Consider the following 65,461-nt stretch of genomic DNA (forward strand, 5'->3'; position numbering starts at 1 on the left):
CACCTTCCTGAGTCATATTAGTGCAAGAAACTGATGACTCCATTGGATAAATTTGGCTCCGGCCCTTCTCTCCTTGACTCACTAAATGAGCCGAGTGAAGGATGTTGTGCTCTTCTGCATAAACGCTCGCAGCAAAATAGAGTTTATTAAGACCCATAAAAAACAACATTAAAATTCACAACCAAGAAAGCGTCGCCTGACCCCTGGAGAATGATAAATTAGCTTGTGTTGCTCTAGTAAAACGACCATTTTATACCTTCATCTCTCCCCCGGAGCTGCTTCCCCTTCAGTGTGGCAGCACTGGACCGGGAGGCTTTGGCAATGAGGTTTTTCTCAGATGATGCTAATATCATTCTGTTGGTTTCTCTTGTGAAAGGAAATCAAATGACATTTCATTCAGCTATAGATCTGCTTTTCACATTCATTGTGCTGCTGGAAGTGAGCAAAACGTGGAGCCACACATTTCTTCTCAATTCTGAATTAAAAACTAAAGTGTCTAGTGGTGTAATAGAAAGCAAGAGTCAAGCAATAAAATGTCTCTTGAGAAATCTTTGGGTTGATATGATCTGCTTAGGGCTTATTTCACTCATACCTTTGATTGTGTTCTACCTTTAACTTACCATTGAGAAGGGGCTTTCTGCAGCCTGTTCTGCTCTGCTTACCTGGCACAAGCTGCTGAGTACAGCCACCTCCTCATCATTAGTTTGAGCGATGGCTAAATAGATTTCCTGTGACAGTGGCATGCCAATTTCCCACAAGCAAAACATGCAGGTTCCTGAGCACCATTTGAGAGGGGATGGAGGAGAAAAATTGGCCCTTAATATAAGAAATTGATTATATAAAATAAAAGTGACATTGTTAGTACAGGAAGTTGTGTTATTCTACAGCCCTCTCTCAACATGCAAAGCTGTTATTTTGTAAGAGTCAACCTTTAATGACGCTCTGCTACCAAAGTCCCTTGCGAATCATCACTAGCAACTCATTAGCACTATGCTAAGCTAATGGATCAGTAAATGGATTTTTATGTGGGCATAAATGCTAATTCGCTACACTGCGGCGCCGTTCAACAATGCTGTGTTTAGCAAGACAGTCTGAGCCTCGAGGGTGTGTTTGTGTCTCATTAGGCTCGGCCAGGGATCCATTCTGGATGGGGAAGACTCAGCAGCAAAACTGAAATACAGCGATGAAGGCCCGCAGTGCTGGAGCACTTATCCCTTGTGCTGGCCCTGATGGTTTTATTCAAGAGGAAAAAAGATATCCCACAAGTGCTGACACAATTGCTTTTTTAAAAGCACAAAAACAGCCAGTAAGATCAAGTGTCAGGTGTTATTGTGTTACATGGTGGTTGCTGCTAGCTGGGATTCACATAGACACAAGCTAAAGGCACTTGATAACACTCGAGCTACGATATATCTGAGGGAAAAAAATGCTCTCATGTAAGCATGACGAGTTTCGCCCCTCCACTGATCCCACTCTAGTGTTATTCCATGATGGGCAAACATTTACTGCATGGTTATCCGGCTGTAGCTACAATACATAGCATCACTTTTTTTATGTGTCAATTACAGGGCAATTCCCAGAGCTGATTGAGAAATGTAATCAGATTTTATGGCGGTAATCTGCGTTGAGAAGTGATCGTCTATGAAGTTCATATCTGCAACTACACATTTTAACAAATGTACAGGGTGGGCCATTTATATGGATACACCGTAATAACATGGGAATGGTTGGTGATATTAAAGTCCTGTTTGTGGCACATTAGTATATGTGAGGGGGCAAACTCCTCAAGATGGGTGGTGACCATGGTGGCCATTTAGAAGTCAGCCATCTTGGATACAACTTTTGTTTTTTCAATAGGAAGAGGGCCATGTGACACATCAAACTTATTGGTAATGTCACAAGAAAAACAATGGTGTACTTGGTTTCAGCGTAACTTTATTCTTTCATGAGTTTCAAGTTTCTCTTTGTTCACAGCCATTGACATGGCGAAGAGGTTAACACGTGAGGAGCGGATCGAAATTGTGTTGATATCTGGTGAACGCAGTAACCGGGTCATTGCAGCAGATTTCAATGCAAGACACCCTACGAGACCACCCATCTCCCATGCTACAGTTAGCAAACTGCTTGCTAAGTTTCGTGAAACTGGTTCAGTGTTGGATTTGCCAAAACGTGGATGCAAGAAAACTGTCACTAATGAAGAAACATCAGTGGCTGTCCTAGCTTCATTCAGCAAGAGCCCACAGCGTAGCACTCACCACATGTCACTGGAGAGTGGCATTAGTCGAACATCCCTTCGGCGGATATTAGCTACTCACAAATGGCACCCTTACAAACTCCAGCTACTGCAGCATCTCAACGAGGATGACCCAGATCGGCACACAGAATTTGCAGAATGGGCAAAATAAAAATTGGAACAGGACCCTCAGTTCACGCAGAAGATTTTGTTAAGTGATGAGGCAAACTTTTATGTGAATGGTGAAGTTAACAAACAAAACCCCCGCTATTGGTCTGACACTAACCCACATTGGATGGATCCCTCCAAGACTGTTGGAACAACAAAAGTGATGGTTTGGTGTGGTATATGGGGTACAACGATAGTGGGTCCATTCTTCATCAATGGAAACCTCAAGGCCACTGGATATTTGAAATTGCTACATGATGATTTGTTTCCCTCTTTATACACTGAAGCTGGCACGTTCCCTGAGTTTTTCCAGCAAGATGGTGCACCACCACATTATGGGAGCCAGGTCCGAGCATTTCTAGATGAACAGTTTCCTGGAAAGTGGATTGGTTGTCGTGGGCCAGTTGAATGGCCCCCAAGGTCTCCCGATCTGACCCCCTTAGACTTTTATCTTTGGGGTCATCTGAAGGCAAGATACGAGATGTGCAGCACCTGAAACTACGGATACTGGATGCCTGTGCTGGCATTTCTCCTGCGGTGTTGCTATCAGTGTGTGAAGAGTGGGAGAAGAGGGTTGCATTGACAATCCAACACAATGGGCAGCACATTGAACACATTTTATAAGTGGTCAGAAACTTGTAAATAACTCATGAAAGAATAAAGTTACGTTGAAACCAAGCACACCATTGTTTTTCTTGTGACATTACCAATAAGTTTGATGTGTCACATGGCCCTCTTCCTATTGAAAAAACAAAAGTTGTATCCAAGATGGCTGACTTCTAAATGGCCACCATGGTCACCACCCATCTTGAGGAGTTTGCCCCCTCACATATACTAATGTGCCACAAACAGGACTTTAATATCACCAACCATTCCCATGTTATTACGGTGTATCCATATAAATGGCCCACCCTGTATAATAAGTGACATCAGATTTTCTTCAAACCTTTATCACACTCAATTTTTCCCTTTAACAAATGCTAGATAATCATAAAGATTATAGGTCATATTTTTATAACATCAATATATGATAGAATCCACATTACAAAGAGTTTTTATTCTGTCACAGTAGCTTCTTGACAGCTCACTGCCTGGTGTAGTAAAGGTTTTCTGATATCCAGTGAAATACTGTGCTGTAATGTAGATGGAATGGAGGAAAAATACCACATTTGTTGATCCCAACAGAAGCCCACATCCAAAACCCTGAGACAGCAAGACATACAAGGAAAGTGGAAGGAAGCAGCAGGGCCAGGTCTTGTTGAAAGGACATCTCTGAGTGGGAATACTGGCTCAGCAGCATCCGCAGAAACCACATGCCTCAGTCTTTTTACAGTCAGGTGGAACACCTAATATTCTTGATGGTACTAATGCTACATTATGACCTAGAAATATCACTCGCAGTGAGCCAATAAGAAAAACAGTGCCAATTCATAAATCAATAATAGCAAGGCAAAGCATTTTACGAATACCTTACTTCCCCTTAATTTTACATTTCTTTAAGATTTCCTGGAAAGAACTCAGTCATTTCAGAGAATACAGTAGAGCCAGCTGACTCAGGAGGCAGAGTGGCGGCCTCCGCTGATCAGTCCACTGCTCCACTGGCCCGCATGTCAAACTGTCCATTACTGGTTGAATGAAGAACAAAGTTCTGTGTGTAGGCTGCAGTGTAAAAATTTTTGAGTGGCCAATAAGATTAGAAAAACACTAAATGAATTCCACCGTAGAGCCACAGTTGTATAGAGTTTAATTAGTTTTACAGTAATTAGCAGGAAAGGCTGGTCTTAAGAGAGATTTACAGTAAAAATCCGATGCATTTACACTCTCGTACTTTACTCTAAATATATACAGTACGGTAGACAAATTATCACCTAACTGGCTTTTGCTGTGACCAGTATATGCAAGGTCATGCTGGCTTAGCAGTTAATTAAAAATACTTACAAGCACTTAAATTTAAAACTGCTTTTAGTTTCCCATTAATGAGGACTTTTTATAGGCCTGTGAAAGAAAGCAAAAGCCTCATGAAATTTATAAAACTTTTCAACCTTTTATGCACAATGGGTTAAGTGGCTCTGAGCAATTAAGTAACTAAATAGGCATTGGCATTTGGTAATTATATATTAAGCAGGGGTATAAGAGAGTATTAGTTCCTAAACAATGCCTCAGGGGTTCGCGATTTCATATAGCCACACAGCTCTGAGTAAACTGTGACATAGAATAAATCAGATTAATATTTACTCTGCCTGTTTTAATTGTGAGAAGTATGGGAACATTTCTGATGCAATTATATGCAATTATAACTTGTAGCATTATATGTCAATATCCACTTGCCATATTGTGGAATAATACTAAAATAATAAAGACGTAAGGCAACTTTTGTAAAGCGATATGTTATACAGTGAATAACTATGTTGTCTGTAATGAAATCTATTCTCTACAGTTACTTCAGGTATAGTATTACACAATGCATTCAATATTTTTTTTCGTTATTATCATAATTTATCTCACATACCGTTACTATGTCATGTTCAGACCCTGGGTTTTTTTCAGCTATTTTTTTTAAATAAATGCTGTCTGAGAAATACAAATATAATATCTATATACATTACAGCCATGTGTTGCCGGGTAAAAATCTGTCATAAAGATGATATAGCGCCATAGAGATCCTTGTTGTTGCTTAGATGCTAGAAAGTGAAAGTAGCGGTCAAAAGGCACAGCTTTTACTTTGAAGGTCCCAAAAAGTTGTATGATAGTGCACTGAAAACCTCCTTGAGAGTATTTTGGTTACAGATGTGGCCATCAAGAATTTGTATACAAAACACCAACTTGTCTGCAAACAGTTGCCAACTACTTGCGAAGTGGTAGGGAAAATAAAAAGGGCACAACCTAGAAATGGACACCACATGCTGTCAAACTTAGCAAGTGTTTGCATCCATGTCCGGAATCTTCCATGAAAACTATGGGCGACTGCAGCAACGTGGTATTAACCAAAGCAACCACAAGGAGGGTTTTGTGGTAATGCCCTCTGTGAATGATTTCACCAAGTGACAGCCAGCAACCTTTCAACAACAATACACATATTTGCCTAGCAACTGGAGGCTGTCAAGGGGTCGAAAACCAGTCTCTAGCCCTGTGTGACTGGGACCTTACCGGACTTACTTTGATGACATGTTCTAGCATAAATACCTGTCAGATTTGGACATTTTTCAGATGCAGAGGCAGAGGAGGTTTATGTATGTCCATCTGTTCTTATCTATCATTGAGTAAAATCCATCAGTGTTACTGTCCTGCTTAGAGTCACTGCAGCAGCTCCTGCACTGACAGTGAGGCAAAACAAAGGGACAATTTACTTACGGTGAGTGCCAACCATAGAAGTGATAAATAAAGGCAGCATGAAATCAAAGAAATGGGATCAGGTGGAAATTGGTATTTTCTCACAACACAGAAGACTGTGTACTGACCTGGAAAACACACACGCACACACACACCAAATGCACAGTCCACAGCTTCTGGGAGCAGATGCTCTCTTTATATCCTCAAATGCATACATTAAGATGGAGATGTACAGGGCTTTGTAGTACAAAGAAATGAAAAAAGGGGAGCAAGGAGCAGGCACATTAACCAGAACACCTGTACATTATAATGCAACCAACTGCAATAACCCCTAGTAAAGTATCACCGTGGCGATTATTATTTTTGCAAATGGCTCGGAGAGATGTTATTCATCTGCAGACCGTAGCTCGATGTGTTTGGAATGTGTTTTATTTTTTATTTGTATTCTTTTGGAAAAATATTACTGGCGTTCACGTTATTGTGTCCACTTCTTCTGCTTCTCTCAGACTGATGCCTTTTGTGCTACTGCTCCTCTATAACTCCTTAGAGTAAGACCCATAGAACAAAAAATGCATTAGTTGGATATATGTATATCAATATGTATGTATGTACATGATTTTAAATATATCAAGCATTTCTTGGCAAATAGCACATCTGGCCAGCCAAAACATTTCATATCAAAATATAGTCGGTTTAGACAAGGATTCGGAAATACATTTAATCACACATAAATCGATTTTAATTACAGAATTTTAACTTATGTGACAATACTGTTTCAATTTCAGTTTCAATTATATTTTATCCCCAATATAAATATTTCTATGTACTAAAGAAAAGACAAGAAGGAAGAAAGGAAAAGGCGAACCCAGGATTAAAATGAGATCCAACATCTGTAAAATCCCAAATGCTTCCTTTTTGCCAGATGGTGAGCTCTGGTCTGGGCGTGTCCCAAAAATATACAAGAGTATGAATAATGCATCGGATATGACTTATTTCACAGTGTATCTCTGGACGTTCCTACCCACTCACGCATACAGAAAAACATACACACACAAGCACACGTGTACTCACATATTCACACACGGACAGATGCAAACATGCACCCACACCCGTGCGCCCACGCACACATACACACACACAGTACAGATCATTAAAACAAGCCAGGGGTCCACATCTGCTAAATGCTCCCAGTTGTGTGTACAAGATGTGTGAGGTTCATTGACAAAAACTACTTTTCTAGTCTATGTTGGCACCACATAAAAAAACCAAACAACATAAGGTATAAGCTAAGTCATCCAAAATGTTCACATTTCACCATCACGATCTCCATTCAGTGAGCAAAGACAGTCAACTCATCTGTCATCTCTTGTGTGACTTTCATGCTATTTCATAATATCCGTCCCGTTATGTGTATGCAGAGACATTGGCGGCTATGGCCTTGTAAAAATCTCACCCGGCCAAATGAGAGAAAGGTGTTAAAAGCTAGAATCCAACGGACAATATGGCCTGCCTCAACCTCTGTAAAGTCACGACTCGAGCAATGAACTGTCATTAAAGAAACTTGGCTGGAATATAACCTTGGATTGCTTCATGGCGGCGACTGTAAAGAAGATGAAGGGGCTGACTTTTGAAAGGCCTTGTGACAAGTCTAAATCAAGCCACAAAGGTATAAAAAGAATCTTCAAGGAGCTGTCCCCTGCAGATTGGGCAGTGGCAGACAAAAAGACAAAAAAAAAAGAAAGGCCTTCAGTGAATTTTCCACTGGTTGTTCTGGGGTTTCTCATAGGGATTTTGTTCCATGATTAGTCCATGAAGTTGGGTGTGATGAACGTTCAATGCTGATGTTGTTACCATGCTGCCCTCGTGGAGTTTTCAGACGTTTCAGGTCTCTCACTGCGGTGACTGGAGATGTTATGGGTTATTTTATCTTTTATTTTTTATTATTGAAGGTCAGAGCCGATGTAAGTTTTGGGAGCCTCATTGGTGAACGGACAAAATATCTTGGGTGTAATGACTGGCCTCGGTTTCTTTAGCAACATAGATGTCAATGAACCTGCAGCAGAAGAAAGAAAGACAAAGACAAACGTGAGACACTAATTGTGAAGTTAGATCGTTTCAGACATGCGCCTTGTTATGCAAATGTGCAGACGATTTTCTGTGTTGTGTAGCCTTTTGAATTTTATGTCAAATTTCAACATTTTCCATGAACCTAATTCTATCACATTAACAGCAGCAGCACAAAGCAGCCTTTATTGTCGCTTTTGCCTGCTTGTGAAAAATTAACTTTTACTTTAGTAATCTAAATTAATTAGCAGATCCCTAGTGTAGTAGTTTACACACTCGCCTAACAAGCAAAAGATCCCCGGTTCAATCCCGGGAGGAGACACAAATCCCTTTGGGGTTGTGTCAGTAAGGGCATCCAGTGTAAAAATCTGCCAAATCAAACATGTGGAGCTACCTGCTGTGGTGACCCCTTGTGAATTAAGGGAGCAAGTCAAAAGCAGCTTTAATTAGATTATGGTTCCTGTGCACAGAGGAAAAGAAATAAACGCAGTCTTGTTTTTAATCATGTAACAACTAAATTAGCGTTTTCACTTCAGTAAAAAAAGAAAAAGAAAATGTGCCCTGTTTTCATTTTATTTTTTTAGGGCATTCACTGCCTAACTGTGAGTATCAGAAACGCCTTTTCTTGGTGTAACATTTTTGTCAGGGCCAAACTGCAGTCCTCATTATTTTTTTTAACCAAAAACAAAACCAGCTTAATTAACAACAAAAACAGCCAATATACAGATTCAAAGGTGTTAAAGGAAAAAAAAAACTGAAAGACCAGCACCACCACCACCCACCGACTTCCCTCCTTCCACTTTAATTTTCATATTTTATCCATGTCAGCTCCAGAAAAACACTTTACATACAGAATATGAGCCAATTATGAATTTAACGAGAGACTCAAATTAAGGTCTTGTCATCCTTTGCCTGTGCATTGTCTGACATTATGAAAACAGGCATCAGGACTCTGCTTTAGGCACACTTCAACATTTGTTTTGTTAATTCCATCAAATAAATGACAAAATTAATGAGGAATGTATTAATAGAATGTCCCTCACACTCAACGGTAACTGATTTATGCTTTGACATCCATCACCATTGAAGCCTGTGAGGGAACAGGAAACACCTTTTTTCCTGGATATAGTTACCTCTTTTCTTTTCTTTTGAAATCACTATTGCTTCCAGTGAATAAACACAGCACTGGTGTGACTCCACAGTTAATTATGCCACGTCTAAAAGGTAAAAAAAAAATCTAATTATATGAGTTATGTGAAGAAATGGGTTCATATGTCATATATTCTTTTCTAGGTGGAATACGTTTCACCTGCGGTGAAATTCTGCAGTTAATGGCTTAATTTAGCCAATCATTTGATCAAAAAAACCATTTGAATGATAATAGAATTCTGCCATGAATATGTTATATGGATGAATCCATAAATGTTAATACATAAATGATTCAGGGTGACAGTGGACAAATGTGACACCCCAGGACTGACCATATAAATCATTCAGACACTTAAATATGAGTTGGCAAATCCACACAGAATTGCACAAATTCCCAGGCTGGCAGATAAATATTTATGACGCCCCCAATTCCCCCCTTTCTCCCCGTCTTTGGTAATTGTGCGTGATTCATTTTGTTTTCTCAGTGGAAGAGGGAAAATCAATCTTAGAATATTGGCTATGAGACACACGGCATGCAGATTCCAAATGCCTGTTTTGTTTTGGGGTTTTTTTTCTGTAGAATATAAAAGGTTCAGATATATTCAGTCAAGTTCTCCGATGAAGATTTCAGTTTAGTCGTTACTTCATTTCCGGAGGGAAGTTTCTGGATGTGAAGTAAACCTGAGTCAGGCTAACTTGGTACCCACTCCAGTTTACTTGCTGACTTTAAAACAAGTGGTGCTGATTTAGAGGGATTTAAAGTATAATTCTTTTCTTTATGTTTTTTGAATCTATTGAGAAATCTTTTGTAGCTTTCCTCTTGGTTACTAAAAACATTCTTCCATGTAGACATGCTTTCGATATATGTCCTGAGAGAAAACTGAACTTGAACTTGAACCTTGAAGTAGCCGCTCCCTTTGATGTAGCCACAGAGGGGCTCTTTACTTTCAGTTCTTATGCATTTCAAAAAACTGCCAATAACTCATTGCATTGTTACATCAAAGTGACTCAGAAATTGTACCAGACCTGGACCTTTATTCAAGCTCGCCATTGAACACATTACTGGAAAATACACTATGAATTGCATTCGAGGCAGGGCCTCTTTTATTTGCTGCTTTCTACAAGATCCAACAATCAAAACATCCTTGGTTTCTTCAAATGAACTGGAAACAGCATGCAAATTATGCAAAATAGCAGATCATCACAAAACTCATACTTGCTGTTTTTCCTCTGCATCCTACGACGGCTCCTTAGGCAAAGGCTGGAAAAGAAGAAGCAGAAGGTCACCAAGGAAGAGAGGGCCGGCCTTCATTTTATTCAGTTTTCCCTCAGCTTACTGGCCTTAGACGCAGAGCAGCATATGTCCATTTAAAAGCACAGATGGCACATCTTCCAATTATATCTAAGGCGAGACGAAGGAAGCTGAAGGTTATTTTGTTCTCTACCAGATTTTATGACCTCCAAGGACACTGCTTCTCCCCTCAACCAGAAAATACGATCAAGTAATGGCCAACGCATCATCTGCATTAAAGAGCAGAGGACCTCTCTTTTCTTCCATCAGTGGCGTCACACTTTTTTTTTCATCACATTAGCTGTGAGGCAGGGTGATAAACAGTGTTCCACTTTATTTCTTTGTGAATGCAACTTCTTGCCGCCCACATTCATCTTAAGGAGGACACGACAACATGCTGTTTTCCCCTCGACCATGGGAGAGATACAGCTTCCTCGCTTTCTTAATATTGGTGAATGAGCCACTTTTGTGCAGATAATGACTCGGCTAATCATAATTAGAAAGCTAATGGTCTGTTTAGCCAATCAGAGGAGCTAAGGCGAGACGGCTGTCTGGGCTGTGCATTGGCATTCCCAGCAGCCGCTGCTTTCCCTTCGGCTGTGCCAGGCTCGCAGCACTAAGGCAGACTTGGTATTCCGCTGCCTGCTCGGCTGGTCCTTCTGTGATCTGTCTCTCTGTCTGTCTGACCAGCCGACTGGCCCCCGCGCTGTCGAAGAAATTCAGTCCTCTGAAGAGGCGCTGATCCATCACACCTCTCCAGCAGCATGTCATCTAAATGCTAAGTACTTCCACTGCATCTTTAAATCAAAACAAGAAAAGAAATGAGCACGGGAGGCGAGCGGTTGGAGGGGATAAAAGCTTATAAGGGCACAATAGAATCTACCAAGCAAACCCTTAGCTTTTTGATTACATTCATTTTCAAAGGAGAGGAAATGTGGGAGGGGAGAAACTGAGTGAATAAGCATGAGAGACCCTGTTATACTTTTAAATGTTCAAGGAATACAGAGAAGGCATGGTTTTTGCCCTTAAACATTCCGTCAAAGAATGTAATTTTGTTGTTTTAGTCCACTACAAACATCATCATATATGTGCCTGAGCCACTCCCGCAATAAGGACTCCCTCCCGCTCCCCCATCTCCCCGTCTCAGCCCAAGTCTTTGCTATCGATTGGAGCGATTCCTGAAGTCAGGGCAAGTGCTGAGGCGGCAGAAGCGGCCGACACTATTAACTGCTCCTACTAATTAAAAGGGTAACAAGGTGAGTTTGGCCCCACGGGACAACTGTGCAAGAGACGGAGCCGGCTGTTGGCCCGCCATGCACACCGGTAAACAGTGCTTAGTGCCTATGGTGTTTACAAGACAGAAATCCAAGGACATCGAAGACATATTCATCTCCCGCCGGCACAAGGGATGGGGGAGATTTACAGATAAAGAGTGAGCGAGAGAGAGAGGATGCACACTAACAAGCGCTTTGCTAATTGCTTATATTGCGGTGAAATTGAAACATTTGGACCTTGTCTCTGAGCTCGGGGTGCCCTCATTTCATCATCACTTGTAAACACTGAGCACTGTGCATAAATGATAAAGTTTCCCAGTTCAAATGAGGTGTGCAGTGTGGATCTTTGAGAGGGTGCCAGTGGAGATTGGCAGCAAAAAAATAATAATATTAAGGGATTCAATTAACGTCGTTCCTTATCATCAACACAACATATTTTAGGATCAAAGTATTTTTGAGATACAGTATGCCTCGCATTACCCAAAATAAAATCATCAGCCAAGGTAGCATTGCAACTCGCAGAAACCTCTGTAGCTGAGACGAAAAGCCACTGCAGGCACAGCAGACGGCTTGTTTGCTCAGTGCTCAAGGGGAAACAATGCAGAGGCTGCATATTTGGTGGCACTTCGAGCTGCAAAATTGTCACCAACAGCACAGCCTGCCATTGTAGAGAGAGGTGCTATGCTGCGCCATCACTGCAGTAGGTAAGAATCTTTCCCCAGGGGTCTCTCCTAACAAGTGGACTCCTGCACAGGACTTAGCTGGGTTCATCAACCGGAGCCTCAGAAAGGTCCCAGTCATAACAATTCACTGGAGCTTCTGCTGTTATTAGCCATAGCCATAGCTTGCTGAAGAGCCTGGGTGGATGGTTCACACTCATCGTGTGAGCCTGATGTACTGAAGCATCAGAGCATCACACCCAGAGCTGCCTCAGAGGAAAAAAACCTGATTAGTTTCCAAGCAGCATGTTCCGTTTGCTGCTTTATTTCTGATGTGCCATCTGCAGAAAAAAAAAACTATTTTTCAAATCTTCTAATTAAGTTTTGCTCTTTAAAGCTGGATTTAATGAATTCATACAAAGCAAGCTATAGCCACAAAATTGGCATGATCTGGAAGACTTGAACCATGTGGCATACACAAACACTGCAGAGAACACAGATTCATGTATTCACTTATGAAAATGTTAAATAAATGAAAACAAATTCAGAATTCATGCTCAGTGCAAAGTAGAACACAAATCAAACGTATTTTAACAGCCTGTGTATTGATTTTGATGCTGTAAAGAAATTCATGAGGCCCCCAGAGAAAGATGATAAGACACATTTAAAGTTTCAAATGCTTTGCAAAAAGGCGAGCTGGAATACAAAGTCTTTACCATCAGCTAAAACTTTACTAAGTATTAAATGCAAGACTGAGTACATATACTGGTGAAAAAGTGTCAAAAATAAAAATTATATATTATATAGGTTGATGGTGCTGCATGCATTAATTACAATTAAAACATATTAACAAATGTACTTGAAAAACAATGTTCTGTGCTACTAAATCAGCATTTGAGTAATTGTATTTGCTTTCTACCACTGGAAACAGGCCTGGGGTTTGTTTTGAGGATGACTACAGCATTTTAAATTAGACAGAAATGTTAGCTTGTAGTCGGGTGCATCATGGGGCTGCAGCACTGAACAATTTATTAAAAATACATACACTAAAGATCCAAAGGGCTCAAAAACATCCTAGCTTTGAAACGGGATGATGCTGAGCCTGCATGTCCGGTCTACGCAAGAGCTTTTCTGCATCACTGTTACAAAAAAAAACCGTGTTGGTGCCCTTTGGCTTTGACAAATTTACACCAGACAAAACTCTGGAGGCAGGCAGCGTGCAGGCTAAAACACAAATGGCAGTTCAAAGCTTGCCAATGACAGAACTTCAAATAGGGGAGCCGGGTACAGTGTGCTGAAAGTGACAGCAGAAGGGACCGTATTCACTCTGGACCGAAAAGAGAAGGGGGCAACATGCGCCTGGCAAAGTCAAGCTGACAAAAGAACTCTTTAATAGATAATGGCAGTACCAGAGGAGGCAAAAACAAAAACACAATGTGTTACTTTATTATAGCATGTAAATGAATACCACAGAAAACACTATAAACTGAGAATGTGATCATGAAGCGTCCTGCAGAATTCCTGCGCAATAACACAACACCTATGATAACACAAATGGAAAAGGAAATGGAATGGTGGGAATATATTAGCTGTTTCTCTGTTTTCTGAACATCTCTATCAATCTAGCCTATTTCAATACATTTTCGGCATCACTCCCCATGCTATCTGCTCAAGACTGATGATCGTGCCACAGCGTGTGACAAACAGATGAGGAGAAACCAAAGAAGCACATTTTTCTTTTCCGCTTGATAAATAGAAGATCTGCAAATGAAACTGAAATAAATAGTATATTTGCTTATCAAGTGTAACCTCTGTGTACTATGCATTTGCTCGGCAGGGGCACCCGAGCGTTCGAACATCAGTCATTTTATAAATGTACATCCAAAGGCAAAGCAGCCCAGCTACAGTGTGTTATCCCCGATGATCCAGAGAGGGCCTGTCAGATACAATATGACAGGAGTACCGTCAATTCACAAGCAGAAATGGGTATGAAAGCCTGGAGGTGGGCCAGTAAAACATAAAAGCTAGACCCCATGCTCTTTTGTCTGATGTATGTATCAAAGAAACAACGGCGGCATGTTCCTGTCATTTGATTATGAGTGAATTAAAAAGAACAGTTTTAGTAAATTACAGATTTCTTGTGGCAGACAGCAGTACGACTACAAAAGCAGTGAAAGTTAAACCCTGTTTATTTCAAGCGAGCACACTAGAATTGATTTCAACAGTTTGTTTTTGCATTATTGTTGGAATTTTACTTGCTGCTGCACAGAAATTAAATAATTTCGGCACTGAATGAGACTGAAAGCCAGCAGAGCAATGAAGGACATGGTGCACAGCATGCATATCTAATATCTGCAAATGTTCCAGGCCTGGTTTTTCAGTGCAGTTTGAAAATGCAAACATTTCTCTAATGACAACCAGTTTTGATTTTCTGAATCATTATTTTCTTTCTGTAATAGACCCGAGACCATTTCCTCTTATTGGAAGAACATTTTACTGTATGTTTCCTTCTGAGCCTTTGGCGCAAGCAGTTGCTATAAAAAAAAATAACCTACTTTACTTCTCTTATTATGCATTTTATTTGGGCTAAACTAATGCTGCTGGTCACAGTGCTACAGCACCTAATCAAAGAGATTCCATCATCACAACCACCTTTATCTAAAGATGGTGCCCCACTGAGAGTGAGTCGGTTTGAACAGGTTCCAGAGGCGACAAAGAAGAAAACAAAAAATAAATAATTTACATATCCTAAAAAAATAATATAAAAAATATATAAAATACAAGTGCAAAGTTATATGCTAATGAAACTGCAAGTAAAACTAAACCAACACTGAAGGACCTCTTGAAATAGAGCTTTTATTGTCAGTAGGGCTAGTTGTTTTGATAAAGATTTTATAGCAACTAAAGCGATTATAAAGAGTTCTTATAAAAATGTAATTACATGTACAGATGAAAGACAGGCGGCTAATGTGAGCCTTCAGCACAGCAGCCAGCTCTGCTGCATTTACTTTACTTTTGAAAACGACTTTACCGAGTATTATGGCGTAATGCAGCTTGTGTGTTTGACACATATATACTCTTTTTTTTCTACAGAGACAGCACTTCACTATAATATATCAAAACAGCCACTGTTTTTGGTTTGTTCTTGTTCTTATTCTTTGTGTTATTATTGCTATGACATTTTTAAAGAAGGCTACACTTAAATGACTGTGAAAATGTCTTGTATCTGTCTTGGTTTATTAATTATTTTTAAAAAGAAAAAATGCTTCTATGTTCTTCTTACTGTGAATCCTATCAAGACCAAGAGACATCAAGGTGTTGGGACATCTCTCAGTACTTCCTGACCTTCACACTTTGTCTGTAACACCTAGTCGTTGCCTCCAACTGAAGACAGAAATCTCAGCTCAGCTCATAACTGCGCAGCTACATTGAATATCACTGTAATTTTAGGAAACTCATACCCTAAAACAGGATAGTGTGACAGTGTATGATCAAGTGAATAAGTAATCACTCAGCCGTAGAGACCATATGACAACCACCAGTTGAGAGGGAAAAAATGAGTAATCCTCAACTAGAAAATCTCGAAATGTTCGAATGCGTTGCTTGCTAGTTGTTTGCACGGAACATGCCACCTTGTCTGCAAATAGTAAACAGCTGCTCTCTGAGCATTAGTAAAATTGTAAAAAACAAGATGCAAAGCAGAAATAGACTGTAAAGCAGCTTTGAGGCACAGCTTTTACTGTGAAGGAGAAATGTTCTCTCTTATCATATGAGTTGGTGTCTATCATGCAAACTACAAGCAACCGCTCTAATCTCCAAGCAAGCAAATCAATGATAAGGAGATTCTTGCTATAGCATGAACAGGTCGAAAATCGGTCAGACATTTTTCCCTCATGTCCAGTATGGTAGTCAAAGGAGTCCAATATGGTAGGCTAATTAGCTAACTGACACTAGTTAGCTAATTATGCTGGAAGCATGCTCACCAAACTTTCAACTGCTCAGCAAGTCATATTAGCCTGTATGCTAGAAAATACATTCAGTCCAGTGGTTTAGACTAGTTGAGGGGAAAGCTTGAAGATAGCTACATGTAGCAGCCTACTTGTAACCTACCTACTAATTGCATAACTTGGGTTCTACTCTCAGTTTTGGTGATCTATGAGCATTTCTGGCTGTGGTGTATGACAAGCTGACTTAAAATAAAACACACTCTCTCTCACACAGTGCCCACAGAAAAAGTGTGTTATAACTGTATCATAATAATTCTGGGACAAGAATGAGGGTCTGTGGCACAGGAGAATGATATATATCTGACTTTAGCTCCACCTGTTATTAGGATAATTCATTTTTGGTGGTTATCATGAGATTTATCATGTATATCATGTTCTACCTGTAGGGCTGAGATAATACCACCTGCTTCTCATGTTATTTGAATAATTAAGTGGTATAAATGAAATCAAACACACTCGGTAGAATTATAATCACTGGAAAGGTGAAACAATGACTGCAGTGTTAGTTTTCACCAGCTGTTTGGAAAAATAGAACACCATTTGAGATAGATGACATGCTTTGACATTTTTTGGCAGTGCACCTGACGCTCAGTTGTACTGTTTTTTTGTTTGTTCCTATTTGGACACAACATCCTTTTCTAGCCTCTTACACTAATGATTCCAAGCCATACAGAGAACTGTCATCTCTACCGCAGGTCTCCAACCTCACCGACTAATCAACAATTTATTTCAAGAAGCTGCAGAGAAATAGTTGTGTCCCTGACAGAGCCTGGGAGTGTGTTGGGCTGCCTTTGAGAAGCAAACTCATTAGAAGTCTGTCTCTGGTCAGATAGGCTGCCAGCACAGCAGTGACCATGGCGACACGTGACTTGGCTGCCTGGTCCTTTGTCGTAGACACTGAAGCCTTTATAACTGAGGTGCTAGCAAGTGTTACATAACGACACTGTGGAACTACATCATCTGTCCATGTAATTTTCTCACTTCTTATGAAAGAAGTGAAAGAAGTGAGAATTTCATAACTCCTTCATACTGGACGGGAACATTTGAACTGACACAGTGGCAAAAATCCAGTTTTATCTGTTTGTTTTGCCCTTTGGTGTCATGTTTGGAATGTTTTCTAGCCAAACACCTGTTTTTCTTTGCTCTATTTCTCATAAAGGCACACCTTTTACTTATTCCTTTCTGTACAAATCAAGATTTTTGTGTCATGGCATCCTTTCAAAAATGGATGCAATGCTAACTGGCTATGATGTCTTTATGTTTACAGTGGCAGGACTACACAGACTGCGCTGGCTTTTTTTTTTTAACCATGGCTGACGCTGAAACAAAGAGCACATAGCTGGAGGAGGGCCACCAGAGCAGAAAAAAAGAGAAAATGCTAAAAAAAAACATGCAAGCTTCTCTGACCTACTGGGTCGCTCAGTGTGTGTACATCTGTGCGTATCCTGTTCATTTTGTAACCCTCCTCATTTTGGCAAAAAATGCCCAACTACGACTGGTCTAATCCCCTCCAGGCCACACACTAGCCCAGCAATGGCATTTGTTGTGTGGGTGTATGAAGATTTTTGCGGTATTTTTTTCCCACCAACCATCGAGTTATTGTCTGTGGGTCGAAATGCGCACGAGTCTGCAGTCTGACTATGATCAAATCAGGATTTCAAGTACTTACATTTCATACTTTAAGCTCCCGCTAGCCTGTGAAGTAACAATATTCAGGAAAATAGTCCTATCTTTTTTTTCCGCACTGAAGAAGCATTTCTGATATGCAGAATTTCAATTTGAGCCCATCACTTTGCAAACGCAAAGCATTAGCAAAGGCTGATATTAGAGCTCAGTAGTGCTCTCAACAGAGCTCTCGCCAAGCAGAGAGCAAGTGATACAATCTCACAAGCCTCTCACTTGCCTAAAAGGAGTAAAACTAATTTCACTGTCCTAAATTCTCTCTGGCTGTCTTGTCAATTTTCCACCTTATGAACATTTCCAGCTTCCGTTCAATAGCACAGACCCCGGCACGCAACTGTGCTCTTGTGTAACCCCGCAATTTAAATCCACCCCCCACCCCCCCGTGTCCCCGTCAAGTGTATGAAACCAACCTCATAACACCCCACCCCAGCCCTCCTGAATTGCGCTTTCCACCTTGGAGAATATCATATGTAGACCTTTCAGCAGCTCACTAGTGAAGACAAATTGCAAGCTTGTTTGGAGGGGCCTCTAGAGAGTGATTCATATTAATGGCTAGCTGGCAGTGGAGAGCGGGCTGCATATGCAAACTCCATTAGCAGGTTAGGCTGGAGTGTGTGACCTGGCAGTGCCACCGTGAGCTGCACTCACAAGAGGGCGGGCGGTAAGGAGGAAGCTGAGGTGATGGGAGGTGGTTGTGTTTATAAAGAGCTGCAGGTGCAGTGACATGTGTCTAATATGGGAGTGTCTATATATTGCAGTAAAACTGACAAATCACTTAATTAATGTGTGTTACAATAGACTTTTTTTAAGGTTTTATTATACCTGTGACGCTGACACTGCAACTCCAAAAAATGCATCACAGCATACAGTCAGCATATAAAAGTGCAATAATTTTTTAATTAAAGTCGACAGTCTACACTGCTAAAGCAACCAAAGAGTTTCTCAAGGCAAAGAAATGGGATATTTTTCCATGACAGCATCAGCCACCTGATCTCAACCCAATGGAGCACGTTTTTCAGTTACTGAAGGTAAAGAGACGCACAATCAAGCAGCAACAGCAGCTACATAAAGACCTGGCAGGTTATCACAAGGGAGGAAACACAGTGCTTGGTAATCTCCATGGGCTATAGACATCAGTCAGTCATTGCCTACAAAGGATTTTCAATCCAAGTATTAAAAACAATCTTTATATTTTTTTTGTTTGTCCAGTTTCTTTTGAGACTTTGAAAATGGCTAGGTGGCTGGCAGGGTGTATTTAAAATGGCTGTTAATGGTTCTTAACGGTTAATGTAATACTTTTGTTAAACCCCTTGAATTAAAGCTTTTAAGCTGAAAGCCACTGTGTGTGTACAGCCGCAAAATTCCTGTCATCCTGGCACTGTATATGGAGCATTAGTGCATAGATTTGTGCATTTTCTTTTATATCACAAGGTTCTTTCAACATTATCATTATTATTAATAATAAATAATTATATAATGCATGAGGATATATACATATATATATATATTCTCTTTAGATACTGTATTTGAGGTAGAGAACAAAGACCTCAACAACTAATGAAACATACTAACATTTTTAACATCTAGTTGCCCCAAAAATGTCAAGTATTGAAAGTAGGGAAGGCCATGGGGTTGTTAAAATAAAAAGAGTTTATCCTTATGGGAGCACTAGTGTGCAGCATCAAATTAATGGCAATTTGCCTGTTTGATTAGATTTCTGGTATGCAGAGTTTGTATTTTGGCCTGAGGGTGGCTCATGTCCAGAATAGATTATAAAATTTATTATCTACATTCGGGCCTGATATTTGAACTAGAGGAAAGGTCACAGAGTACACATACACACACACACACACAAAAGTCCTATTCTTTTTGAGGACTGTGTAGATTCATATAAAAAAAGAGTTTCCAGCGTTGGCCTGCACAGTTCATTATTTGACATCAGTCAAATAGTTGTTGAGATGTCTCTGTCTGGGCAAACGTGATAGGCTGACAGGTTGACGTTTCCGTTGTCAAAACTCCACCCAGAGAGATTTTATTAGATTCTCTTCCTTTCATTAATGAAAGCAGCACTCCATAGAAACTAGCTTGAGCTGGCTGTAGGGCTGCCACAAACGATTATTTTGATAGTCGACTAGTCACCGATTATTTTTGCGATTAGTCGACTAATCAGATCATCATCCATTGGATGTACAGCGTACAGCTTATTGCACCAGCAGCATCTGCTCTTATATAACTATCATTAGCTTACAGCTTTAAGTGTTTAAGGTATGTGCTAACTAAAAATAAAGACAAGATGATAGTTTATTAAATTTTAATGAAATTTGCAGATTGTTTCGGTGAAGTTTAATAAACTCCTTGCTATCTAAAATACAACAGGACACCGGAGTATATTCTCGAGCATCTCACACTTCTGATAATCTGTTATCTGCTTGACGTTTATTCAGCTGTGTAAAAACTATAACTTTAATCTCAGCCAAACCGATTTACTCAGGAACAAATAAAATACTAAAAAAAAGCCAAACAATAACATTTTTAAGTTATCTAAGTGACTTGTATATGTTTAACCTGAGTAGCGAAAGACTGCGGTGGGTTTGAAAACAATTTGCCGGGAGTCCGGTGTTCTCACCGGCTCTAGTGAGCCTTGCCCCTGGCTAGCTATCGAGCTAGTGGGTAACAGACGTCTCCAAAAACGTCGGAGTGCTTTTGAAAATATGTGGTGTCTTGATAAACTGAGCAGATATTTGAGATTTATACAGTTACATTCGCGCCTAAAAATATGTTAAACGTTTATTTTGTGACCCAGAAAGAGTAATAAGAGTAATATTAAAACTAGCTGCTGCCATTGTTGGAAACTGAGCTGGGCTGCGCTATGAATTCTGGGACACAGCTTCTTCTTCGGGGTTTAACAGCAGCTGGCATCCTTGTACATGCAGTGCTGCCATCTTCTGTTTCAGTCCGTTATTACACTCTTAAATCCTACTACTTATTCCTGCGTCTTTTGTGATCTTACAAAGCTTCAAACGACGCGTCGACTATTAAATCAGTCGTCGACGATTTTGATAGTCGACGTAATCGTGACTAGTCGACTAATCGTGGCAGCCCTAGCTGGCTGACTGAATACATATAGATTTGATAAGTTATTAGAAAGAGATTTCATACTGGACTTAAATATGAAAAAGAAAAAACGTTGGCTTCAATGTATAATTATTCTTACCACATTGTCTTTTATTGGATGCATGGCTTTCTGCATAATTTGCCACCATCAGGTAGATTTGTCACTTTGTTGTATCTGCTAGCTCCACCTACATCAAACCTGTGCACCTCAGCATGAATAAAGGGCCATTATCAGCTTTCAGAAAACCACACTCCCCGAATGCCAGTCTGTAATATGATTATTAACCACGTGAAGACAGATTGTCTCGCAATTAAAACCTCCTCTCTGCACTCTCCTTCTCCCAGATACTTGCAGATGTGGACAGACAGAGCTTGGCCGCAGGCCGAGAGGCAGCCAAGTCCTCCATCCTGTTCTCTCTCTTCATCCTTCTATCCCCCCTCCAGCCTGATCAATCCTCTTTATAGATTTCTCATTTTCATTTATCTTCCAGAATGTGCTTTCCTCCCATTTTAGGTCTTACAACAAATACCTCTTGATACCTCCTCTTTTCTACTGCCAAATCCTTCCTATTCCTGCCCCCTCAAAAATACATAACAGAAAAAACAAACAAGCAACCCCCCCACCCCCCCAAAAGAAGAAACCCACTGACATCACTTCAGATTAACTTCTTCAACAAAAATCTGCTCAGCAACAGCTAATTAAGAATGTGCAGAGGAACACATCATTTGCATTTTTTGTATATGTATGTACAAAAAGCAAAACACTAACCTAAGTGTGCTGTCAGGACACATTACAGCACGGCGGGAATGCATGCGTGAAATCTGTCACAGCTGCCCAGGGCTGCTGGACGGAGGAGGCAGAGGAGCGAACAAGATGAAGAGACATCAAATGAGAGAGATAAGAGAGAGTGAAAATCAACAGAGCCGGTCAGAGGCTGACCTTTGGCCTTGTACCTGACGGCAAGGACAGCGGTCTCTCCTGCTCTGTCCATCTTGTCATCTCTCGCTGACAACACCAAGCTGTTTCACTTGCACTGCCTCTGTAAGTTATACCCCTCTGTTTCTTTCTGTTGACATAATCTTACCTGAGGCAGATATCAGGCAGGTAAAAAAATGTATTCACTCTACTGGCATGAAGGTACAATCAAAATAGTGTTTGTCCATAAATATGAGCCTACTTCTTTGTATTGAGCCACTTACAGTTATTTAAATGATCCAATGAACTCATGTATGTTCTGTCGAAAGGAGATAGCTTAAGGGACATGGTATTCCACAGATACATACAAACTGTTCTTTGGCATTGGCGCTGTGACACAATGGGTTTATGCCAACAATGAGATTGGTCTCAGTTCCAATTTGTTGCGCATGGATGCTTGCACAGGACCTCTCGGTCTCATGTTTGATTGTACTTTCACTGTAAATCCTTTTCCTACATGCAGAACTGAAGTCCTGAGTCCAAAGCAAGGTTTTTTAGATTGATGCTCACTGACAGAAATTATGTTTTTATTCATTAAAAAAAGACTATTTTTCAGTGATTGTGTGTATTCAGTTTGTTTTGATATTTACCAAGACGAAGCAACTGTTATAAAGTTTAAGATCTGGAGTTAAAAACAAAAAATCATGCTTTCATCCAAAGCATTGTCAAGAGATGCTAAGCATTTCTAGATATCTCATGCTACATTAGGCAACAACACTAGCTGGAGACTGCTGCGGCCAGAATTCTGCCAATCATGTGCAAAGAGCTTGATGATCTTGTCGCCTTTGAAAGCGCTGCTTTGAAAAAAGGGAATAGGTCTGCAACCATTTCCAGTCTGTTGCTGTCTAAAAAGGGTTGCACTTGACTAACTCAGATGGATAGCAATATGTTGGGAATCTGTCTGCATTTTCAAATTTAATGGCAATTATTTGCACATCTTCACACTGAGAATGATTGAGAGACCGAGGGAATGAGACAGACAGCAGTTGTTTGGAGACAGGTTGTCTCTCCCCAGGCAACCTACGCAATCCCCTTGTGATCATAAGCGATCGCCCAGATGTTGAGAGGGTTGCACGTTCAACCTTTGGGTCACTGCAATTTTTTTTTAAATTGACAACAACCACCAGTTTTTCCTAGTGGCAAGAAGGTTGCTGTCCTATTTTTCCTCTAGTATGACTGAGCCATTAATATGCCCAAAATATGTGAGAAAAGCTCCAGTCTCTTGGCTAACAAACAAACTTTTGTCTCTCCACCGCCGTAGATTTTATCATGCATTGGCAGATTGTTAGGCCTCGGTGTCTGATACTGCTGCAGCTGATGCCAGAAGACAACTTGTGCAGATTTCTGTGACAGATCTGCACAATCTGTATTTGACACCCTGGGAATGACAGCGAAAAGCCAAGCAAGCAAGGTAACACTGGTAAATGCAAAAAAGTGGTGCAGAAATAAAATTAGAAGAGTTATAAAGTCAGCCAGTTGGCTCAGAGATTTAATGACCACAGTTTGGCTCTTTGCTGTTCAAGGAGCAGATGACTAAAAAGAAACTTGTCCAGCCGAGCTTGTCACCAACAGTCGTTAGGCCCTCTTCAAAATTTTCATGAACGTGGGAAGCGCAAACCATTCTAAACAAAAGTATAGAGGACATGCTAGCAGTGTAAGTGGGATCGGCTGACGTTTTTTGGAGGAAGTGTATTTGTTTCCATGACTTGTCAAGGGCAGGTTATCAACACCATATCTCCACAAGTCATAGCTGGAAGGTGGCCACCTGCTGAGAGAAATGCATTACATTGAATTGTACAGAAAGAATACAAAATTGCTCCATTTTCATGGAGCATAGAGCTGCATAGTGTGAAATTGCCAAGAGATATAGTGTGAAGCACACAGTGACAGAGAGACCTGTATCCATGGTGACTCTAATGTTCACTAAACAAGCAGTAATGTCTGGAGGGCAGATATTTTTCTTTATTCTTTGCTTTCAAACACATTCATAATGATTATTCTTTTGCATTGATACAAAAAATATATGAAGTTAACCCTCGTGGAGACTAGCAATGCTCCTTGTGCATTGTTTCACTGCTTAATCAAATGAGAATTAATCAGTGCTCAGTAAGCGATGCAGCACTGGCAGCTCTGAGGCATTGGATGCATTGTGAGAGGAGCCTACAGAGGACCAGATGACACCATATTGAGGGTTTTAAAAATTCAACATGTTTTGTATTCGTTTACGTCTCTAACAAAGTCAGAGAGAGGTCAAACACTAATGTTATCTGTCTGCACACTGCCTAATGCTTTGGTCAACATTTTTACATATTACATATATCTGTCTTGCATTTGCATTTGCAGACGTTTTCCATCAGCTTCCACCTTCTCCATAAAAACACAAAGACAGAATAATAACTACAGAACATTTGTTCCAAATGTGTGATTCACTTGCAGTTCCTAGCTCGTGTGATTTGGTGTCAGATTCAGATTTGACTGGCTTCAAATGATTTGTTTTAGCTTTGGGAGGAGATGACTGAGCCTTGGCTAGTGTGTTTAAGCCATTCTGTAAAATAATCCAGGATGTAGGAAAAAGAAAGTTTTCCACAAGTAGCCCGGGTAATATGGTACACTGCTTGCTTTCAGTGCAAATGTGATACAGCACAGGGCTGATCCAGCAGCTCTGTAGCTGAACATCTTATACTTAGGAGCTGCAGATCAGTAAAAACTAATGATGATTTCACTAATTTCATGAGATTTTCTTCCTATGCACCTCCCAACACATCTTTGCACCACTATTACTGTATATGTTACAGATTCAGGCTTCAGTGTTTCAAAAGTTTGAATTACCAAAATTCAAAACTCCTGTAAAAGTGTAAAACAAACCAGTCTGAGGCCTAAAGATATATAAAAAAAATCTTCAAAGTTTGATCCCACAGAGAGCAGTGCTGCATGAACTTTCTGGCATCTTTGTTCCACTATTGATGCAGTGTTTGAAACCTGGATGCTGACCTGCTGTTTGACTGAAATATACTCCCTGTAGCCCAGGGCTCAGGCTTCACCTGACACTATCGGCTGGCGGGGGTTCGCTCATGCTGAAAATGTAGGCGCATTGCTATTATGTGCATATGGCGTATATTAATGTCACGTCTAGTAAATTACCGTGACGGTCTTGATGCGACCACTGCCCCTGGTGCAGGTCCAGCCGGATCGGTTGAACAGGAGGCTGCAGACCTCTCCCTCCATGCAGGGAGCCATCTCACACCACTGACGGCTGCGAACAATTCGCGCTGGGAGGCAAAGAAAGACATCAGGTCAAAGAGGTAAATTAGACAGAGAGACAGATTCACAGAGCAAAAAAGTCAACTTTTTTCCCCTTAACAAACAAATCTGTTGTTTTTATGCTCACCAGACACAAAAGTAACCTTATATGTTGATGTCTCTAAAAGCCTGTAGTATTTTAATGAGGTTCTTGTTGAACTAGCATGTCAGAATTGCCTGTGGTAGTAACCTTTACAGGCCAGCTGGCGGTCCATAAATTACTCTCTTGCTAATGCAAGCTTTCACTGCAACTGCACAGAAAGATTGCTTCCCCCCCTTCCCATTTTGACATTTTTTTCTTGGTGGAAATTAAAACATAATAATGTTTCATTTGTTTAAGCTAAATTATACTCTGAGAAGTTGAGTCCAGCTACAGCTTGGCCATAAATTTGATCTTGTTACAAAATGCACACATCTTCATTTTTCTTGGCATCATCAGAGAGCAGATGAGTCCATCTTTTTCCCCCACTGAGGTCCTAATTAGGTGGAGGCTGTGGTGGTGGCGTATCTCCATTGTGTTTTACAGGTGTAGCCACAATTTAGGCGATTATTTGTTTTTAGCCTACCTAAAGAGATAATAGCTTTTATACACTGGAGATCATTGTGGCCATATTAGAACGTGACAAATGACATGACTGAAAATTGGTCAAAAAACACACAAAACACAGATTGTAATAACAGACAGGGGGCCTTTTTCAAAAATTATTATATATTATATATATATTCGTTTTTTACATGTGTCTTGTTGTCCAGTAACTGTGGGAGGAGAAAACTGTGTTCATTTAGCATGGACAAATGCATTAGTAAAATTGATGCAGCAGCACCATGGGTTTTTCAGTCTACACATTCTTCTTGTCAAAACCTGATGCCAACAAACCCACCACGCAAATTGAACATTAACAGATCAGTGACAGATTGGGAATTGTTGAGGCAGCGATGGTGAATAATAGAAGGAAATGGATTGCAGATGTCTGGTTAGACCGCTTTTTTATTTTATTTTATTCTTTGTTGCACTCAGCACCCCCAGATTTACACTTTCAAACTTGCAGTCTTAAGCCCCAATGGACAGTGACATTATTTGAGCACTTCTAGCAGGTTTTACTCAAAATAAACCACAAACAACACAGGCAGCTGTGTTTCCTACACAGTAAACCCACTTATGGAGGCATTTGGCCAACATGTTAGTGGCAGGCTAGCAGCTGTAATTTGGTTTTAGGCCCTCGCAAATGCCAAATGTATTATTTCTGATGTCAGTATTGCTATGGTGCTGGACTTATTGTTTTTAGACTTTATGCAGTTGTGACACAAATGACAGCTGCAGGGGTCTGTAAACCTTAAATTCATTTTCAGTAGCATTTTATAGATAGATTAGAGAGAGGAGATTACATATCAGAAAGGCAATCAAAAACAAGCCTTTCTCCAGTCTTCTTAAAGTTATTTGTTGGCAGAAGACGTCAGGCTGTCACAGCGTAACCGAGTGATGCTCCCATTCTCCCGCTGCAGCCTGACTGCATGACATTGAATTAACATTCGCCTGTCGTCGAGGTTGATAAGCACTGATTGTTCTTTACACAGCGTGCTAAAGCAACACTGAAAGGTTATCAGCTCTCTGCGGACCTGGCTGGGGCCACCGCTCCTGCCTACCCACGATCCCCCGGGGCAGCACATTGTGGAACGAGGTAACATGGTGGGCAAATTGAAAGAGAGGAACTACAATTCGCCGAATGTCCGGAGGAGAGCTGATGGTGGAACCGAGAGGGGAGCCGCAGAAGGGGAAGAGTAAAGAGGTGCGGAAAGGGAGGCCTTGTGACATTTTGCTGTGAGGTATTCCTGTCCAGGCCTTGTTAACGGTCTGAAATTGGTCTTTGGAGTGTCAGACCCCAACTGCTAGTCTGCAATAAAGATCTGCTGTCTTGTGGTATTTATCAAGCTGGCCGAATAGCATCCTCATGTATGTAACGCGGCACACACAATCACTGCTGTGTAAATACAAAGCCATTCTCCCTCAGCAAATAATGGATATTATTTACTCATCGTAGAAGGAGCTGTGCTTTTTTAAGCCTGCTCTCATAGCGTTGCCATGCAGCCAGGTAGAGACAGCAGTTCAACGAAACAATACATAAACCTGTCGTTGCATCGCACAGAACGAGCTTAAGAAGATAGTTTAGCTTTGCGACTGGATTCTGACACAAAATGGTCATTTTGGCATCATCCTGAGTGGGGAAGAGGCAAATCTAAAGTGACCTTCCTCCTGACACAGCAACATGCCGCGGTGAATTTTCATTTTCACAGCTATCCGTCAGGTGCAACAAAGCGTAGATTTATCAGTCAGTTGCAGATGTAGTTTTGAGTACATTACAGGGCCAGCAAAACTCAATTTCCAGGGCAAGGAATAAAAGCTGAGCTGGCAAAGCGGCGGGAGTGCTGACTAACTGTGGAGTGCATCAGGCCAGCCAACCCAGAGTCACGCAGGTTGGCTAAAATAAATGCAGTTTTCAGCTCCTGCCATACTATCCGGGCACCCGATAGCTTGCCCTTGTTACTTTTTCAATGCCATCCATGACAACATGAGTTGATCTATGATGACTTGATGAGTCTCCTGGTGCTGAGAGCCACGGATTGGTCACGCGGCGTTAGGGTGGGATGAGAGCATTGCTGTGATAACCTCATGCACGACAACATCATGAATAACGCGAGCGGCAACAAAACGGCAGCGCTGCAGTTCGGCTTCAGCCTGTCTCCATCCATCAAACCTATCGCTCCCAAAATGCTGGCACGCACAATTGTAGACACATTAAAAAGCTTAGACGTTACAACCACCCACCCACCCACCCACCCACTAAGCTTCTGTGCTAAAGCTGTCTGAAAATATCTGTCTGCTGCTTGATTTCACCCTTCAGTATGCTTTACATGCTGTGGGTATAATAAACCTGGCTTGTTGGGTTACTCAACTGGTGCAAATTGCTGGAAATATTGTGGCTATCTTGGCATTATAGTTTTATCATGGTGTTTGAACAGATTTTCAGGCCTGTTTTGTAATGTTTTCCTGTTTGTTACGGTAACAGCAGAGATGAAACAGCTGGCTGTGGTGGCTGGAAGAGAGGAGGAGAGTGTCTCTGCCTGGCCGACACCTGGGTGGCCCGTCGTGTTGCAGTCGCTGTCGGAGTCCCACCCAGGGACCGCGGACGTCAAGCCAGGCTTATCAGCTGCCAGGGTCCCTGTCGGGGTATGGCTCTGGACCTCAAACTAGATCACACGTAAGACCATCTGTCCCCCCTGCACACGGTGCCAAGCCCTGCCCAGCGCAACACAACACTGCCAGACGAGACTCAGAGCAGGGCAGGAGGCACAACGGCGACTTCTAAACCAGACGCGCTGCTAATCTGATGAAATTCTGCCACCGCAGAAGAGCAAAAAATAACATCAAATTTATACTCAAGCCACAGGCAGCTCATTTAAAATGCATTCAGATGAAGAGAGAGACACTTTCTCACCAAGGACACACCAAAGGATTAATTGTGTCGAAGAAAAAAAAAACAAAGTGACGAATGAATCACTAGAACAATTAATTAAGGGCATCTTTTGAAATGGAATAATGGAACTAATACTGATGATTCTTATGCAGCAGTAAACACCCTACAAGATTATAGCCAGTCATTAAAGCTGGGCACCAAAAACACTGTAACAGGTTTTTATGGGTTTTCGGGCTCATGTTAATTAAACTTCAATCATGGATCAATCTGCAACATTATTTTGACCGCATGGGCCTGATGGGCTGATGATCAGCCTGCCTACAAAATGTATCCACACATAATCATATATTGTGTTTGTTGAGAATCCAGTTAGTTTCCTGTTGCAGTTTTTTGGGGGGGCTTGCTTTGCATTTCTGGTGGGTAGTGCTTTATTTGTGGTTGTTGACACAGATGGAAAGTTTAGGCTCCACTGATCAGAAATCAATAAACCATTAGTAGAGTTGTACCATAAAAAAATTAATAAATTATTTTTTTATGGTTATGAAGTGGTTATAATCAATCTGGGTTAATTCATCAATCAACTGGCTTTTCATGAGCAACAAACTATTGGTCAATTACAGAGGGTCAAAATTAACCAGATGCCAAATATTGTATTTTCGGAAAATACCTGTTCCATATTATTGTAGGGTCTACCTTACAATATGAAGCGCCTTGATTTGACTGTTGTTGTGATTTGTTGCTGTATAAATACAATAAAATTGAATTGAACTGAATATTTACACTCCTTTAACTACACAGGGGACAACTATCAAAGTTACAAGTGCAACAGTGATACAACAAGACTTTTTATCACTTGTCATTAGCCTTCCGTCTTTTTCTAAAGCTGAATTTTGTCACTGCACCGAATCTTTCGGATTTTCTTGGCATCACTGTTGAAAGCATCGTTTCATAGAAAGTGCATTCAAAGGTAGTAAATTGCGCACTTAGACACACTAGTAATCAAACGCTTGTAGATTGCAGGGTGACTCCATTTCCATGAATTATTCTAGAAACTATTAAATAAAAATCTTAAAGGTGTTTTTACTCTCTGCATAGAGGGCTTTTAATGTGAAACATCAGCACATCCTTCTTCTTTTTTTAAATTGCAATTGGAAATAAAAGAAACATTTGAACTCCTTGGTGAATAAAAATATTTCTCCTAAACAGAAAGAAAAAAAAACCAAGAGTAACAAATTCAATTCAATTAAAATTTACTTTACACATTCATTAGGGATTTCTTTTATACTTATGCAACACTGAATAATCATGCATAAGACATGGCTGTGTTCCATATGAAAGATGGAATTGCTCATGAAACTGCTGCTATGAAATATACATTCAATAAATATTAAAATGATCAAGATGAGGTAAATATGGAAGGAAGTGCTGTTAGCACTGCAGGCAAACAACGCCGACAACACTAGCAAATGAATGTCAGATCAGAAGCAAACATGTTTTTCAAAGTCACGCTTGTTTAAAACGAGGGCCTGGCTCTGTCTGCAGTTAAAATAAAGAGTACATCTAATCCTCTCGGCTATGCGTCTGCAATATAAATACGAAAAAAAACCTCTGCTTTTGTTTTTTTTGATGCTTCTTCTAAATCACTTCTTTTTGCCCGTTTATTGTCAATAACGCTTTGACTGAGCGCAAAACGAGAAGCTTGAACCCAGCATATAAACGGTCTCCCTGCAGCCTCTTATCACGGTGGCCATCGAGCTTCATACGATTACCGTGTGATGTGGTGGCATGGCAACAACGGGCCAAGCAGAGAAAGGGAGCAGGAGAGACTCGGGGAGCAGATTAGAGTGAGAGCAGGGAGACAAGCAAGGAAAAGCACATAATCCTCCTGTGTACAGTGTGCAGACTAAACCTGCACAACCCTGACATACAGCAGCACAAAAAGAGGGCAAAAAAGCTTGAAATACGCCTAAAAAAGAATAACAAAAGAAGTAACTTGCAGAAAAAAAGACACTGTCCTTGCTGCAACATGTTCAGTGAAGTAAAAAAAAACAAAAAACAGGAGGAACAACTCGGTAATATGTCATACTGCACAAGCAATGCAGCTACCGTCTAGGCTAATCAATTCATAAATTCACAGGTAACAACAGACTTTATTCACTTTGAGGCTTAGATAGTTTTGTCGTTATGTAATTACTGAAGGCAGAATACAAGCAGGACGGCAAGGGAGGTAAGAAGAATTGTCCAATCGCCTCTGTTAAGCCATCAGCTGCAGATTGTAGTAACTTTGAAAATGTCTCAGAGGTTACATCAGACTAAGCCTTGGATTTTAGTTTCGATTCATTACAGGAAACAGTAAAGGCCCTCAAATCCCAGAGCTTTTCGTGGTGATTATAACTCTGCCGATGACTTGATCCAATCTGTGCTCACAGTGTAAATTGCACGTATACACTCCAAAAGGTCAGCTGCTCACGGGGTCAAATGTCAAACTGTGCACTTTATCAGTGTGTAGTGTGAGAAGTCAATCTCCCAAAGTTCTGTGCACAGCAACCAAAGCTGACAAGCATCAGTTCTTTGAAAATCCAGTAACAGACAAACATAAATACGAATAACCCTCCACACTGGTCATACCTATTGGGTAAAAATGGATGTTTATCAAAGCTTCAGTTCTGACTGTAATCACATTACCACTCACCATAGCTGACAATGGAAATGTTGGAACATTTTTCTACCTCAGGTGAAAATCAAAGGGTTTTACTTCTATACTCTGTTGAGTGTATTCAGCTGTTAATTTTCCAGTGTTAAAACACTACATCTCCAAAACCAGTTATGTAGATGTTTGTAAAGGAAATATCTAAAGTCTGAATTCACTCAATAAAGCTTCCTTGATCGCTGTCCATGGCGCTTGTTGAGCTGATCTAGCTTATGGATATCCTGGTAGATGAACCGGCCTTTGTTCTATTAGGTCAGTCGCCTAATGTCTGCAGTATCTTTGGGTATTTTACGCCTTCTAATTCATAATACATTATTTGCATGCTAACAGCTAAAGTGTTGATATCCTTAGATCTGATGTCTTTACCAGCTTTAATCACACTACTGGAAATAAAGGTGGACCATGCAGGTTGTCGAGATATAACAGGATTTGACACTGTTGCATCTGTGACTCACACCTTTACAAAAATGCTCTATTACTTCCAAAAGACAAGTTATCCCCCCTCAAAAATAACCTTCCATATTTCTTATTAGATATTGAACATGTAGATCCAGCTGCAGAAACCAGGGGAACTAGAGAGGACTATGACGTGGCAAAAATATATCTCACTAGAAGTGAACCAGGGACATTGCAGTTATTTGCTAATCATAAGTCAGCACACATCTTAATTTTTCAATCCTTGGTCTCAGCATTTAATAGCTATTGGTATTATGTATGAGCATGCTCTTGATCTTTCTACCGCTTTATAAAATGAATAGTTACATATTCAGTTCAATCCAGTTTTAACTAGAGTATGTGCCACCCGTTGACAACAAAAGCCATCTCAAGGTGCTTTGTATTGTAAGCTAAAGACTTTACAGAGAGAAAGCCAACGAGCCGATGATCCTTTATGAGCAAGCGATTCGCAACAGTGTCCTCACTTTGTAAGACGAGGAGACCTCTTTGTGTTACAAACTGTAACATCCAAATGCACACCTTTGTCTCATTTAGTGGCCTCATTCAAATGCGGATCCACAAATACAGAGAAATTAAAGCCATATCCTCTCTTAGCTACTTGTCTGCAACGTGCTTCCACTCTCCCTCTGGATGTGAGAGCACCACTCATGGGTTCTCTTGCAGGATGAAGGACGACACAGCGCCTGCCTGGCCAGATATCAGAAAACACTGCTTAACTTGTCCATCGGCAGGTTCAGTCATAAAAAGTGCACTAAAAAGGCCAGTTGTTATCACAAGCACAACTTTAGAGTTATTAACACTTTTATTGCACTTACAGTAACATAACTAGTTAAAATCAAGTCGGGCAACCCGCCTCTCAATTTCTCTGTTCTGTGTGTGTCTGTTTCACCACAATACACAGGCCATGATGCAGAAATGTTGAAACAGAGAGCAGAGGATAGAAAAAAAAGGAAGGAGCACACATAAATAGCACAAGCTCCTGATATGACTACGTAATCAAGCAGCTAAAAATGCGCCAATGTCGGATAAACCTTGTTCCCGATTTTCAGTTCTAACAAGCCGCATCCACGGGATTGGTTCCTTAGTCTTGTTGTGTTTGAAAGTGCACTAACATCCTGCAGCTCCCAGGCAAAAAACGCTCAGCCGTGTAGCTGACTGCTTGTCTTCGAGCACACAAAAGAAACACCATATGGACATGCATATAAACCACAGCTCTCCGTCACAAAAAGGAACTTGTTTAAGTTACTCTTTAACCTGAAAAACAAATGAGATTTTGTGCTCCGTTCACCATATGTTTCCAAAATTAGTCATAGCTGTAAACACCCCGTATCAGGCAGGCTCGCTCGCCTTTGTTTACATGCCACAGACGGAGAGTCAGTGATGGTTCCACTTTCATTAAAGGTCACTGTTCTATCACAGGATCACAAAAGGGCAGTGATCCACTTCTTCTGCAGCTGTGAAAGTGTTGTATAAAACTGATCAGGAAGAAAGTGGAACACTGAAAGAATGTTCCCCGGCCTTGGTGAGATACAGAAATATATAAACCTATTTATAAGTCTGTGAATTGTTTATGTGTTTAGAAGGGCAAAAGAGGATTTATGGGAAGGGCCATTAAAGTGAATGTAAATGAATATGCTCTCAGCTAAAAGGTTAGAGAGGATATGTGAGCACAGGCATCATTAAATCCACTGCATTTTGGTGCAATACACACAAATTCCATTTAAAATCCTGGCAACGACTGACGAGCTCAGCTGTCAGCAGAAAATCTTAATATGACCCTGCAAGCAACAGGTCCCAACTTTAATGCGCTGGCTATTAATGGAGCGTAGGGTGTGGTGCGGCAGGAAGCCAGTAATAATCAATTTCCTGCTGCTGTAATCATAGTTCTCTGTAAATTAATTAGCATCTGTTGAGTGTTATGGAAAAATGTCTGCGGAGAGGGAGAGGTGGTTAAAAGCAGCGCGCCGAGAGGATGACATGGACTGTGGGGCTCTGGTGTCAGGGATATTAGATTAAGGCCAACATGAGTCATCGCATGATGGAACTAATGGTGCATCTGATTGTGATATTGTGAGCTCCAATCACACCCCTCCCATCCCTTTCATCGTTCTTATCACCCTTAGCTAGATACTGTCCAATGGCTCAGAGACAGGGGCTCTAAAGTATAAAATCTTATCTACAAAGTGGATGAACACTGCAGTCTCCATTACAAGTGATCTTTATTTTATTTTTTTTAAAAACCCAGGTGGAGGAGGAAAAGGAGGAGGAAAATTCAACCCAATACACGCTGGAGACACAAAGCAATTACTAATTTGCTGATGTCACAGTGGCTGACTGAAGACGGCCTAATGCAGACAACCAATCACACAGTTAGGAGTAAAACAGTCTAAAAGGCATCAAAAAGTCAGACATGCAAAGTGATTATCGATTGGCTGGTTAAACAACCAAATTACATCGGCACTTACTTTTAATGGAGAGAGAAGGAAGCCAATACATTTTGTTCATTGGGTTATTGAGGACAGGTTGCGCTCTGATGTTGTTGTTGAAGTCTGGCTTTTTACCCAGTGTCAAACGGGGGAGATGACGCTGCTTTGCTTTGCATTTTTGACATAAATAACTTGGCTGTAAAGTGGCTAATGACTCTTTGTCCTGTTTTCTTCCATTCTCCTTGGGTTGGTAAAGTTTCATGACTGCATAGTGCATGGTTACGACGCTACCATTTTGACAAAGACTGTCCAAAGACAGGACAGTCAGACCGACACAGTGGTGCCGTAGTTCCTGCAACAGCAGGTTTGTCCAGCAGCACGTTTGGAAGTCACGACACAGGCGGACAGACAGAAAACAGCAACTGCATTCCACTCAGGAGTAGCCGATGCAGGGCTGCGGTATTGTGCATTTTGCTTCACTGAAATGGGACTCCTACTGGAACAGAGACATTATTGTTAATAGTTACACCTGTGCTTTTCCTCTTATAATTTGTCATGATGTTCCTGTTATGTCAAAATGTCTGCCATGAAAAAGGTCTGTAGATGCTGTTGTGGCAGAGGAAATGATTCCACGTGTCATCATCGCATGTATTATTGGTCTTGGCGATATTTTAACCTGAAGTTGATTTTTTTTTTTTTCATTTTGTTTGGAGATCAGTTTAGTTTAGAGTTTAGTTTCAAATATCCCAGTTCCAGTAAAGATACATTTATCAAAGCTTCCTTGCTTTGGAAATTTGACCAAAGCAAGAATGGATCAAATGAAAAACACTTGTTGCTAATTTATTTTAAATAGTGTTATTTTCCGTAGTTACGTCTTCTGGGGAACCTGCTCTCAGTGTGGATTTGGGGATACAGACACACTGGGTCCCTGTACTCTCCCTTAGTTATGCTGTAGTAGGCCTAGACTGCTGTGGGCTCACTCTCCATGTGTTTATACACCACTCTACGTTTAATCATTAGTTATTATTAATCTCTGGCTCTCTTCCACAGCTGTTTTTGTCCTGTCTCTCTGTCTCATCTCCAACCAGTCACAGCAGATGGTTGCCCCTCGCTGAGCCTGGTTCTGTTGGAGGTTTCTTCCTGTTAAAAGTTTTTGCTTCCCACACTCGCCAAGTGCTTCATCACAGGAGGTCGTCTGATTGCTAGCCTTGAATTGATTGTTGTTATGATTTGGCATATAAATATTGCATCATGTAGTTGAATTTAGTTTTGTTTTTTATTTCCATTAACTAAAATGTTTTTTTTTTATATTTATGTCACTACTTTAATTTTGGTGTTTAGTTTTATTTTACAGTGTATTATTCAGCTTTTATCAACGGGACCAGAGCATCCAGAGAGCACTCCTAGATTTGTGAAATTACAATGCAATCACATACATTAAAAACTATCAAATATTTTTTTTGGCATGAGATTTATTCATTGTTCTCCACTCCTGCATTACTGCAAAAATGTCCAAACGTAAATACATGACTAGGTTTCCCACTTTTTCCCACCTTTTTCAGAAACACAGATAGAGATCCCACACTCGACAAGAGTAAAAAGTTTGACACAACTTGTTCAATTAAGTATGAAGCCACTGCTAGCAGCCAGCTAGTGTAGGTTAACATAGAGACTGGAAAAAAATAACTGCTAGCCTGGCTCCGTACAAAGAAAACTAAACCCTGCCTGCAGGCATCTCTGAGGTTCATTATTAACAGTAGTATAGAAATATCACAATCATATTTTACAAGAGATCATTCCTTGTACATCCTGGAGACTCTGCTGGTGGTCTAAGCCAAGCTAACCAGCCGCTAGTGATCATATGTAGCACACAAGTGTGCCAGGAGACTCGATCCTTAACTCTTGATGAAAAACACTTCCCTAAAAAAATCTTAAAATTAAAAAAAAAAAACACCTAAATGCTCAGAGAATATTTCTACTTTAATAGTTTAATTGAACTACAGCTGTTCGAATTATGGTGGTAAAGGTGGAGTTGCATACAACAGGCTTCATATAGGGAAATATTAAAAGGTTTTGACATGCTGACTGCAATATAGTTGTTATAGGTGAAATACAAATAGTTTTTCTTCAAACATAGGGGAAAAATCCATTATGTTACAGAAATATTGAAATTACTTTGAACTTTTTTTCATCAATTACACTTTTTAATTAGATTGTTTCTATGTTTATAGCACACCAGCCGATTCAGTTGCTTGCCAAAGTGACTTCTTCTCCCGCTGTACTGAATCACTCCAGCTACGTTCTCTAATATTTATTCTCCATTGGGCTAGAGAAGTCACTGAACTCACCATCTACGCAGGCCGGCCTCGCCCTGGTGGTGCCGGCGATCTGGCCTCTCCTGCAGGCGCAGCGGGCTGTCTGCCTGGCGATGGTCCGCCTGGGAACACTGCTATCTCTGTTGAGCATCACTATCTCGCAGGTTCCCACCGCCAACTGGCCTGCCAAACACAGCAGTGAGGATAAAGTACATCACATTAGCATAATGAGTCAGTAATGAACTTATTACAGAGGAGCAACTGGTGTTCAAAGGTGAAAACGACAGGCTGGCTGTTGTTTGCAAAGAGACATTTTTTTTTTACCTTTTTGGCTTTGTGTTCCACTAAAGAGTTTAATATTCTCATTAAAAATGTCGGGAAAGTTTTTAGTGCTTTAAAAGCAGCCGGCTGGAATGCTTTTTCAGTTTTAATACAGCATGACAGAGTTCTCTTGATGAAAGTGCCTTACAGGGATCATGCAGGAAAAAAAATCTGTTAAAAGAGCATCTTCCATTTGGCTAGCCATAACTGCAAAATAACAAACACACGAGTCAGAGGCTCCGAGATATGAGAGCACCATAAAACAACTTATTGATTTTTTTCACGTAATGGGCAAAATCTAAAGACTTCTTCTGACTGTGAGCATGAATGTTCTCTGCAAATTTCATAGCAGTCAACCCATTAAATAATGAAACATCAAGACTGTTCTCGCCGTGAAATTGACAACACTGGCCATTTGTAGATAGCTTATCCTCGCGTGTACCTGAAAATAACCACTTTACAGGCAGTCACAATAATTAAACAGAGAACTCACAGCCATGCCCGAACGTACAATGTGAGGTTAACACTCTCACACCCTATTTGAAGCCACATTTTTTTTTGCTCTTTTTTATTTGACTATCCAAATGAGTTGGACCACTGACAGAAATAAAATGTTACTTGGTTGACAGAGTAGAGGCTGCTGGGCACTGCTGACAGACCAATTTTCAAGCCAAGCTAAGCTCTACTGAGACAGCAAATGGACAGAATGTCTTAAAGTGATGATTACCTTGCTCAGAAATCTGTGTGTGTGTGTGTGTGTGTGTGTGCTATTCTTATAGTTCTGTCCAAGCACAGAGAATTACTTCAGAGTTCTCCAGGCATTACAAATTGATGGATAACTCCCTGGCCAGGGACACGTGTATAAGCAGCTTTTCCAAGTTTGCCACAGTGTTATCTTTAAATTAATTACACAAACTGGACAAATCTACATTTTGCAAGCATGCTTTAGTTGCAGATGAACTACATGGGAGGGGCAAGGGGGGTGTATGAAGGGGAGGTTCTCCATTCTTCAAAACATCTAAGAGAAAAGGCAGATTAGAGAAGAGTGTGTACTGCAGTTCCTGTAAGGTCAATCCTTGGCATTCACCAACCATAGCTCCTTTATGCTGCTGCTTCTAGTCGCTTCCCGCCACACTCAAAGGCTCATTAAGTGAGACGCTAACTGCTATGTAGCATGAAACGAGCGCAATAATGGCAAAGGTTGAAAGGGTTGTTGATGAACACAAATGACTCATAAAATTACCTGAGCAGTGCTGAGACATCCAAGTATCAGAGCAAGATGTCTGTGAAGATTTAAGGTGACCCTGCGGCATTTCTTTTAGCATAATTCACCAAGTTGAGATACTTCCTGTCCATAGCAACGATAGTTAGGTAGGCGATAGATAGACTCACGGGCAAAAATTAACTTGCTGGGTTGACTGCTTTTCCTTCAGAGCTTTCTGGCATTAAACCTTCTTTCATTTTATATTTTATATTTTCTAGTTGCAGTTTGTTTGTGTTTAAGCAACAAAATACTTGGTTAGGTCCACATACTTGGTCCACAGAGGAGGGACTCCTCAGTTGTAGGTAATGTTTTCTCTACCGCCGTGCAGGTCAAACTTTATATTTCTACACCAGAGTTGGCTAATCATATTACCCGACTTGTTCTGCCCTACTCATTTGCTGGAAGTACTTTTCACTTCCAGCAGTGCTACTTGACATCAAAAACAGGCCTCTCAGTTAATAGATCAGCGAATGGGCTGCAGTTTCCACTGACAGCCACACTTTGCTATTTAAGCTGATAAAACTGGTTTACTTTTTCCATAAAATTACCTCCAGAAGTGTTGGGAGCCATAAAACAAAACCAGCTCTACAGAGATCTGCTATGTAAATCTAATTTCCTAACATCAGCCTTGCTGGCCACCCTCCACCGCGCACCACCATCACTCAGCCCACCCTCCTCTCTCGTTTTTCTGCTGAGGCGAAATCCTGTATACTTGGTTGTTGCTTGGAGGACAGAGGTGCCATCAGATATCAGTGCTCAACACTGAACAGATGAATGGGCTTCATGTAATAAGCCTGAAGGAAGACAACAGTAAGGCGCTGGGGGAGTTGAAGTGGTCAGTTGTGTAGTGTGTGGGTGGGGGTAGCTGCTTTGTAAAGCGCCCTTAGCCATGGCCAGCGCTCCATCATATGTACAGGAGTTAATTCATGTGACAGAGGGTTTCTGTCACTCAGCGGTGTGAGGACACTTTGCCTCGTCTCTGTTTCATATGATGAAATGCACATATGGCCGTGGCAGCGAGGAGAGTGCCGACTGAAGGATGGGAATGGTCGCTGAACAGGCCCTGGATCCTGTCAGAAATGACAACAAGTAGTAGTAGACACTGGCTTTAAGCACCGACTGGCAGCTTGATCACCTTATCAGTGAATCATAACACTATGCTAGTGCTAACTGGCAGCGCAGACACACACAGGGGACCAAACGCACACAGCTTAGAGCAAAGATGTGAGTCTGTGCTCTACATATCAGCTCTTTGATCAGACACACTGCAGATCACCAAAGTACAGGCGCACAAATATCTTAATATCTCTGCCTGAAACAGGCTGCCAGGAGTCCACACTTGCTTTCACATTGTTAGTCTGAGTCAGTGTGCATCACTGCTGGACTAAGAGCTGTTGGGCTCTAGATACACCACACTGGCACGACCTCAGTGACGGACTGTGAATATACAAAGCCGCCAATTATCATCATCCCTGTTAACATCGCAGCTGATTGCAGCAGTTTGCTGTTTCTTAGTTAGACAGTTGTAGTAACCAATAAAAACTTTCAGTCCTTTCTACCTTATCTTTTTTTTTTCCTTGTTTGTGTCTTTAATTAAGACTGTGCAGATACATCAGAAATCAGTCTTAACTGATTTTAAAAAAAAGAAAAAAAGCTTTATCAGATTTAACGGGCAGCCGCAAGAGACAGTGCCGCGCTGCTCCTGTACAAGTGAAACCACATTGGGAGCTTGTGAGAAAAGCTCTGTTTCTCCTCAGGGAATTTTCCATAAAATTATATGAGAGGCTGCACTGAATGAACTATGACTAGGATTCCATTTCCATATTAAAACAATCTTCCTTTATAGATTGTAATTACTGGTGCTCTGAAACACATGGAAGCGAGGTTTCACAATGTTTTATTGCACAACGCGACTTTCCAAGATACAGTTTTGCACTATATTTATAAAAAATTCCACATCTTGTAGAGTGGTGCAGTTACTTATTCATGACAATACGTATTGTGTTTGGAATTATTCCCTATAGGGACCAAAGCTATAGCGCAAAGCTCCTCTGTGCTGGTTTGGCCTAAACATCCGGAACTGACTCCGACCACTTTTCTAATCTGACTCTAATCACCGCACTCAGATACAATAATAATTGTGAGTGATTATCTTCATTCCATTGTGCGCTCCTTTGGTGACAGAAGTGGCATTCTCAAGAATGAAAATGGGGCTGGCAACAAAACGCTAGTTTAGAGAGCATGACAATCATATTAGCATGTATAGAATCTGATATGAATCCAGCAGATCTTCTGTGGGAGACTGGAAACATTGCAGGAAAAATTATAGATGTTAATGATGCAGGTAATCTGTCATAACTGATTAGTAGTGGCTGCCTTTATCAATTTTTTAAATGTAATTAAAAGTGGCTAAAAACCCCCATTCAGCATCAGCCAGCTATCTCACACAGCACATTTATGCTTTCCTTGTTGTTGCCTTGTGTTTAGGGACACACTAATGATTGTTTTGATTATGGATTAAATCAACTTTTTAAATGGACTGCTTTTATAAAGTGCTTTCCACTTATTTTTTTTTTTCTGAGGACGAAGCTCTCTGCAAATCCTCTCATTAAGCCACACACAAACACACACACAAATAAATACACATTAGTGGTGGTGTCAAGGTGAAATCTTTGGGATCTGCATCTTGCTCAGTGATGCTTACCCAGCATTTGGGAAGAAGGAAACAGGAAACAAGGAAGGAAACAATTAATGACTGTCCTTTCCAAAGCCCCCCAAAATAGCAAAAACTGCAGTGACAAGGACACAAAGAGGGTCTCTTGGAGACAGAACACCACCCTCAAAAAAAGTGTATTTAATATTAAGAGGCACAAAACACATCATGTTCACACATTTTCTCTTATTTAGAACCTCTCTGGTGTGATCAAGGTTCACAGGAGCAATCAATGGTGCTGAAAAAAAACACAACTGCACAATCCGGTCGTTAAGTCTGACGTCACTAGCCGTGTCTGGGCCTAAACTCCGCTGCAGGTCCATATATCAAACGATCACTATGGCATTACTGAGAGTTGAAAAACTGTCTAAAGTCTTTCATCTTTAATAAAATGATCAGCGTTCTGCTCTACCAGGTGTAACAATTGAGTTTAACATCCAGGCATCCATGAAAACGGAATTTATGACATTTAACGGAGTTAGAAGTTAGCAGGAAGTTAGCTCACTAGCTTCTATCTAAATAGGGTTTTGGAAACAAATTAAAACGTACAGCTCTGTTATCACTTCCAACATAAATGAAGACAGAAAACTAAACAGCAGTGACGTTTGTAGGGTTACTGAAGTTTGGCTAGCTGGTATATAATGATGTGCTACGTGACCGCTAGCGACACAGCTATGTTAGCATAATATAAACAAGCTAACTTTTTTTCCACTCGATAAAAGTTAACGTGAGTGTTCTCGGTGGTCAGGAACAAATGTAATCGCATGGCAGGATGCTGTAAAAGGACCAAACTTCAGCCAGGAGAACAACTGAGATAATCCATCCACAATACGAGGTTAGTCATTCATATACTGCTGCATGGGCTGGGCTGTAGTTACATGGTAAGGTTTTAAAAACTGAGCTTAAATAAATGATTAGCGGTAATAAAAGCCTATGGAGGTCAACAGTGCTCACTGACTGTTTTAGGAGCTTTTTGAGATTAAATAGAAGAAAATACAAAACATTAAACATGTTAACAACACAAAAGCCATATTAAACGCAGACTACTTTAGGCCCGGAAGTAGGATTCGTCACGTCATCACTTAACGACCGGATAAAGGGAAGTTAAAATTCTTTGTGTGACATTAACTATGGCCAGTTTCCTGAACGATTTAACCACAGAGGACCTTGAAAATTTTGTCTGATAACTTACAAAGTTACATAAGCACTGGAAAAACACAGTTTGCGTTGTCTTTATTTGTAGACATGAGCACCCTTCCCTGTACTAGGCTTTATACTCTTGTTTATCTGATTCTTTTCTGCCCAACAACTGCTTCAGACTACAAAATATCAGGGAGATCATGGCCCAAACTGGAAGACGTAGAGTGCAGCTTCGGGCCAGGAATAGTACAAAATGGGTACCACTGGTCTTTTTATCTTGCATGCTGTGTCATAATGGATGAAAACTGACACTGCACCTGAGATGACTCATGACAGGAAGACTAGCATGATAGAAATGTTTTGATTCTTCCACCATGACTCCACCACCTCTGTGAGGATGACCCAAATGAGCGCAGTGCTCTACACCAGCTCTACAATTTTAGACATAGCAAAGAAAAATAGAATTGTTGAAGCTGGATGGAGCTGAGAAATTGAAAACACAAGTGCCAGCATCAGACAAACCACTTTGTGTGTCAGTGATTTTTAAAGTTCTTTTTCTGGAACACGTCTCCTTACCGATTACATCCCAAACACCATGAAAGAGAGGAACATGCAAACTATCATGTTTCTCAGTCACAAGATTTTGACTATAACTGACAACGCTGAGATAGTGACTACTGTAACAGAAAGACACAATGTGCAGTCATGTGAAAAGGGAAGCACAGCCCATTCAAAGTATGTAGAAACACCTTTGGCAGTAATAACTTACAGTGATCATTTTCAATATTACTTTCTCAGTCTCTCACATCACCGTGAACAAATTTTGGGCCACTCTTCTTCACAGCGTTGCTTCGGGTCACTGAGAATTGCGGGCATTTGTTCATTCACGCCGATTTTAAGGCTTTTTGGTGAATTTGTTGGGACTTCATCTTTAACACACACCTGCTTGCTACTGACCAGAAAATTTATAAAAACCTCTGTTTTTATAGAGGCGCTCACACTTGCTGTTGATCAGCTGCATTTGAGTATCCTGTTAATTTGCATTTGCATTTTTACCCTGTTACTTCCTTTGGAAGCAGCAAGATTGCACTTAGTTTTTCACAGGACTGCACAGAGTGAGAGTGTGCATGACTGTAGTCTGAGCCTGACAATGGACTCCCACTGTAAGTCTTAGAATATAATATACACCATTAATTTTTACTGGTATCCCAAAAATCTGTAATGAGAAGACCTCGAATAATTTTCTAATTTTTCTGATTTACTAATGTGAGTCAGTGAAGCCCAGTGTGGGATTTTCCTTTGGTTTTGGTTTTTGAGTATATAAGTTATTGTCTTGTGGGGTCAAATGACTGTCTTGTTCACACACAAGAATTTCTCTAGTTTATAAGAACTATAGTTTAAAGTTCTTGCTCTAACTCCTTGCTGACATTTTCTGACTGAAGCTGGCTTATGGTTTGGTATGCAAATGATAAACCTTCACAAACCTGCATGCAATCAAACTAGTGGCAGTCATCAAGCTGAAAAGAAAACTTAGTCACATGAGTAACTTGCCTTGACTTGGACATGAGTACAAAAGCAATTGAGTGGGTTCGTGAGAGATATTGCTTGAAATTGGCTTTCTAATAGATGATAATTATTTCACCACCACTTGTGGCACATATAGACTCAGCTAACCTAAGTAAGAGATCACTCTAAAATACTGTTACTCTGCTTCACGACCTCAAAGGAAGCTAATAAACTCAATCCCACTAATATAAACTTAATTTCAGTGAGTTAATCTGGATTTATTCCCCACTGCAGCCCGAACTTTTACCTGATCTTCTCCTCATGTCCATTCTGATCTCACAGCTCTGGCTTCTATTAACAACTCAGGATGACATCAAACAGCCAGCTTATTTGACTGTGCATATGGTAGCCAAGGCAGCCGCAGCCAAGTCCATCTCATTACCTTAACAGCACTTGACGCGTGCAGCGCAGTAGGTAGCATGTAATAGGACACCAGGTGAGAGAGGCAGATGTTTGACTGACCCCGTGCTATATGCTTCCTGACATCGCCGTGATCTTCTGCTGCTAAACAAGTAGGGCAGCAGAGCAGTGGAGCATAACATGTGCTTTATATTAATTGGCTTACCACCACTTAATTTCACATGCTATTTGAATACTCTATGTTAGTCCGATTGATAATTATACAAGTGAACAACTCCCTGCTGATGTTAGAGGACCTGTAATGGTAACTATGCAATTTCAAATAAAACAGTGCGAAAGGAATCGGGTGTGATGGTAGGGAGATGTTGGAGCATTTGGGGTGGGATGAATTATGTTATTAGATAAAGAACATTTCTCTGCAGTGTGCTAGCCCTCAGTCAGTCTGCTCCTTGTTGTTCTCTCTTGAGAAGCTGCTCATATTCGAATGCTGAGCTCTGCATTCGAATGACAGAATTTTTTAAGCTGCATCAAGTGTGATTTTCAGGCAATCACAAGCAACCACTGAAAGGCACTGCCGCCCTGCCAACTGAGACACCAGAAATGGGCTCTATTTGCTCAAATTTAATTCCCGTGTCAGGTGTGAACACTACTCCACCCACAGGGAATGACAAATTGAAACTTCCCATAGCCGCCGTAGGATGGCACTCCCTTGGGGAAAGCGGGGCTCAGTAGCTTTAGATTGTCTCCTTTCTCACTAGAAAGCAAAAGCATGCTGTGTAGTCTGCTAACATCATATTAGAGAACTTCAAGATCCCCAAGTTCATTTTTTGTACAGTTTGTCTGCAACCTTTGTGTGACATTGCCAAGGGCAGCTTTAAAATAGAAAACATTCCCCTTACATCCATCCCCTGCTAGGACTCACAGTGTATTTCAGGTCTGTCCTGTGGTACGGTTCACATGACTGAGATGGCTTTGAATGCATTTCTTTTGCTGTCACACAGCACAGCTGCAGAATATTACAATACAGAGTGCGCTCAAACAATTTGCTGTGGATGAAAACAGGCTAGAGGCATGGAGAGCGAATGTACAATATGCCTTGCAAATGCAAACAGTAGCTCTGCTGAATGTAGCGCAGAGATGACTGTATAAAGCCACGGTGACTCATTTCAAATTCCCCCCAGATAGCGTTCCATGATGCCCTCCTTCTTTACTGCAAACACAGAGAAAATGGTGAACATCAGAGGACTATTACGACCCCATAAGTACTGTACAGTAATGCAAGATTGTGTGAGCTTTAACACTGAAGCACATTCCCTCTCAGAAAATATGATCACGGCATCAGGCAGAAAATAGAAAGGGACAGAAGTCCGAAGGAACATAACTCAAATCATTTACACCACTCTGCCAATGATGGAGCATTTTCAAGCCCAGAGATTTCCACAGAGAAAATAACAATGCAGAAATACACCGAGTAGTGCGCTACAGTCAACCACAAGGGAGGTCAAAGCTGACGGCTAGAAAGAATTTATATTCGGGGAGTTATGAAATATGAGCTTTGTGTGCTGCCAAATTGATTTAGCTGTAAAAATTCTTTTCATTTTGTTCCATAAAGATGCTCATACTTTTAAAGCCCCACCGCCTATATAAGCAGGTCTCAATGATTTGCTTACAATTTACAGCCAAGGTCATAATCAAAGTAGGTCTCCCTTTGCATGCTTAATGCCGCCTTGAAGAAGACTGGAAATCATTCATTTCACTTCAAAAAGTCAGTAATTCTCCAGTACTCTGATTAGTTTAATGCTTGGATGGATAGGCCCTGCTCTCTGAGTTAAAAGAGAATACCAACCAAAGACTTTGAATTTTATCTCTCTGGTGCACCATGAAGATTTGCTTTTTCATATACATCGGGGGGAAATGACCATGATAGGATACAGAATAATTCATCAGGAGTAAAATCGGTCTGGTTTCGATACTTGAACCGCATGAGCCTGTTCTCTGTACAGTCTCGGTGAGTCACATCAAAATGTAGTGACACGGGCCACAGACGTGGCTCATAAATGTGCTGTCAGCCGCGTCGACAGCAGAGCAGGGTGACAGGATAGATTGTTGCACACACTGGATTATTCAAACAAACCAAAATGACACGTTAATCGTGACACGTCACATGTGCTGTATAGAGAAGCACTTTCTGTACAAAACAGAACACCAAGAGTTCCATCTTCTACTGAGAAAAACAGAGGTTCAGCTTTCTTCACCAACTTGCTGCTAAGTTTGTCTGCTGAGCAGTGTTGAGTGTAGGGCTGCCACAAACGATTATTTTGATAGTCGACTAGTCACCGATTATTTTTGCGATTAGTCGACTAATCAGATCATCATCCATTGTTCGTAAAACGTACAGCTTATTGCACCAGCAGCATCTGCTCTTATATAACTATCATTAGCTTACAGCTTTAGGTGTGTAAGGTCTGTGCTAACTAAAAATAAAGACAAGATGGTAGTTTATTAAATTTTAATGAAATTTGCAGATTGTTTCAGTGAAGTTTAATAAACTCCTTGCTATCTAAAATATAACAGGACACCGGAGTATATTCTCCAGCATCTCACACTTCTAATAATCAGCTGTCTGCTTGACGTTTATTCAGCTGTGTAAAAACTATAACTTTAATCTCAGCCAAACCGATTTACTCAGGAACAAATAAAATACTAAAAAAAAAAGCCAAACAATAACATTTAAGTTATCTAAGTGACTTATATATGTTTAACCTGAGTAGCGAAAGACGGCGGTGGGTTTGAAAACGATTTGCCGGGAGTCCGGGGTGAGCTTTGCCCCCGGCTAGCTATCGAGCTAGTGGGTAACAGACGTCTCCGAAAACGTCAGAGCGCTTTTGAAAATCTGTGGTGTCTTGATAAACTGAGCAGATATTTGGGGTTTACACAGCTACATTCGCACCTGAAAATATGTTAAACGTTTATTTTGTGACCCAGAAAGAATAATAAGAGTAATATTAAAACTAACTAGCTGCCGCCATTGTTGGAAACTGAGCTGGGCCGCGCTATGAATTCTGCGACACAGCTTCTTCTTCGGGGTTTAACGGCAGCTGGCGTCCTTGTACATGCAGTGCTGCCATCTTCTGTTTCAGTCCGTTATTACACTCTTAAATCCTACTACTTATTCCTGCGTCTTTTGTGATCTTACAAAGCTTCAAACGACGCGTCGACTATTAAGTCAGTCGTCGACGATTTTGATAGTCGACGTAATCGTGACTAGTCGACTAATCGTGGCAGCCCTAGTTGAGTGCTGTCATCAGAGCTTTATAGATGAAGGCAGTCACCCACCACTATTTGAAATCAGACTAGTCTCAGGAAGATTCGAATGCTTGAAAACCCAAACAGTGCATATAAAGAGGCCAAAAAGATGAATGAAAATGAAGGCGAGAGTTGCAAAATTGGTTAGCTACTACAACCCTTTCACATAATCATCTGTGGTAAAATGAGAAATTATGACAGCTTAAACATCCTTAATGGGAAATCCAAAGAAAAGATACCACACTACACATGCTGATAAGTAATCTATGGAAAGAGCAGCTGAGAAACACAGAAATGATTTTGCTGTTGCATCAAAGATGAATAAAGATTTAAGAAGTCTCATCTGAGCAAATTATTTCAAATTAATGATTTATTTAACAGAATTCTGTCAGATGAGTTAGAGCAAAGGCCAACTATCCCTTTACCTCCAGCGAATAAATGTGGGTAAAAATGCAGCACTCCACCCTCCCTTTTCATACTAACTCCGAGGTTTGTGGGTGACAAAGCAGAGATGTGTCACCGCTTCTCCCTGGCTGCACCACTGAACCGGAATGTGGCCCAAGTACGAAAATCCCAGACAATTCCAAATTTATTGTTGAATAAACTGGCAACGTTGAGAGCAGCCGACAGGCCATTTATTGTGACCGACGGTGGCCCAATGGCATGCATGGACAGAGCTGCTAGGCTTTGATTTCCTGTCCTGGTCGCCATGACAGATGGGCTATGAAGACGGTGGAGGCAGCACACCCTCTAACCTCAAGTTAGTCCTGCTCGCCAGTTCACCGGCACACAGTGTGGCTCTCAGGCCCTCAGGGGCCATACTGGCCAAGCTTTTCATGGAAAGTGAACAGTGCTTTGACTCTAACAGTGATGCTTAGCTATAAATGCTAAAAGAAATACTGCAAAATTAATCTTGTTATATTTTTAGACTGTAATGCTAAAAAAATCAGAGCTGCTTTTATGAGTGCAGTAACTGGCCAGTGCAGCCAGTCTCAAATGACTTGGTTTTGATGATCACATGTCTGCATTTAATATACTTATATATATATATATATATATATATATATATATATATATATATATATATATATATATATATATATATATATATACATATATATACATGACACATTTTATTCTAAAAACAGTCAGCAACAAACAGAGAGACTGTCTACCCCAAAAATCATATCCAGAGGTTTTAACTACCAGGCCATGCACGGGAGATCTCACTTACCCTGGGAATATATGAAGGGCAACAAAGTTCACAAGAGATTGATCGAGTAATTTGTACAATCATGTGCTAATGAGATCACTTTCAGATGAAAATGAGTCAATAATAAATGGCTATGGGGAACAGGAGGGTAGCTGTGGCTCCTTGGATAATATGCACAGGCTTGAGAGGGGTGGGAATTAGAGGCTGGTGACAGCGGTGTTTTTGGGGGAGAAAACACTGCAAATTAGAGGCAAAGGGAGCACATTTCAACGCGCAGGCAGTTCATTTTTCACATCAGTGTCTACTTTTGTTCCCGGCAAGCTGCCAAAGACATTGATGTAGGCACTATCCCTCCTCCACAGTGGTAATTATGCTGCCGGCCAATGCTTGATTAAAAGATCTAATCTGCAAACTTAGTGTTCAGCATCTCCCAACAAGTTCCAGTACTTTAAGCCTGTTCTCTGTCTCTGACAGCGGCAGAATCTGAAATGTTGTGTTGTGGACAGCAGCCAATGAAGTGCAGGGAAACATCCTTTTGCTTTCTACTCTGTGTCAGGGTGAAGGTGTAATTGCACCAGTGGATGCATTATTCAAGATGAAAACATGGCTTGGAAGGATATAATGGCCTTAACCTAAGTGGAAAAACAATAGCTGAAGGCTTTCTGATGTTTTTTCACCTAAGGCTCAGTTATAGATTCGCCAAATTACTATCCCACATGACAGCAAACAGCCTGATTTTTGGTCCAGCATCAAAATAGAAAAAAATCAGGGTTGTTTGGGTTGAAGGTTATAACTATTCTTAATGCATTTCAGATTCTTAAAAAGTGTTTTGGAAATGGTGGTCTAAAGCTCCTAGGTACATAATAGTGCTATCAGATATGATGAAACTGTGCAAAATAACATCACTCTACACTGACTGGGAATATTATTACTGAGATGCCAAATCAGGCTGCAAAGAGGTTCAACAAGGTCACCATAATTTGACTTCTGATGAGCACAGAGGCTGTTTAATTGGGCGTAATAGGAAATTTCCCCCAGAATGACAGGATCTGACCACACCATGTGCAGCTGCATCCCAATAAAAAGCCCTCAGAGACCTTGCTGCTGTTGGCAAAATAATAAATAGCTGTAAGTGCCCTTACCCTCTCTGAGCAGATGGGAGTAGATGAGCCAGAGGAGCAGTAGGCAGCAGAGTGACGCACCTCCACCTGCGGAGAGCGTCTTCACTCCAGACTGCATTCTACACCGTCAGCCTTTGAGATTATCCAAACTTTGAACACTTGTGCCGCTCAGATGTCAAGCAGATCAGCGGAAGAGTGGCTAATCCAGTTGCATCTCCAAAGCCTGACGTGGGCATCCATTTTGAGGTTATAACACAAGAGGGACCGATAGTAATCCCCCTTTGCTTTTCAAATTCCCTCGGTGAGCCGCATATCCATCCAGGCTGCTCATCACACACACACAAACCCACACAGACACACACAGGCTACAATGTCACCAGATCTGGCCAAGTTTACGCAGCTGTGCTTTCAGGAGCTGGAATTCACTTTGATGCTTCTGCAAGAGAAAAGAGGGGGGAAAGAAAAGAAAAAGCTGGAAGTGTGCAGATGAAGAGGAGGAAAGAGCAGCAGTCCCCCCCGCGCAGTTTTGATTCCTTACACGGAGATGACGATGCTGGCAATAAATTCAGCCGTTTCGTCCTCTTTCGTCCTCTGCGCTACGTACTGTTATTATTATTCCCAACCAACTTCAGCACCGAGCCGAGCTCTGTGTCACTCTACAGAGAGACGCGCAAGTTATCCCATGCAGACATGACGATCATTCCGATCGGTACCCAAACTTGTCCGAAAACGCGACACTCCAGACTCTTAAAACATAAATAAATCAAATCTAAAGGCGCAAATGCGTCACGCTGCCACACACGCACAGTCTGCATGTGCACGGCAGCGCTGCGAAATGTCAGAAGAGGAGCGGCGGGGTCTCGCGCAGCGAGCAGCCTCTGGACAAACGCACTGTGCGCGTCAGCACGGCCGGTGCGGTGAAGTTGGGCACACTTGTCACCTGTATGAGCCTTTGGATGCGATCTGGAAGATTCTGAGCGACAGTGTCTTGCTGCTTTAAGTTCGAGGATAAGCACCACTCCACGCCAAGTCAATGGTGCGGTTCCACCTGAGCGTGGTGAACCAGCCTTATTCTACCCCGGTCGGGTGCATTTGCATGCAGGCGACGCCGAAGAGGAGGTTTCCTCCTTTCACTCCATGGCAGAAACCGTGCTGCTGCTGCACCCTGACTTCCCTTCACTTACGACGTTTTCAAATGCTCTCTCTCTCCCTCCCTCGCGTGCGCGCGCGTTCTCTCACGCGCAAAAGATGTCCTAATTCCTTCCTCAAAGTGTGAAAAAACTTTGCGGTCCCCCGGCTATAAATCGCAAACTGTAGATGATGATGTTGCTTGTTTATACACAGCAAAAGAAGACCAGTATGAGCCCACGGGGAGAAACAGAGCGGTCCCAGCTTAGTACATTCTGACACTTACTTTTCTCCGTGTCCTTATGCCCCGTTTTGGAGGTGGAAAACGCCCTTGAGGGCCTCATTGTCTGGGGACTATGGTTAACATTTAGCACACTGGCATTCCGGGAAAATGTGACAGGTCTGCTTCTTGAGAGGACCGTGTTATAACATGTGCGTTGCCTCAGAGCTCTTTATGGCAGTATTATATACTGTCTAATATTATATCTCACAAGTCTCAAGCGTGCACACACAGAGGCAGGTGTGTGTAGATGTATGCGTGTATAGGAGAGAGAGAGGGAGAGAGAGTTAAACTCCTGCAGATGCCAGTTTATCTTCTGAAAGAGCACCATTTAAGACTCCCTTGCCATTCGAGGACCATTACTATAACTCACCTTCCACACACACACACGCACTCACCAGATTCCATGACCAGTGAATGTGCACTTTATTAGCAGATGAAGAAGTTCCCCTTGTGTGCTGCTGTGCTATCAGCCTTTCATTCAATGGCTTTTATGATGACGTATTGGCCCGGGCCGATGCCTGTCACGTCAGCGCCGTAATAGATGAAAAATGACAGGACCTCACAATTCTAAGACTACGCATTTGTTATATTAAAAGGATACTTTGCGGATTTTCCATCTGAACTTTTCTGCACTAGTGAAACCAGTTGCAGCAGCTTACTTTACTTGGCCGGTGGAAGAGCTACAAGCCCGGGCCGACTGCTGAGGTGAAATGTATTTTCTTCTCTTGTATGCAGTGAGGCTCATCCAGCTCTCAGAGTTAAGAACTACGTTTCCGTCTGTCTGAGTGATGTCTCAGCAGGGGTTCCAGTGTAATTAATCATAAGCCATAACTGTAACTGACAGGGTTTCTGCCAGTTTATTTTTACCCATCATATTTATTTTCATTTTTACCAATGAGATACAGACGGTTTTTCCGTACTGAATTTGGGAATGTGTGAAGTAATAATAGTAAGAATGATGCAGTAATAACATAGTAGTAATTCATATGCACTTTCGATGTGCTGTGCTTAAGAAAAATATGAAAGATTTCAAAGCTGTGACAGATTCAAGAGGATGTGCGTGTGATATAAGTGATAATATACTTAGTAACTGAAGTGCTGTAGTTAATTATGGTTTTGATGTACTTGATTATTTCCACTGCATACTGCTTTATGCTTCTTCTCTTCTTTGTTTAGCTGATAAGCCTATTTATTAGTTAAGTTGAATGCTAAAGTCGCATACAAAATATATGATCAGTTTCATAATTTGAAAATGTGGATCATGATTTAAACCACCCAGTATTTAGTCATGTTGATTATATCAATAAAAGAACTCCAACAATCTACACAAAGAGGGCCTTTTAGCGGCCATTCTTCTCTGTTTTGCTGCTAATATGCCTGCAACTGTTTTTTATACTGCTATTATGAATGTTTCTATATTAATTCATCTTTAGTTACATGGTCATTTTTGTGCGAGCAGATAACTACACAACTTTATACCTGTGATGCGTTTCGTCACGTGATTTTGAAATGTATTAGTTTGGATTTAGTTTTGTAAAAATGAGCTTGTTTTTAACAAAAACACAACCCAGAATATAATATGTATGATATAAAAGATGGACATGGACATTTTGAATCCATGTCCATTTTTTGGAGCTTGGTGTGGCCACATTCAGGTGAGCAGGTGGAATGCTGATACTTAAGCATCACACAGACACAGGTACCTGGTTATTAATGCTAATTAACATGCAAAAGATTTCCCTCAGAATTGTAACACAGACTTTGGACTTCTGAAGCAATCTGTTAATTCCACTGTAAAGCACAGGGCACCAGCACCACAAATGTTTGCTATTTCTTGAGACAAATTAGTTTAGTTGACACCTAGCAAACAACTACTGGCTAGATCCACCCATGTTAGAAATGTGACGGCCCCCAGGCTTCAGTACCTGGTTGTTGGGACATGATGAGTGGCTCACTGGGAGTGATGGCTGACACCTGGGCTGGTGTGATTGCTTGCTTGTACTGTAGATGCTGAGGTAGTCAGTCTTTTTCTCTCTCCTCCAGGTTACTTGATCTATTGAACATCAGCTGCTTTATTTTTTGTTCACTGACACAGCACATGTTCATACAGCAACACAATGCTCATGAATTGATGCATATTTATTTATCTCTGAAATTGTTGCCCTACCCTTTGAGCCAGGGTTGTGTGAACACCTACCTGTCACTTAGGCAGTGAGGTCCATACTTTAAACAAAGACACAATTCTTATAGTTTTGCCTGTTTACACCATCACTGTGGAATTTAAATCAAACATGTCTGAAGTACAGGCCTTCAGCTTTAATTAAAGGGGTTTGACACATAAAAAGTAACTGAGCAAATGACTAACAGTTTCAGCAGTTTCAAGGTCAGGTGAGGCCTGATCCTTTATTATTCCATGACAAATTTGGCACATATGCTGAAAAAATACCAACACTTGGAGTTCATTCCAAGTGTTGATATTTAACACTGGTTATATTTAAGAACAGAAACATTGCCAGAAAAACATCTAAACAAGTCTGCACAGCTCTAGAAGAAAAATATCTGGACATTTAAAACCAAGATTAATTTGTATCAGAATGATGGGAAAATCACACCACATCATCTGTCAAACATGGTGGAGGTAACGTTATGGTATGGATGTCTATTGGCTGCCAATAGAACTCGGTTACTAGTGTTTACTGATGATGTGAATGGAACTGTGAAGTGTACAGGAATATACTCTACCAGATTTAGCCAAATATCGAAAGATGGCCACGCTTCAAAGTGCAAACACAGTTAGCCGCTGCAAAAGAAAAAGTTTCCAAATTAATGAGTTATTCATTAATGGCCAGGGTTAGTCATCCTATCATAACCCAGTGAAGCATGCTTTTATTAAATACAAAACTGAATGCAGAAAGTCTCATAAACAAGAAGTAACTCATGATAAATGCAAGTAAGGCAAGAAAATGAAGCCTTAAAAGAATTTTAACAGTAATAATAATAATAATTTTTTAAACAAAGTCCCTCTGTATAGCTGTCGCAAAGGGGAAAATCAGCAACAGAGATCAAAAATGCTTTTTGTACAAGGTTATGAATATGTTTATTTTTTGCTGTAAAGCTGGGCTTTTTAACATGGGAATCTGTGGCGAGGGACTCCCCTTTGGACCATTTGCTTCCAGCCCTTAAGGCCATTCGCTGTTTGGGTTTTACACACTGAGGTAACATTTTGAATTTAGGACATTGATCAGCTGAAGTTTTGCTATTCTAATAAAGTGAATGACGCCGGCACGCCCTGTGTGGTTTATTTCTTTGTGTTTGTTCACCTGTGTGATTGGCTTCCTGCACAGCTGCCCTGTTGCACCAATCAATGTGAAGATGGAAAGAGTAGATTTCACAAATACATATTGACCTGCTTGTTCATTTTAGCAGCTGTGAGGTTGCTTGTTGTCCTGAGAAAGCACAGGCGTACATAATAAAATGAATGATAGCTGCCTTCAGGTTCAGGCTGCTGGGTCACTGTCACAGCTCGCTGGGACACATGGATATAACACAGTTAATGGTACTGCTTCAGTAACACCTGAGCTTTTCATCATTATACTGGCTTTATATTTATATATTAATATTGCAGGGGCTTATTTAGAATAAACTATAACAAAATGTGGCTGGATTCAAGCTCATTTGAGACAAAAGAAACTGAAGACATTCAAAGATGTATCCTTTAGACACATGTAGGTTTTCAGCAATAGCAAAATAATGCTGATCTAATTTAATACTGTTTATTAATATTTATATTGGGGCTTGGGTTAACAACAAAAGGGTCTGATGAAACTGGGTATTTTTATCAAGGAGGCTTCCTGGCACAAACCCAAAAATTAGAACTTAAAGCATTAATCTTGCTCATTTAGATAGCAGACCTTGTGTTTTATTAATAATGCCCGTTCACAGCTTTTCATATATATATGGTTTTACTGGAACAGCTGGAGAATTTGTTACAGTTCATTTGCAGCATTTGTTAAATTACTGGGCCAAAAGAAACAAATTAGGAACCTTGGAACTTATAAGGAGGAACATAGGGATATTCAAGAGTCTTAGGGATGTGATTTGTCAGCCTGGATGAAACTAAGACAGGTCGCAACTGTGTGGACTCAAATTCCTGTTTTCCAGCCACCGGCTGTTCTGTGAATCTGTTTAAAGAGAGAGGAGCATATGGTAGCCAAGGCATTGCCTGAAATAAATCTATTTTCCTCTAAAATATTACAACACTGGAAAGAGTCTTCTGTACATACTGTATGTACATACTGTATGTACAGTGTAGCTGTAAGGAGAAATCAGGACTTTGAAAAAAACCTTCAAAACTCAGTATGTTCACTCATACTCAGGGGTGTATTTAACGGGGCGGCCATAGAGGTGTAGTTCTGTCAGTTTCCATTTCTGTGTTTCCCAGCATTTATTTTAAAGGCCTTATTTACATATCAGTTTGCACAATAACAAAATATCCACTAAGATCAAAATGTGCATCCTCTGATTTTTTTTATACTATATTAATACAAGCTGTCCAACTTTAAGTTAGAAAATTGATTATACACAAGATTTCACCATTTAAATAAAAGGTCCAAATACTACTTCCAGTGTTATCACAGTTATTTAATACAGAGTCTTGTTTAGGTTCCCATATTTAATACCATCTGCGCGTGTCATTTGGTGCTAACATAGCAAGTCAACCAGTTTGGACATTGATGATAAATATTGGGAACAACTCACTGTTCTTTAAATCTTTTGGCTTTAACAGCCTCTTGTTCCTGATCATGGTCCCTGTACTCAAAGGGCAGTTGCCTTTGCCCCTGGAATATTTGACATTTAAACCCTATCATCTATAACTTACTGGGGACATATGCTTCAGCTGGAAATTTAAGCCATATGTAGCAAACCCCTCTGAAACCCTACACTGTAACCTATGGCATAAACTGAAGTGCACCTCCCTAGAAATGTAACTACACATAACAATCAATGCCGCGTCGTAACACCATACTGTGATTGGCCTGTTCACCACTGCTAATTTCTTCTGTGCATTTCCGGCTAGTTTTTTAGCCGCCAATTTTTTAAAGAAGTACGAGAATAACAACCATTGTCTCAGTATGAGGAATAATAATCAAAGCATCAATATCAAGACTTTAAAATGTCAGCAAATACCTGGAGGAAACAATTGGAATGTACGGTGGCCCTGAGAGGCCGAACGGACTGCAACTTAAGAAAACGCCAGCAATTAGAAAAATGCTGCAAAAGCACACAAAACACAACAGAAATAGGAAAAACAACAACGGAAATAGGAAAAAACAGATTTCCAAAAGCACAAGGGAAGTGTTTCTGGGGAGACAATAACCTGATGGACCAGTTGCAGGAACTGAAATATGATAAGAATTGTGCTGGGAGAAGTGGAGGATCACTCGGTTTTGTCAGGAAAGAAAAGATGCGAAGTATGTTAGCCTAAATATTAGCCTAAAAATCCGTCATCAGTATTATATGAATCATGATAAAACACACCTACCCTGTTTTGGGTTCCTGCAACTGGTCCGTCGGGTTATTGTTTCACTCCAGAAACACTTCCCTTGTGCTTTTGGAAATCTGTTTTTTCCTATTTCCGTTGTGTTTTGTGTGCTGTTTTTCTTATTGCTGGTGTTGTCTTAAATTGCAGTCCGTTTGGCCTCTCAGGGCCACCGTAGGAATCGGTGCGGAACAGTGGGAAAGTGCAAAGGAGTGAAAAAACTTGAGGGTCAAATACATTTGCCCCTGAAGAAAACGGATCACAACAAAGAGCTGGTACCCAGGAGGGGGGGGGGAAGTTCCAGCATTTTGTTTATTTCTATCAGATTGCATCGCATATAAAACATCGAGACACGATAGTAAGTAACACATAAGGCATCAGCACAGCAGCACTTAATTATGCTGTAAGCACTACAAAGATTCGCAGCAGAAATTTAAATCAGTGTTTAATCTAATGCATAATAATAATCGTATAATGCACCACAATGAAACACCACACTGACTCAAATTGACTTTACATCTTTGCTGATTCAGTTCTCTACAACCTTTTTTTGAACCTTGGGAGGAGGCGGACACTTTTTAGTCAGGCTTGCCTTTAAAACTCAAAGTAATGTGCTGCACTTTCATCAGTGGCTGACACAGATATTTGGAGTACATGCACACAGTACAAATAAATGTTAATGTTGTGCAATGGTGGATTTTACATCTACATGCCTTTTTAATAAATTTGAAAGATTACCAAGGAGTCGGCGGCCTAATTGGTTTTTATGTTTGTTACCATATTCCTTCTTGCAGGGCCAAACAGAAATGAGACTGGAAGATAACTGGCATGGCATGTTGATAACAGTAGTCATAATGGCTGCTTTGATAGGTCTATTACTTACCAGTGGCATTATTTGTTGTTTCTTTGTCCTTTCATTCATCATCATGACTGCCTCTTCTGTTAAAGCCTCCCTCATCCTCTGTGTCTGCTTTCCTCATCTGTTCTATCTCCTTTATTTCTCTCTCTATTTCTCCTCTTACATTTAACTTTAAATTCTTCAGTGAAGGCTTTTCTTACTTTTTCTGTTTTCCTTCTTCAGTTGGAATGCTTCTCTAGTTCTCTGGATGCCTATCTTTATGTCTCCCAATAGCCGTGGCCATGAGGATTGTGTTTTCAGATTGTCCCATTCTCGTGAACATGATGCCAGTTGAATGCCTTGAGGGAATTTCTTCATTGATCATTTCAAGTCAAGGATAAACCAACCAAACATTCACTTAGACTTCAGCCACAGACTTCAGCCACTGCACAGAGACATGCCATCTTCAGATGTTTTCTGATGACTCTGCATGATGATGATGATGTTGTTGAGATGGAGTACTGGGCTGTGGTTGAATCCTTTGCCACGTGGTGGGAGCAGAATCATCTGCATCTCAATGTAGACTTTAGGAGGACCAGGAAACCTGCAATCCCCGTTTCTATCCAGGGGGTCGATATGGAAATAATGGATGACTATAAATACTTTGGAGTACACACTGATAATAAACTGGACTGGATTTAAAACATCACTGCACTCTACAGGAAGGGCCAGAGTCGTCTCTATTTTCTGAGGCAGCTGGGGTCTTTAACATCTGTTGGACAATGCTCAGGATTTTCTATGAGTCTGTTGTGGCCAGTGCCATGTATGCTGTTGCATGCTGGCAGCAGGTTGAGGTTTGCAGATGCCAGTAGACTCAATAAACTGATCTGCAAGCCCAGTAATGTTGTGGGGATGGAGCAGGACTCTCTTAAGGTGGTGTCGGAGGAGCGGATATTGTCCAAGATAAGGACAATACTGGACAATAACTCCTACCCACGTCATGACGTGCTGGCTAGTTACAGGTGCACGTTCAGTGAGAGACTGAGATGACCTAAACGCACCACCGAACGACACAGGAAATCATTCCTGCCTGCGGCCATCTCCCTGTACACCTCCTCCATCTAATACATAGTACACAGTACAACAGTTACACCCTTTTCCACATCCTTTACACTGAAAATAACACATTCTTAAAGTTTAGTGTAAAATGACAATCATACAAATATTTAATCTGTCTAATTTGCTGGATATTTATAAATGACCTATTTGTATATGTTAGAGCTATTTTATATATTTTGTAACTTTGTGATATATTGTATCATTTAATTTTGTTTAGTCTGTTACTCTTCTTATTGTCTTGGAGCAACTGTAACCAAATAATTTCCTTAGGGATTAATAAAGTATTCTGATTCATTGTGACCTCACAAAACCATAACTGCGATCATATGCTTACTATTAAAATATCACACAAATGTCTAACAGCATAAAATGATGACATGATATTTCATATCCAAAAGGCAGAACGTCCACTTTATCGTGTCCTCAAAATCTTCTGCAAAAATCACATCTGTGGTCAATATCAAACACTATAATTCAGGAAATTAACCGAGATTGGCACCATATTTCATATTTAGACAGACACTGAATTCCTGATGCTAATCTTTGGTGCCCAGTTATTAAATTCCTTTAGACTTCACTGTATGTTTTATATGAGTCTGGCATACACATAAACGACAATTTGAATGGCAGAGGCCAGGTGGCATCTAGTTTCTTGTGAGATTATTACCTCCGCTTCCTTTTCAATTTTGAAGGGCTCCCTCATTAATCATGGCTTAACTTGCACAATTTTCAAGATTGAATGCTCTAATCTTCATAAACTGTTGAAGTTTCTTTTTTTCATATTTTCTTTCTCCTTTAGGATTCTCTGAATGTCTTTACGTCTCTTATGTACAGGCATCTCTTCTCATGGCCATCTCTGTCATTGCTATGGCAAGAGGCTTCCTTTGCTAAAATCCACAGATGTCATGTCACAGATTGACAAAACCGCTATCAGTCATACCATTGATTTTTGCACTAATGTTTTGAATCCTTGACTTGGGCATTTTGAGACCATTACTAAGATAAGAAAACTGGACAAAAGAAATGAAGATGAAGAAATGGCAGGCCCACAGCAGATGAACAGTATCTCAAAGTCATGTCCTTAAGAAATAGAAAAAAATCCAGCAAAGACCTGACAGTTGGTCAATCTACTGTTCTTCAAAGCCTCATCAAAACTTTACACTCTCCCATGTGTGTCTTTATCCCCAACCAGTCATGGTAGAATGCTGCCCCTCCCTAAACCCGGTTCTCCCGGAGGTTACTTCCTGTTAAAAGTGAGTTTTTTGTTCCTACTGTTCCCAAGAGCTTGTTAATCATTGTTGAGTCATTGTCAGTGTTGTCCATACAAGGACCTAAAGTTGCATTCAGTCAAGCTTTTTATTACAAAGCTTTAGCACAAGCCTACAGGAGTTTAGTCTTCATTACTAACATGACTTGTTTTTGGTGAAGTGAGATATTTTAAAGAAAACGTAAGCATTATCTGAAGGTGAGTTCAAACAGAAAGAGACATTTGCATGACTTTGACTGCTCTACTGTCTCTACAGCCTGTTTCAATTCATCTCAAACAACCAAAACAACACATCTCACTTGTTTGTGGAAGTTTGTATTCAGCTCATCCTCTGAGTGAACTCAGAGTTCACTTGAAACTGCAGTTCTCCTTTTTCTCCAGTTTCTCGCCTCCTCTCCTCTCTGCATTTATGCAACAGATCAACAAACCCTGTATGTTAGGTTGGATCCTTTCTTGAACAAATTTGTCTTTAATTGCACCATTCCCGTAATTCTGAATGCAATCACACTGCCACTAAAATGTGCATTGTGCTTTAATCTACATGAGTCTCATGAGTATTACACCAAAAGGGCCGGTAGACTGTATTTTATATATTGAGTTCTAAACCTCAGGATATTCTAAATCAATTTAAACCACATAAAATCAGGATACTGATCAAAATCAGTACCATGGCTGTCATCTTATGAAATTCTCACTGTGTTGTGCAAGCATACAGAGCTTCCAGCTGTACTTTCACTATCTCAATATGATCAGACTTTGCAAAGCATCTGGGCCCTCAGGACCATGGAAGTATAATACCGACTTGTGACCTGCGCAGATATTCGCAGCAGTCTTCAGCCTTGCCTTCTGAAATAATTCTCCTTGTTGCACATGGATTTCTGCTTGGTTTTTACAAGCATAACTTCCTTCTTGTTCCCTTCATCCAGATAATGAGAGTGACATGCCAGTCAGATGGGACATGGACTGGACCCCTTTTTCTGCTCCATTGGACAGAGAGTCATGTTGACAAGTCACTGCAGAAAGGCAAAGTAGCGGCTGTCCTTTTAAGGTGCAGCGAACCTTGAAAGGACAACACAAACAAATTTGAGTACAACAGCACGGTCCCTCACACAATTACTGAAGATGCAACGTGCTCCTCATAATGATTCAGAGTGAAGAGATTTCTTACACATGGCTTCTTCCCGTAGCTGATCTTTGGGTGACATCAAGAGAAGTAATCTCATGCAGCATTTAAATACATATCTGTGTTATTTAGAATTTTTTTAAAAAAGCCCTTTTTATATAAATAAATGTCTGTTTTGCTAATCTGATATGCTGATAGATATAACACAATGACTAAGTATAGCCAGTGTGTGAGGGCGTTTACACATCCTGTTCCAGACACTGAGGGCCAATAATCTTTTCAGCACACCATAAAAGCTTAATAGGTCTCAACAGATTTGCACATAGTAACATTTGCATGCATTAAAATATTTATTACCAGGAGTAATATGGGAAGTCGAATATTTCACACTGGGTCATCAATTATGCACACTCGTAATGAATCAATCAGATATGAAAGTAAACAACAATGTAAACCCATAAAAAAGCTGTCTGCCAGATGCAAAAACTCTCATTTACCAAACGCCACAGTGCACAAACCTTTAAATTTACACATCCAACTCGATTTACACGAGAAGTCGTTCCATTTCAACTTGGCATAATAAACAACATGTTACATCCACCGGAGGCGATACAGGGTTAGAACTGTTAACTAGTATTGACTTATCAACTTCATATAAGCTGGTGTGATACTGAAGTCAGATCAATAGTGCTCAATCGGTAGTGGCACTGATTTCCAGCAGCACACCATAGCCACTGTAAGTGATTTACTGGCCTGTTTGCATGTGGAGTGGAGCCCCTGAGAATGTTTCAATTACATCGTCATTGTGCTTTTTTTTCTTTGCTTTTGTCTCCTCTCAGCTGTTTGGATGAAAACACTAACTTGGGAAATTCAATTTGGTGCCATTTCCTGACCTGTCAGATTCTGAAATCTTAGTGTGGTTTCCCCCCTCTCCTGTAGACGAGAACAGATATACAGGGAGTGCAGAATTATTAGGCAAGTTGTATTTTTGAGGAATAATTTTATTATTGAACAACAACCATGTTCTCAATGAACCCAAAAAACTCATTAATATCAAAGCTGAATGTTTTTGGAAGTAGTTTTTAGTTTTTTTAGTTTTAGCTATTTTAGGGGGATATCTGTGTGTGCAGGTGACTATTACTGTGCATAATTATTAGGCAACTTAACAAAAAACAAATATATACCCATTTCAATTATTTATTTTTACCAGTGAAACCAATATAACATCTCCACATTCACAAATATACATTTCTGACATTCAAAAACAAAACAAAAACAAATCAGGGACCAATATAGCCACCTTTCTTTGCAAGGACACTCAAAAGCCTGCCATCCATGGATTCGGTCAGTGTTTTGATCTGTTCACCATCAACATTGCGTGCAGCAGCAACCACAGCCTCCCAGACACTGTTCAGAGAGGTGTACTGTTTTCCCTCCTTGTAAATCTCACATTTGATGATGGACCACAGGTTCTCAATGGGGTTCAGATCAGGTGAACAAGGTGGCCATGTCATTAGTTTTTCTTCTTTTATACCCTTTCTTGCCAGCCACGCTGTGGAGTACTTGGACACGTGTGATGGAGCATTGTCCTGCATGAAAATCATGTTTTTCTTGAAGGATGCAGACTTCTTCCTGTACCACTGCTTGAAGAAGGTGTCTTCCAGAAACTGGCAGTAGGACTGGGAGTTGAGCTTGACTCCATCCTCAACCCGAAAAGGCCCCACAAGCTCATCTTTGATGATACCAGCCCAAACCAGTACTCCACCTCCACCTTGCTGGCGTCTGAGTCGGACTGGAGCTCTCTGCCCTTTACCAATCCAGCCACGGGCTCATCCATCTGGCCCATCAAGACTAATTCTCATTTCATCAGTCCATAAAACCTTAGAAAAATCAGTCTTGAGATATTTCTTGGCCCAGTCTTGACGTTTCAGCTTGTGTGTCTTGTTCAGTGGTGGTCGTCTTTCAGCCTTTCTTACCTTGGCCATGTCTCTGAGTATTGCACACCTTGTGCTTTTGGGCACTCCAGTGATGTTGCAGCTCTGAAATATGGCCAAACTGGTGGCAAGTGGCATCTTGGCAGCTGCACGCTTGACTTTTCTCAGTTCATGGGCAGTTATTTTGCGCCTTGGTTTTTCCACACGCTTCTTGCGACCCTGTTGACTATTTTAAATGAAACGCTTGATTGTTCGATGATCACGCTTCAGAAGCTTTGCAATTTTGAGACTGCTGCATCCCTCTGCAAGATATCTCACTATTTTTGACTTTTCTGAGCCTGTCAAGTCCTTCTTTTGACCCATTTTGCCAAAGGAAAGGAAGTTGCCTAATAATTATGCACACCTGATATAGGGTGTTGATGTCATTAGACCACACCCCTTCTCATTACAGAGATGCACATCACCTAATATGCTTAACTGGTAGTAGGCTTTCGAGCCTATACAGCTTGGAGTAAGACAACATGCATGAAGAGGATGATGTGGACAAAATACTCATTTGCCTAATAATTCTGCACTCCCTGTAGTCTCTCTTTTTTTTAGGTCCTGACAGCCATGCTTCCATTGTTTTTGCCGCTCATTGTTCTGCAGGAACTCTGGCTTTGGAGTGTTTGTTTTTGATTAGGAATGTTTAATGGCCTCTACACATTCAATTATCAGCAGCTCGCTCCACCAGTCGATAGTCATCCTCTCATTAATGGCCCAGAACTGATTATCAAGGACAGAGAGAGAAATGGGTGAAATGTTATTCATTCAAAGCGCTAATTAAATCCTCCTAGGTGGGACTTTCAATCCTACTAGAAACTTTGCCCATACTGAAAGCATCGCTTATTCTGAGTGCACACCTAAAAATAACAGCAATCACAGAAGAACGTGCTTTGTGATTTCTCTGCAGCATCTTTGTTCGCATGTTGCTGATGCCTGTGAAGTTGAAAGCCATGTTGTTCCCACATTTCTGGATACCTCAAATATAAACCTTTCAAACTGCTACTGTTGCCATTGAAAACTTTCTGATAAGGAACATGGCAACTGTAGCCCTGTGGTGCAAGAAAAAATGAAGAAGTCAAAGATGAATATTGATGTCAAAACCTTTGTCTTCCTGTGTTTGTTCTTTTTTGTTGAACAGTATGTAGTAAATTAATGCCAGAAAAGTCTTTTCTGGCTCATTTTTTCCCCAAGTCAAAGTCAGTCAGTGCTCAGAGGAACCGCTCATTTGAAGACTTTCAAAGGCTGAAGTGGGCATGTTGCCAGGGATCTATTCTTCCTGAACTGGGACCTTTGGTTTTCAGCTCTCCCACAAGTACTGGGAGGTGAGGATTCACATGGGTATGTGTGTGCAAGGTTTGTGTTAGAATCGATACTTTCACTTCAGAAAATTTTATCCGTTAACCATCTAGTTGTCTGCTGGGGGTCACAGCAGCTAAATGTAGTCACTGAGTGGGATCTCTTGATGTCTTTTTAAAGTAATTATCTAATAAATAATATGGCTTTGAAACTCAACCATAGAGCAGATGATAAAATACACTTTTGAAATTCTAAAATTGTAAAGTAATTATTAAAGGTAACTTGTGCAAAATGATGCAAATTCCTGAATTTTGCAGTTGTTTTCCTGCACTGAAACCTAAAAAAAAGTAAGAAAGACAAAGCAAACAAAAAATGAATATACATAACCAAAACACTATTCCCCTAAAAGTAAATGCTTTCCAGAGAGGGAACTTGCCCAGGAAAGTCCCATCCAGCAAACTCAGACCATGGGCAGACAGTTTTACACAAAAGAATCCAAATATTTCAGCACAGGACCTGCAGTTAGCACTTGCATTTGTTAGTTTATGCATCTATATTCTGCTTACACAGCCTGGATGGGATTGGAGGGCTGAGGTCTGTCTGAAAATAACTTTAGGAGCACTACAGTTAACCACATGCACAAAGGTCAGGTCTTTTGGGGTGATGTGTTCTGGGCAGACAAATTGAAGATAAATTTATCAGCCCATGTTTACAGCTCAGAGAGCAAACACAATTTATACACTTTAATTCTTCGTCATACCACCTACGGTCTTGTTCTGCTTTCCTGTCTGTGGAGGAGATGTTGTGACACTCAGCAGTACTTGCTGCCACACATGCCCAAATATCACTTATGCTAAGCCCCAGAACATCTACTGGCTCATGTCTTACGAGGTGGCCGTGAATGCATCCTATAATCATCTTTTCCCTATCGAGTCATGCCGCTCGAGATTTCCATCAAGGCTACTTTTAATGGGTGTTGTAATCACCAGCTGTATGCCTACAGGCGTCTCTGGTTTAGTTCAAAACTTCTCAGGACCCAGGCTCTCTTAAGTGTCAGCCCTGCTGATATCACATGGGAAAAACTTAACATGGAGCAATACTTTCAAACCATTGAAATATGTATAGGTGTACCCCAGTGACAAATGTGTGCAGTTTGTGCTGGTTGAGTGGGTGACTTGGGTGCCTTGAATTTCAACACAGCGCAACAGCACCTACACGCTGTGTTTCACTTTGGTCTTCACCTCTAACAGAAGGGGA

The 65,461-nt window shown here is 40.8% G+C and overlaps 1 protein-coding gene across 2 annotated transcripts; it reads right to left on the reverse strand.

Annotated features, from left to right (window-relative positions):
- Nucleotides 1-5,892: 5,892 nt before the first annotated feature.
- tafa5l (TAFA chemokine like family member 5, like) lies at nt 5,893-50,942 on the reverse strand. Of its 2 annotated transcripts, none has more exons than XM_084917194.1 (6): nt 50,573-50,942; nt 49,654-50,068; nt 36,662-36,811; nt 25,090-25,217; nt 10,161-10,205; nt 5,893-7,784 (listed from the first exon to the last, which is right to left on the reverse strand). In XM_084917194.1, the coding sequence occupies exons 2-5, from the start codon at nt 49,748-49,750 to the stop codon at nt 10,182-10,184; spliced, it is 399 nt and encodes a 132-aa protein (XP_084773320.1). In that variant the 5' UTR covers nt 49,751-50,068; nt 50,573-50,942; the 3' UTR covers nt 5,893-7,784; nt 10,161-10,181. The 2 variants fall into 2 exon arrangements, with proteins under 2 accessions (XP_084773320.1, XP_084773321.1); XM_084917195.1 differs by having other exon boundaries at nt 50,171-50,942.
- Between the last annotated feature and the right edge of the window lie 14,519 nt (nt 50,943-65,461).

The sequence above is a fragment of the Perissodus microlepis genome, chromosome 20 (assembly GCF_051167445.1).
Source record: "Perissodus microlepis isolate ML-2025 ecotype Zambia chromosome 20, ASM5116744v1, whole genome shotgun sequence".
In the NCBI taxonomy this organism is placed as follows: Eukaryota; Metazoa; Chordata; class Actinopteri; order Cichliformes; family Cichlidae; genus Perissodus; species Perissodus microlepis.

Excerpts from the sequence above, each read along its gene's own strand:
- tafa5l (XM_084917194.1), bottom strand. The coding sequence starts at position 49,750 with ATGCAGTCTGGAGTGAAGACGCTCTCCGCAGGTGGAGGTGCGTCACTC. Across the intron at positions 36,812-49,653 it reads CTCCCATCTGCTCAGAGAGG|GCCAGTTGGCGGTGGGAACC; the intron begins GTAAGGGCACTT and ends TGTGTTTGGCAG. Across the intron at positions 10,206-25,089 it reads GTCGCATCAAGACCGTCACG|CCTTTGCCTAAGGAGCCGTC; the intron begins GTAATTTACTAG and ends CTTCTTTTCCAG.